At 50.4% G+C, this 69,857-nt stretch overlaps 2 protein-coding genes across 5 annotated transcripts; both read left to right on the top strand.

The window, feature by feature from the left end:
* The first annotated feature begins 19,110 nt into the window (after positions 1-19,110).
* LOC138850522 (uncharacterized) lies at positions 19,111-37,955 on the top strand. 3 transcript variants are annotated; one of them, XR_011390351.1, is made up of 7 exons: positions 19,111-19,726; positions 25,633-26,025; positions 32,748-33,044; positions 34,906-35,076; positions 35,280-35,371; positions 35,654-36,916; positions 37,077-37,955. XR_011390351.1 is itself a non-coding variant. In XM_070077501.1 (6 exons), exons 1-6 carry the CDS (start codon positions 19,186-19,188, stop codon positions 35,744-35,746), a joined length of 1,587 nt encoding a protein of 528 aa, XP_069933602.1. In that variant the 5' UTR covers positions 19,111-19,185; the 3' UTR covers positions 35,747-37,955. The 3 variants fall into 3 exon arrangements, 1 of the variants encoding a protein (XP_069933602.1); XR_011390350.1 differs by having other exon boundaries at positions 35,654-37,289; positions 37,420-37,955; XM_070077501.1 differs by having other exon boundaries at positions 35,654-37,955.
* Positions 37,867-45,740, top strand: LOC138843054 (SLAM family member 8-like). 2 transcript variants are annotated; one of them, XM_070077502.1, is made up of 5 exons: positions 37,867-38,648; positions 39,793-40,185; positions 42,705-43,001; positions 44,550-44,687; positions 45,578-45,740. In XM_070077502.1, exons 1-5 carry the CDS (start codon positions 38,177-38,179, stop codon positions 45,589-45,591), a joined length of 1,314 nt encoding a protein of 437 aa, XP_069933603.1. In that variant the 5' UTR covers positions 37,867-38,176; the 3' UTR covers positions 45,592-45,740. The 2 variants fall into 2 exon arrangements, with proteins under 2 accessions (XP_069933603.1, XP_069933604.1); XM_070077503.1 differs by lacking the exons at positions 44,550-44,687; positions 45,578-45,740 and adding an exon at positions 43,623-43,830.
* The last annotated feature ends 24,117 nt before the right edge of the window (positions 45,741-69,857 follow it).

Below are 69,857 nucleotides of genomic sequence, written 5' to 3'. Positions count from 1 at the left end.
CTCCAGCGCCCTCTACGCCTCTCTAAATGAGCACCTACTGTGTGCAAGTGTTCTGCCAAGTGAGGGGGGAGGAGGCAGAGTGTGAAAACGGAAAGTCAAGAGATAAAGTGCCCTGGGAATATAAGACTTCTAAGTATTGAGTAAATAGATAGAAAGCCAAGGAATCTATAGTTACATTATCAATCAGATAGGAGCATCACAAGGCCTGGGGTCAGGGTGACATGCTGTGTGCCATCTGAGGGAGGCTTGGTGGAATCAGCATGGGAGGGGGCTTCGTGGGAAGGGGGCACTTCCTTTGGGCCTTGCACGGTGAGTAGGAATCAGAAGACGGGAGGGAGCAAGTCAGAGGTGGTGTGCAGAGTGGGTGGGAATTTTAGCAAAGCAAGAAGGGAGAACAAGCCGGCGACTGTGTGAGCCTGGGAGGCGGTGCACTGATCTGTCTGTGGGTGTCGGGTGGAAGAGAAGGCTCTGGGGTCAGTCTGGCTCTGCGCGGAGCTCCGTGCCTGCACGTGGGCATTACTTAACCTTGCTAAGCCCCGGTTTCCTCAGAACATAGTATTATCTGCAGCTTAGTGGTGTGCTAAGGGTTTTAGCAAGCTGAGCCATCCACATGGAACCAGGCAGCGAGGAAAAAAGTTAGCTTTTACGACACGTGATTTGAAGTTGTAAGTTTTGGGCGAGAGTCGGATCAGATTAGGAAACACAGTTGTGTGGAATCCTGGCCCCCGTCCTCATCAGTGGGGCTAGCCTGGAGGTCCCGGAGCCTCGGCTCCTTTGTAAATGGGGATAATCACGTCACCTGTGTTGCAGAATTCCATGACACGGTACATATAAAACAGCTCGGCCTGGGCTTGGTGTATAATGAGAGCTAGCAACCGTCGGCTCTTTTACAGCTAATCTTCCCCAATCCCTGCAAGGGTTTTTATCATTCCCATACAGTTGTTGAGGAAACAAAGGCTCAGGGCTTTGCGGAACTTGTCCAAGGCCACCCAGTCAGCCGCTGGAGGAGCTGGAACCTCACTCCTCCCATGAAGGAGCGGCAGAAGCGGCCGGCCAGGCTTTCCTACCTGTCTGAGTCCCAGAACCCCCTGTGCTCCTGGACAGTGCTCGGGCAGGGGACTGTCGGCTTGCTCCTTGCACGCTCCCTGCAGGGCACGGCTGCTGTGTTACTCAGCCTTGTTCACCAGCGCCTCACCGCAGACGGCCCGGAAGGTGCTCCCGAGCCGTTGCTGACTTGAAGAGCAAGGAGGGGACCGGGGTCAGAGCCCTGGCAGAGGCAGGGCTGGGGCTGAGCCTGCGTCTGTGGGTCAACGCGACCCTGAGGGTTCGAGGCTGGGTGGATCGGAGGACGGCAGAACTCGCTGTTGGCCAAGAACCGGAAATCGGGAGCAGCGGACGGCTTGGGGCTGGGTTGGGGGGGATGCAAAGATGAGGCTCAGATGGGTTTTGAGGGGGAGAGGGGCCATTGAACCAGGATTCTGCGCTGTGAAAATCCACCGGGCAATCCCCCACCCCTCCCGTGGACTGGCCCCTGCCCTGGAGTCATTCCTAATGGGAGACACACCCAGGAAACCACAGCGCGAAGACTCACACAGCCACCTCCCAACACCCAGCAACCAGCGGTGTTTGGTGATGGCTGTGAGGATGCAGGGCCCTGGAGGAGTGGGGTGGGGACCGGTCAGTCCGGGAGAGCTCCGCGGAGGAGGAGGGAGGGAGAGGCTGGGGGCGGGGCGTGCTCACCTCTGGGAAGGTGAGGCCTGGCCCCTTGGCTGGGAGCCTGGCCTGGGCCCCTGTTGCTCCAGGGGGAGCGCGGAGCCCAGCAGGTGGCAGCTGCTGTGAGGGGGCCTGCAATGCGATCTCCAGGGAAACAGCCGAGAATAACCGCTCCGCCCAGGACCACTCCCTGGCTCGGCCGCCTTCCTCTCCCTGCGCGGGCTTTGCGCTCTGCGCCCGCCGTGGGCGCCCCTCACTCCCGCCCCCTCGCTCCTCCGTGCCCCTCCTGGACCACCAGCTCCCAGCGCGTGGGGAGTGGGCCCGGCCACCTGTCTTCCCTGGCCGCGGCCCCATCACGATCCCTCCCTCCCGCGCTGCTCCTGACAACAGAGCGGCCTCCCTCACGTCTCCGCCCCCACCCCCTCCTTCGGCTCTCTCCCGGCTCTCCGCTGCGCTGGCTGATGGTGATAAACCCGATACTCAGAAGACAGCGGGTGAAAGAGACCACCTCTCCATCCTCCTCCCTCTCTCTCTGTGTGTCTCTCTGTCTGCCCTCTGGCTCCTCTGTCCCACCCAGGGTACCTCGCCAGCCCCCACCTTGCCTCCCAGTCTCTGCTCCTTGGCCTGTCCCAGCCCCAGCCCTGCCCCCTGCCTTCAGGAAGGCACAGCCATGTGAGTCCCTGGGGGCAGGGCCGGGTCAGCTTCTGGGGTTTCCCCTGGCTAGAGCTAGCAGGAAGTCTGCCCTGCAGAGGGGAGACCTTATTCTTGGCCGCTGTCCTGCTACTAAGCAAGACCAAAGTTCAGGGGAGGAGTCTGTTTTCTTGGTCAGCCGGGGACTCCCGCCGGCTTCTACTCCTTGGCATTGGGCTGTAGCAAAGTCAAGGTTGGGGGAAGGGTGGGAGCTAGAGGGCGGTGGCGTTGACAGACACCACACTGCTCCCCCTGTCCCCAAGCCCTGTCATGCTGCAGGGTGCTGGCTCCCTGGGTTGCTCCTTCTCTCCGGAGCTGGGCATGTGTGCCAGGTGGGTGTGGCCTGGGCACACAGCACCTGCACCCCCCAGGGTTGACAGACACCACACTGCTCCCCCTGTCCCCAAGCCCCGTCATGCTGCAGGGTGCTGGCTCCCTGGGTTGCCCCTTCTCTCCGGAGCTGGGCATGTGTGCCAGGCGGGTGTGGCCTGGGCGCACAGCGCCTGCACCCCCAGGGTTGATAAGGGCACCACAGTAGTACCACCCAGTCTGCATGGGAGCCCCAACTGTGGGCCCCGAGAAGAGCAGGTTTGGGGGCATGGCCAGTGCGAGCTCTCACCGGGAGACAGCCAGGGGCAGGGCACGAGGGTATCTGGAAGCTGGTCCCTTTTGAGGGCGCCTCGAGCTCCCCTTCCCTGGGGACAACGGTTGCCATTGCACACTGAAGGTCTGTGAGTGGGGTTGGGGTGTGTGTGTGTGTGGGGGGGATACGCTGCCCTGCCTCTTCCGGGAGCTCTGGCCCAGCAAAGGTCCAGCAGGCAGCACCGCTCCTCCCCCTCCTCCCCCTCCTCCCCGCCCCCTCCTCTTGAGTCTCCAGGCTGCCTTCGCCCCCAGGGCGCCCAGTTCCCTGGCTTTAAATGAGTCCCTGGAGGTCCCTCAGCAGCAAACACAACAGGGAAAGAGCAAGAGCCAGCCCCGGGGAGCAAGAGGGAGACAACACTGGTGACTGTGCAGGGTCCACTGTGCAGGGTCCGCACCCCACTCACCCTGGGTCCCCAGGCCATCCCCTTCCTGTCCCCTCTTCCTCCACCCTCGACACCCAGGCTGGGAGCTGGGATCCCCTACTCCATACTCAGGAAAGAGGGAGGAAAGAGACATTGAGCAAAAGGGGCAGGCACGGAAGGGAGAGAGACCCTTGGTGGCCTGGAGTCAGGGGCAGAGTGGTTAGAGGGCCGCTCCTGTAGAGGCTCAGGGATGGAGGGAGAAGCTGCGCAGGGGATCAGCGCCCCCTGGTGGAATATGTTGCAATAGCAGCAGTAGGAGCCGGATCTCCCAGCCTTGCTGCTGAGGTCCCTTGTGGTGTCTCTCATTTGGGGTGGTGGAGGTGATGGTGGTGGAGGTGGCATCCGAGGGAGGACAGCACAGCCCTGCCTCAAGTCCAGGCAAGATTTACTCCACCAAAAGTTGGGTTTGGGGCCAGCACTGTGGCGTAGTAGGTTAAGCCTCTGCCTTCGGCACCGGCATCCCATATGGATGGCCATATGGGCAGCGGTTCAAGTCCCTGCTGCTCCACTTTGATCCAGCTCCCTGCTAATGACCTGGGAAGGCAGTAGAAGGTTGCTCAACCTGGAGGAAGCTTCTGGCGCCTGGCTTCGGATCAGCCGGTTGTGGCCATTTGGCGAGTAAGCCAGCAGATGGAAGACCTGTCTCTCTATCTCTCCCTTTCTCTGTCTGTAACTCTTTCTCTCAAATAAATAATAAATAAATCTTAAAAAAAAAAGAGTTGGGTTTGAGGAGGACCGCTCAGGAATCAAGTCTGCCCACCTCATTTTCTCATCTTCCCGGCACGTGGTGAGTCACCACCCAGTCTCCAAGTCCCTTCTGGCTCCAGCATCCCAGGTTCTAGGTCAGGAGAGAGCTGACCTGGCTCCCGTCTCCTTCCTGTGTGCTGGCGCTCATGTCTGCTCCAGCCACACTGCCTCCTCTTCCTGGAAGGCACAGGGCACGTCCCGCCTCAGGGCCCGGGTGCCTGCGAGCCCTTCCCGGGGACATCTGCTTGGCTGGCCACTCACTCCTCTCCTTCCAGTCTTTTCTCGGAAGCTTTCACAATGCTTGTTCTGACCTCCTGATGTCGGCCGGCGGCCCCTCCGTCCCGGGTCCTGATCCTCCCTTTTCTGCTCCCCTTCCAGACCTCCGTCACTGACTCGCTGTGTCATTTCCTGTCTCCTCAGGGTCACTGTGAAGTCCCTTTCTCCCGCTAACACAATGCTGAGCACAGGGGTTTTGTGGGACTTGTCTCTGCACATGGCCTAGGCGCCTGCCATGGTGCCTGGAACAGCATAAACTCAGGAAGCGCTTGTGGAGGGAAGGAGTGCGCCACCGGCGAGGTCTGCGTTGGCGACACACAATCCCCGTATCTATTTAATTTATTTTTTAAAACTAAAAATATTTATCTTTATTTTATTTGAAAGGGGAGAGCGAAAAGGAGGGGGAAGGGGAGGGGGAGGGGGAGGGAGGGACTGTAGCCAGGGACCCTCAGAACTCAGTCTGGGTCTCCCACACGTATAGCAGAGATCCGAGCACTTGAGCCATCATCCGTTGCTTCCTAGGGTGCATGTTAGTGGGAAGCAGAAGTCAGCCATATCTGTGAATCAATCCTAAGGGAAAAAAATACAAATAAATTGAAAACACTTTATGCTCAGAAGTTATCCACAGTATGGTTCTGTTAAAGGCCTTTTTTTTTTTTAAAGATTTGTTTATTTATTTGAAAGTTGGAGTTACACAGAGAGAAAAGGCAGGCAGAGGCAGAGAGAGAGTCTTCCATCCGATGGTTCACTCCCCAATTGGCTGCAATGGCCGGGTTCACTCCCCAATTGGCTGCAATGGCCGGAGCTGCACCGATCTGAAGCCAGGAGCCAGGAGCTTCTTCTGAGTCTCTCATGTGGGTATAGGGGCCTAAGGACTTGGGCCATCCTCTACTGCTTTCCCAGGCCACAGCAGAGAGCTGGATTGGAAATGGAGCAGTTGGGACTTGAACTGGCACCCATATGGGATGCTGGCACTGCAGGCGGCGGCTTTATCCCCTACACCACAAGGCCGGCCCCAAAAGGCCTTTTTAATTATGAGAAACAATATTCAGAAAAGCATGGGAAATAAACGTATGGCCGCATTGCATTATCACAGGTTGCAGCGAGCACAGCACCTAAGCAGCACTGGGTCACCAGCAGCACCCAGGGACTCTCTTCGCGTCCCTTGGCCATCACAAGGTCTCCTCCCTCCCCTCCCCCCAGACAATCCCCCCCGGGGTTTCCCACAGCTTGACCCCCTTGCCATACATCCCGGAACTTGCGAGTTTGCCTTGGCCTGTGTCTGGGACTCACACAGGTGCGAGCACAGATACGTGTTCCTGAGTCTCGGCTGCTGTCCCTCGCCATCCCAGGAGCCTGGTGCACGCGTCCTGGCGCACAGGTGCATCGCGGGAGGTCGGCAGAGGTGGACTCACCTGAGATCGCAGTGCAGGCTCCCGGCACCGCGCCGGGCATGCGGCGGGCACCTAGTACAGGTTGCACTCTGCCCCTTCTCCCTGCGGACAGTCCACTCCTGGCCCCACACCGAGCTTCGCTGCTTGCTCCACCACCTCTTGCTTCCGACCCGCAATGCAGGTTCTTGTGCATTTCACAGTAAAACACTCGGCCTTTCCTGAGCATTTTTTTTCTTCCTAAAGAAGCTGAGGTAAGAGAATGAAATTGGGAAAGTGGAGCCCAGGTGAGGGGTCCAGGGCCGGGCAGCGTGGAGGTGAGGGGTGTGGCAGGGCCAGTGAGGGGCAGAGTGGGGCAGAAGCAGCTTTGTGTCTCCAGCCCCCTCTTTTGTGCTCTGTGCTTTAAAGGAGCCCTTGAGTCGTTAGGGCTCCGTTTCAGTGTCTTGCTCTGTTTTGCAAAGTGGATCTGTCGTGGTTGTCACCCCTGGATCCCAGGTCCTGGAGGGGGCTCCTGAGAGTTTGCGTGATGCAGGTTGGGTATGTGAAGAGTGGGCTGAGTGCAAAGGAGGGAGCCCAGGTGTCTGGGTTGGGTGCCAGCCCCTTCATCAGGGCTCTGGGAGAGCCAGCTCCCCGGCCCCGGGACCTGGGTGAGGCCGTGGGCTCAGGTTTGAGAGCAACTCCGGGGCACGTGGTGTGAATGCCCTGTGCCCTGTCCTGAGCCTGCCCCAGGCCCTCAGGCTCTGCAGGGCGGACAGGTGTGGGAGCAGGTGCTGCTGAGGCTGGGTCGGGGTGGAGGGAGGAGCCTCCTCCAGGAGGCTCAGGAGCCTCTGAGCACAGCCGGGGCCTGGGATTCTTTGCAGGTGCAGGGCTCCCTCCCAGCCTGAGGTGATGCCGTGGAGGAGGAAGTCACTGCTGGGCTGGGCTGCTGAGTTCTCGCCTCGTGAGCTTGGCCTCAGGGTCGTCGTCTCCGCCCTGCAAATTCCACCCCAAAAGCTTGCCGCAGCTGCGTGGTCCTGGCGTCCTGCACGGGTTCACCTGGTGCCTGCTACCAGGGGCCCATGGGAAGCCCCAGGGCACCGCACCGCCAGGCTGTCCTTGGCCTCAGAGGCTCTGTTTCCTGCCAAGGCCACGGGCTCTGCCTGCAGCCTGACCGGGGTCGGTGATCCTGGAGGTGGGAGGCGGCGGTCTGTGCACGCGTGTGTCTTCATCCCGACACTGGGCCCTGCTGGCCTTTGTCCCTGTCTGTTGTCTGAGCCTTCCCTCCTGCACGGTGGGGGGGGGGGGGGGAGGGCTTCCCCTGGCTGCTGCACACCCTCCTTGCTGGCTGGGCCTGGCTCTGAGCGGGCGCCTTTCCAGGAACCTGCTGCTGAGTTTTGCTCTCACCATGGCCATTGGACCTCTGCTGGCAGACGTCACCCCGTTAGGCCTGGCCACGGGGTCCATCAGCCTCTCCAGTGCACACCGGACGCTGATGCTAGCAGTGGCAGGAATCGGCTCTCCCTTCCCTAGCCTGTGGGCATCCGTCCCTGGTGCTGAGACCTTCAACCTTGCATCACTCCTGGGAGCCGTGGGGGCAATGGGCTCCCTTGCTGCCCCGTGACCGTCACCTGCAGGAGCTGCCCACTTGCGCTGGTTCAAGCCCCTGCTCTGGCCAGCCCCCAGCACCCCTTAGGCCTGCCTTGGATCAGACTCCTGCTGTTTTTGATGTTTGCTCTTTCTCTGCTTCTTATTTGATTTGAAAGGAGAGAGAGAGAGAGAGAGAGAGAGAGAGATTTTCCATCCACTGGTTCACTCCCCAATGCCTATGAGCTGGGCCTGGGCCAGGCTGAAGCCAGGATCCAGAACCCAGTCTGGGTCTCCCAGGTACACGGCAGGGGCCCAAGTACTGGAGGCACATTTGCTGCCTTCCAGGGTGCACAGAAGCAGGAAGCTGGAATTGGGAGCAGAGCTGGGACTGGAACCCAGGCACTGATACGGGTGCAGGCGTCCCCACTGTCATGTCAGCCACTTTGCCAAGTGCCAGCCCCAAGGCTTCTCCGGTTTTCATCTGGTGTGGCTTTCATTCGGAGCAGAGATCTAGGCCTTAGGGCCCCAGCCACATGCTTTCCCATTCCCGAAATCCCTCTCCTCCCTGGAGGCCTGTGAGCTCCACCTGCCTCTGTGGGTCACCCTGCCCCTTCCTCCGAGACGCCTTCCTGGTTTATTTCAGCTTTCAACATGGCTGCGGTTGGTTTTTTTTTTTTTCACTTTTCATTTTCAAGATTCATTCATTTATTTATTTGGAAGGCAGAGTGGCTGGGAGAGAAGGAGAGATAGCCATAGAGAGAGAAAAAGAGGCAGAGTGTTGGTTTACTCCCCAAAGGCAGTAACAGCTGGGGCTGGGCCAGGCTGAAGCTAGGATCTCGGTCTCCCACGTGGATGATGGGGATCAGGTACCCAAGCCATCACCTGTCACCTTTCTAGGTTCATGAGCAGGAAGCTGCGTTGGAAGAAGAGGAGCTGGGGCTCTACATGGGATATGGGCATTCCGCGGCGCCCCCGTGCTGAGCCCTCGCACCGTGCTCGGAAAGGATTTCTGCTCCCATGTCCCACAAGACCAGGGTCTCTGAGGACAACGACCTTGCTTCTCAGTCTCTGTTTCCCAGTGGTGCTGGCCCAATGGGGACCTCCTTTTAGGAAATTCATAGCTGCAGTTTGAGCTTTAGCCACCAGGTGGCGATAGTTTCAAGGCTCTGCCAGTGGGCGGGGCTGCAGGTGGCTGAGAGGGAGGCTTGGGTGGGGCTTGCAGGTGCTGCTTCGCGCGTCTAGGAGCCTGGCTCTTCCCCATCGTCTTGACCACAGCTTGGCTGGGAATCGTTACAGCCAGAAAAACCGGCAAAGGGTGACAGGTCGACAGCTGGGACGGCAGTTCAGATGGCCCTGGATTGAGTGGTTGGCAGCCAACCCTGGGGTGACAGGAGCCCAGGTGAGAAGTCGGGGGGTGAGGACCTAGTTTAGGGAATGAGAGTTATTTTGGGCTGGTATTTCCTGTGAGAGGCAGGACAAGACTGGCAGCGGGTGGGTTTCCACTTGGGGGAGGGAGAGCTGCCTTGAGCATCTTGCCTCTCAGATCTGAGTTCGTGATTGAGCTGGGAAACTTCTGAAGTGAAAGTCTCGAGGGAGCAGAGTGAGGGCGCCTCGGCCACCACTTGACACAGACTCTGGGCAGTGCAGGCAGGTGCCTGGGGCGGGGAGACCGGAGGCAGGTGTTTTCCTGGGCTGGGAGTCATTCAGGTGCATAATGTTCAGCCCTGCAGCTTTTTGGTCCCTGGAAGCAGATCCTAGATAGGATTGAGAAAGGGTGCTCAAGTCAGCGGCCAGTCCTGCTCCTCCAGCCATGTCTCTGTCTCCCTTTCCACCCCCACCTCCCCCACTCTGAGCTGGTTTTCTTTCCTGGGAACTGGGGTGGGGGGAGGGTTTGGGGGGTCATTCTTCCTGCTGTGGTCAGCGTGGAGATGGCCTGAGATGGCCAGTGGGAGGTGCTTTGGAAACTGGAGGTGGGAGGGAGGAGGTCCGTCTGTCCTGGCTTCCAGGGCCAGCACTCTCCACGGGGACACCTGCTTGCTGGGTTTGGAAGCCTGGCTTCTCCTCTCCTGAGAAACCCAAGGTCGCAGAGGGCAGACCTGACCTGAATTCCCAGCTCCCGGCTCTGGGCCAGCCCCAGCTGTAACCGGCCTTTGGGAAGTGAACCAAGGGATTGGGTGGGAGTTCGGATTGTCAGCCTCTGCCTCTAAAAAAAAAAAAAAACCCAAAAAGGACAGTTTTGGTTCATTAAAGAGGATTTGGAAAGTGCAAGCCACCAGGTGGCGCCCCTGGGCTTCTGGTCTTGGAAGCCTGCACATTCCTAGGGAAGGAGCTCCCTAGATAAGGGATCCTGGATAAAATCCTAGTGTTTGTTGAGCATCTGCCAGGGACCTCACTGGACGCGTTGCAGGGCCTCATTCACCAAGCCCAGAGACTCCCGGAAGCAGGTGCATACGTCCAGGGCTGTGATCAGCTCACAGGCTCAGCTAAATTCAGCACTTTGGCCTGGCTCCTGCAGGTAATAAGCGGCAGGTGAGATTCACACCTGATTCTGCCCTGTTCTTAAAGCCCAGGCTTCCCCCTGACAGATGACAGAGGAGGAGCGCTGATAACCTGCAGGGCGCTGGCCAGCCATGTCCCCAGGGCTGGGCGTCGTGAGCCACTTGCTCACCAGAGAGGAGTTCCTGGCCCGGGACAGGAAGTGCCAGGATGTTCCCTGACCTGGGACTTAGGTCCCACACCCCGACCACCCCAGGATCTGGGTCCAGCCAGAGCAGCCTTGCTGTGGGAGAGACTTTCTTGGTGGGAAGAGTGTTCCTTGGTGCTTGGGCTTGGTAGCTGTCTCCACACCAGGGGCTCCTTTATCGAAGCAGGGACCTGGTCTTCTACCTCATGCATTGTTTTGGATTGCACTTAGCATGAGTGTGCCGCCAGGGGTCTCATTCCCTCCCAACATTGTCCCCACTTTGAGGTTTTGGGCCTGAAGCACTGCGGATAAGACCATGGTCTTTCTGAGAGGCATCCTCCTCTGAGAGGTGCGGGGTCTTGGAGGAAGTTAGTGCCCCTGAAAACAGGGTGGAGAAGACGAGGCCGTGAGGGGCGCAGGAGCCACAATGGTGACATTTCCCAGGATCTAGGAGAGGCCAAGAGCAAGAGGAGGCAACAACACTGAACAAGTAATTTTTTAAAAAGATTTATTTATTTATTTGAAAGCAGAGTTATAGAGAGAAACAGAGAGAGAATCTTCCATCCTCTGCTTCACTCCCCAAATGGCTCAGTGGTCAGGGCTGGGCCAGGCCGAAGCCAGGAGCCAGGAACTCCACCTGGGTCTCCCACATGGGTGGCAGGGGCTCAGGTACTTGGGCATCCTCCACTGCCTTCCCAGGCGCATTAGCAGGGAGATGCTTTGGAAGTGGAGCAGTTGGCACTGAAACCCACGCTCTTTGGGATGCTGGTGTTGCGGGTAGCAGCTTAACCCTCTGCACCACAGTGCAGGCCCCACGAGTGTTTCTCTAACGTGGCAGAAATCAATATCCCCACTTACAGGTGAGGAAATAGAGAAAGGACTACAGGGGTGACAACTTGCGTAGAGTCCAACAGTTGATATTTGGCCAAGCCAGGACCCAACCCTGGACTTCCAGCTGCCAGTGCCCAGGGTCTTCCATAGTGATGAGAGGCCTCTCATAAACATGGGTTTCTGGGGCTGGCGCTGTGGTGTAGTGGGTAAAGCTGCCGGCATCCCATATGGGCGCCAGTTTGAGTCCTGGCTGCTCCACTTCCAATCCGGCTCTCTGCTATGGCCTGGGAAAGCAGTGGAAGATGGCCCAAGTGCTTGGGACCCTGCACCCACGAGAGAGACCCGGAAGAAGCTCCTGGCTCCTGGCTCCTGATCAGAGCAATTCTGGCTGTTGCGGTCATCTAGGGGAGTGAACCAGCAGATGGAAGACCTCTCTCTCTGCCTTTGCCTTTCTATAACTCTGCCTTTCAAACAAATAAATAAGGCTTAAAAAAAAGGAACCATGGGTTTTATTTTCCCCAGGAACCTAGTACCTCCCCTAATTGATTTCCTGTTTTTCTGAAATCCAGAATCACCATTTTCCACTGGGGCAGCTCTGAGCACAGCCACCAGGTGGCGACATTGTCTGACGATGGCTCAGCCTCTGGTCTGGGAAGAATGGAAGGACAGCAGCAGGTGTTGGGCCTGTTGTGTGTTGCCCTGTGTCCTGCTCTTGCACTCTATTTAGTCTTCCAATCACCTGGAGGAGGAGGTACTATCCTGTTTTACAGGTGAGGCCATTGAGGATCTGCCCGTGATAAGACGGTTTTGTGGTAGAGGCAGGAATGGAATCAGTCTGTCTGGTTTGAGTTCTGCCTCTGGGCACGCCGGGCTCCGGAAGGGAAAGGCATTGCGTGTCCACAGAGGCCCACAGCCCGGATCCCGGAGCCTGGAGCTGGGAGCTGGGGCGGTCAGGGCCTGCTCCTGGGGGGCCGTGGGAGCTGCTTCTGGGAGGGTTAGCATGTAGGACAGGGGCCGGCAAGGGAGGAGTGGGCCGGCTGGAGCCTGAGGGGACGTCCTTCTTGGATTATGAAGGATACAAGGGCTCCATAAATGGGGCATCGTTTTCCCAGTGAACAGCTCCTGTGGGGCTCCTGTGCCCTCACGGAGGGGGTCCCCAAGGCCTGTGGGTGGGTTCTGGGGGCTACGGATGGGAATCTGCAGAGCCTGCTGTCCCCTGTGGGGGTGGACAGTGGTTTCCCGGGCCCCAGTGGTGTGTGTGGGAGGCTGTGCTGATGTCACAGTCTGTGCTCCCCGGCTGGACAGAGGTGAGACCCTGAGAACTGGGGAACCAAAACCTCAAATCCTATTGTAAAGGAAGCTCAGCTGATGTGGCTGGGCTGTGAAGGTCACGGACGCACAGGGGCTGTGCAGGAGCCCTGTGTGGGAGCGGAGCATGAGCACTGGCCAGGTGCTCCGTGCACCAGGGGGCCTTGTCCAGGATCAACACAATGAGCGATCCCAGGGAGTGGGAGGCTCACGGCCCGGGGAGGAGGGCAGGGCTCCCAGCCCTCCTGCTCCCAGACAGTGAGGGTCCCTGGCCAGGCTGAGGGACCCCTGGGGTTTCTTAGACCAGTGGCCTTTGCAGGGCTGGGCTGGAGCTCAGGTGCAGGTGTGTGGGTGACTCACTGAGGGTCCAAGCAGGCAAGCTGCGGTTGCTGTTGAGTTGTCCGGGGGCCCAGAAGCTGCTGTGGTGCAGCCGCAGGCCTGGGGGCCTGTGCAAGGGGTGGGTGGGGGAGGGGAGATGCTGCCTGCCTCCCAGCCCTCTCCCAGTGGTTTCTCAAAATCTCCCTTGGAGGGGTGAAGGCTCTGGGGTTAATTAGCCGGTGCGCCTGTAAGCAGGGCTGAGAGGTGGCTGTGCAGGATCCACTGAGGGGTGCAGAAGTCAGGAGGGTGGCGTTGGCCAGGATCTCTGAGAAGGAGGCTGGGGTCAGGAGCCAGGCGAAGTGCAGCGAGCAGATGGCGATGGGCGGGCGTCTGGCCCAGCTGTAGGACACCAGGGGCTGCCTGCATCCCGGATGGGGGCCCCAGGTTTGTCCCCTGTGCCAGCTTCCTGCTATTGGGAGGCAGCAGTGATGGCTCAAGCCGTGGGACCCCTGTCCCCGGGTGGGGACCTGGACGGAGCTCCCAGATCCTGGCTTCGGCCTGGTACAGCCCCAGCCATGTGGGTGTCTGGGGCGTGAACTAGCATGTGAATGCTCTCTCTGTCCTTCTCTGCCGCTCAGAGAAGTAGACAAATAAATGAAGAAGGAAGAAGTATTTATCTAACGGGGCAGAAGTTATCACTCCCCTTTTATAGGTCTGGAGAAGTTATGCAGCTTTCCCCCCTTTTTAAAAAAAGTTATTATTTTAATCGCATATATTTCTGACATACAGTGTGATAATACACACATTCAATGGGTGGTTAGATCAGGTTAGCTAGCCTTTCCATCTCTTCTTCTTCTTCTTTTTTTTTTTTTAAAGATTTATTTTATTTATCTGAAAGACAGAGTTACAGAGAGAGGTAGAGACAGAGAGAGGTCTTCCATCTGTTGGTTCACTCCCCAGTTGGCTGCAACTGCTGGAGCTGTGCCAATCCGAAGCCAGGAGCCAGGAGCTTCTTCCAAGTCTCCCACGTGGGTGCAGGGGCCCAAGGACTTGGGCCATCCTCCACTGCTATCCCAGGCCATAGCAGAGGGCTGGATCAGAAGAGGAGCAGCCAGGACTAGAACTGGTACCCATATGTGATGCTGGCACTTCAGGCCAGGGCTTTAACCTGCTGTGCCACTGTGCTGGCCCCTCCGTCTCCTCTTAAAAATACAATTGCCAATAACTATACATGGCTGTGGGGAAAGGTTTGATATTTCACTAAATGCATCTTTGTGTTCTGATCCAATCCAGGTAATTACTGATGCCCTAGGACTTACTCCTGCCATCTGACTGTGTGTAGTACCCCTGTGCCATCTGACTGTGTGTGGTACTCCTATGCCATCTGACTGTGTATGGCACCCTATGCCATCTGACTGTGTGTGGCACCCCTATGCCATCTGTCTGTGTGTGGTACCTGTATGCCATCTGACTGTATGTGGTACTCCTATGCCATCTGACTGTGTGTGGCACCCCCTATGCTTTCTGACTGTATATGGTACTCCTATGCCATCTGACTGTGTGTGGTACCTCTATGCCATCTGACTGTGTGGTACCTCTATGCCATCTGACTGTGTGGTACCCTCTATGCCATCTGACTATGTGTAGTACCCCCATGCCATCTGACCGTGTGTTGCACCCCTATGCCATCTGTCTGTGTGTGGTACCCCTATACCATCTGCCTGTGTGTGACACCCTATGCCATCTGACTGTGTGGTACCCCTATGCCATCTGACTGTGTGGTACTCCTATGTCATCTGACTGTGTGTGGCACCCTATGCTATCCGACTGTGTGGTATCCCTATGCCATCTGACTGTGTGTGGCACCCCATGCCATCTGATTGTGTGGTACCCTCTATGCCATCGGACTGTGTGGTACCCCTTACGCTCATCCCTCTAGCCCCCTCCCCTGCTCCCCAGCCTCTAGTAACTGCTGTCCTGCATTCACATGGGCTTTTACTTATTATTAGTTTATTGTTTTAGCTTCTTCCTGTGAGCGAGAACGTGGTGTATTTACCTGACCACTTGATATGGCCTCCAGTTCACTCATTTTGCTGCAGATGCTAAAAATACCATTCCTGGCTGGCGCCGCAGCTCACTAGGCTAATCCTCTGCCTGCAGTACCGGCACCCCGGGTTCTAGTCCCGGTCGGGGCGCCAGATTCTGTCCCGATTGCCCCTCTTCCAGTCCAGCTCTCTGCTGTGGCCCAGGAGTGCAGTGGAGGATGGCCCAAGTGCTTGGGCCCTGCACCCCATGGGAGACCAGGAGAAGCACCTGGCTCCTGGCTTCAGATCGGTGCAGTGTGCTGGCCGTAGCAGCCATTTGGGGGGTGAACCAATGGAAGGAAGACCTTTCTCTCTGTCTCTCTCTCTCTGTCTAACTCTACCTATCAAAACAAACAAACAAACAAACAAACAAACAAACACCACCATTCCTGTTGCCGACACTGTGGTATAGCAGGTTCTCTGCCTGTGGTGCTGGCATCCCATGTTGGTGCCAGTTAGAGTCCTGGCTGCTCCAGTTCTGATCCAGCTCCCTGCTAATGGCCTGGGAAAGCAGCGGAAGATGACCCAGGTCTTTGGATCCCTGAACCCATATGGGAAACCCAACTCCCGGCTCCTGGCTTTGGTCTGGCCCAGCTCTGGCCGTTGTGGACATTTGAGGAGTGAACCAGTGGGTGGAAGATTTGTCTCTCTCTCTCTGCCTCTTCCTTTCTCTGTCTGTGACTCTACTTCTCAAATAAATAAATAAATCTTAAAAAAACACCATTCTTTTTTGTCACTGAACAATAACCACTGTGTTGTTATTAATAATAATGGCATCCAGTCATCCCGAGGAACATCTAGGCTGGCTCCCTGCTCAGCCACAGTGAATAGTATCTCTTGTGCGAATTTCATTTCCTTTGGATATAACTCAGAAGTGGGATAACGGATCAAATGGTCATTCTGTGGTGGTATTCTGAGGACCTGCTATGCCATTCTCCGTAAACTCTGTACTCATTTACATTCCCATCAACAATGTACAAGAGTTCCCCTTTACTTCATGTCCTTGCCAGCATTGATTGTTTTAAAAAATCTTTTTGATAGCAGCCATCCTAACTGGGCTGTGATATTGGCTCATTGCAGCTTTTTACCTTAAATTTAAAAGCCCCAGAAAAACCTGGAAGAAGACAGTCACCTCTGACTCCTGCCCCACCCGACCCCTTAGCCCACCCTAGGATTTATGAGGCCCAGCCCAGGGAGGACAGGGCCCTCTGCCTTGTGCTCGGTCTAGGTGCATGCTGGCAGTTGGCCATCTCTGCAAGTTGATTTATTTTCTCCTTGAATAAATGCAGTCCGTCTGTGAGTGCATATCCTGTCTCCTCTCTGTTCTGCTCACTGCCCATCCCTTCCTCTCTCCTCTTCCTCCACAACTCAGCTTATTATTTTGCTGTTAAAACATGTGTGTGTACATACATATTGATAATCTTTTTCACTAAAAGTAAAAATATTGAAAGCATCAGAAAATGAGATGGTGAGTGAGGTGGTTTCAAGGGCTCAAACAGGGAGATGTACGCAAGCACTGGAAGGGATACCCACTACCGGGAAAGAGTGGACAGTCCGATGTGTTTTTTCAAATGAGAACAATAGGACACAGCACAGCGGCACCTACCAAATCTTTCTCTCCCATAAAAGCAACAACACAATGGACTTATTTTTTGAGAACTTCGTCAGAAGTCCACAAGTTAGCCAATGACTTGCAGTAGCCTGAGAACATTTGTTTGAGAAAATATGGCTGAATCTGGATAAGGACTGGAGCTGTGTGCTGTTTTTAAAAGCCTTAAAAATAACAGCCTGTAGTAGCAGAGAAAACCTACAGCCTAGCAGCTACCGGGGACAGAACCCTGTCAAACCACATTCCCCATGGATTGTCATGATTCAAACACACTAGCAGGGAGGTTTTGCTGTGACCCGCCTTGGGCACCCCACTGAAAGACTTCTGTACCCAGCACAATTTGTCTAAGCAGTGACAGGCAATCATCTAAAATCATGGCCATCTGAGGAAGTAGATAACAATTGGTGGAAACAGCAGACGAGTTAACACCAGAATCAAGAGTGGGGGCCGGCACTGTGGCGCAGTGGGTTAACGCTCTGGCCTGCAGTGCTGGCATCCCATATGGGCATCAGTTTGAGTCCTGGCTGCTCCACTTCTGATCCAGCTCTGTGCTATGGCCTGGGAAAGCAGTAGAGGACAACCCAAGTCCTTGGGCCCCTGTACCCGCATGGGAGATTGGGAGGAGGTTCCTGGCTCTTGGTTTTGGTTCAGCTCAGCTCTGGCTATTGCAGTCATTCGAGGAGTGAACCAGTGGATGGAAGACCTCTCTCTGGCTCTTTGTCTCTCTGTAACTCTGTCTTTCAAAGAAATAAAATAAATCTTAAAAAAAGAAAAAAAGTGAAGCCAGGAGGCCAGTGTTATGGGGCAGGGGGTTAAGCCACCACTTGCAGTGCCAGCATCCCATATCTGTTTGTCATTTCAAGTCCCATCTACTCTGTTTCTGACCCAGCTCCCTGCTAGTGTGCCTGAGAAAGCAGCGAAAGATGGCCCAAGTGCCTGGGCCCCTGCCACCTATGCAGGAGACCCAAATGGAGCTCTGAGATCCTGGCTTTGGCCTGGACCAGCAGATGGACGATATTTCTCTCTCCCTCTCTTTCCCCCACCCTCTCTCTCCCTTTCAAATAAATAAATATTAAAAAAAAGAATGGAGCCAGAACTCAAGCCCAGGCCCTTTGAATTCCTACAACCTGCTGATTCTTGACAAAGGTGCTAAAAACATACCTGGGAGAAAAGACAGCGGCTTCTCCTAGTGATGCTAACACATGCAGAAGACTGGCCCTCGGCACCCTTCCCCCACGCCTCAACTGTGCCAAATTCAAATAAAAATTGATGAAAGATCCAAATGTCAGACGTGAAACAATGAGACTTCCCGAGGAAACACTACAAAACATTGATATAGGCCATTATTTTACGGATGAGATCTCAAAAGCACAAGCAACAAAAACAAATGGGATTGGATCAGACTAAGAAGCTTCCACACAGCAAAGGAAAAAATCAAGACAGTAAAAGGACAGTGACAGAATGGGAGAAACAGTATGGAGACTGCTCCTCCGACAAAGGATTAAAATCCAGGGCATATACGGATCTCAAAAACTCAGTAACACACAGAAAAGTGCAGTTTTTAAATGGGCAAGTGATATGAGTCAAAGCCTCTCCAAAAAAGAAACCCAAATGACCAACAGATTTTAGACAAACTGCTCAGAATCAACAGCCATCATGATGTTGAAAAGCAAAGCTATAAGAAAAGGGGTAAGCACTTGGCCCAGAGATTAAGATGCTGCTCGAGGTGCTGACGTCCCATGCTGCAGTGCCTGGGTTCAAGTCCCAGCTCTGCCCCTGATTCCAGACGTACCCAGGCCTGGAGGTGCTGGTGATTCTGAGTGCAGTGAGGCTGTGCACAGGAAGGACGTGCAGGTCTCCCTTGCCCTGTATTGGCAGTGGCAGGTGGGCCCAGGAGGAGTGGGCAGATGTCCATCCCTCCCCCTTGTGGCAGGGCAGAATGGGCTCCCATGGGCCTTGCCTTTTCCCTGAGTGTGCAGAGAGGATGAGGTGTGTGGATCCCAGAGCCCTCAGGGCTCTGTGGGAGCCCTGAGAGCCAGATGGCTGCCGGCCACAGGCCAATATTTGCTTGGGATGGGGGAGTTAATTCTATGAAGGGCTTTTAGTGTTATTTAAACAGTGGGAGGTTCTGTTTACTTTTTTTTTTTTAATTAATTAATTTATTTATTTTTTTGACAGGCAGAGTGGACAGTGAGAGAGAGAGACAGAGAGAAAGGTCTTCCTTTTGCCGTTGGTTCACCCTCCAATGGCCGCCGCGGCCGGCGCGCTGCGGCCGGCGCACCGCGCTGATCCGATGGCAGGAGCCAGGATCCAGGTGCTTTCCCTGGTCTCCCATGGGGTGCAGGGCCCAAGCACTTGGGCCATCCTCCACTGCACTCCCTGGCCACAGCAGAGGGCTGGCCTGGAAGAGGGGCAACCGGGACAGAATCCGGCGCCCCGACCGGGACTAGAACCCGGTGTGCCGGCGCCGCTAGGCGGAGGATTAGCCTAGTGAGCCGCGGCGCCGGCCAGGTTCTGTTTACTTTTAATCTAGTAAAGGGAGAGAGAGAGAGAGAGAGAGAGAGAGAAAAGGAGAGAAAGAAAGAAAGGGGGCACGGTAGAAATAGGGAGAGCCACTCATCCACTGGTTGACTCTCAAAATGCCTTGCAAAAGCCAGGCCTGGGCCAGGTGGGAACCAGGAACTCCATCTGGATTTCTTAGGTGGGTGTTGGGGGCCGGGGTACTTGAACCATTCGCTGCTGCCTCCCAAGATCATTATCAGGAGCTGGATCCGAGGAGGAGTAGCTACATCTGGATAGGCACCGCCATATGGATGCCTGAGTCACTGCTTCAGCCTCTGGGTCCCCAGGCCCTCCCGGCCAGTGAGGGCTTTGTTCTCTGGCTCACAGCTCCTCACTCAGGCAAATGACAGTTGACATTCTAGAAACCAGAAAGGAAATTCGCCTTGCTGAGTGCGGTGGGACTCGGGAGGGCTTACCCAGGCTTGCTGTGAGTGTGAGTTGTGTCCTGGTGCAGGCAGGCAAACCTGGGCCAGAGCTGCTAGCCCTGGATGAAGGTGACGGCGGAGGTCAGGTGGGGGCTGTGTGTGTCAGAACCCAGCTGCTGCGTCTGCAGGGAGGGTCCTGTCTGAGCGGTGGCAGCCGTCCTGGCTCAGCTCATCACTGCCATCTGCTTTGCTTGCTCCATGCGCAGGGTGGGTCTGGGCGGTCTGGAGCCTGGTGGGTGGCCTGCCTGCTGCATCCTGAGTGCTGCAGGGCCCCGCCCCTGGGGTGTGGAGAGCAAATGAGCTCTGTGAGCGTAAACTTTTCCCCTGTTCTTGCCTCTTCCCTTTCCGATGCTTCCTCTGCAGCTGATCAGCCAGCAGGAGCTGCCATGGGGCCCTGCTTAGCAGCCCCCCACCTCTGCTGGGCCTCGGGGCTGCTGGCCTTCCTCAGCCCCCTCCTCAGTGAGTGCCTGGGCTCCCTGGGAGGGAGGGCGACTGGGTGGGGCTGGGGTAGGTGGGGCCCTGCAGTCCAGGGAGGGCTCTGGGATCTGCAGCCTGGGGAACAAGAGGTGAAAACTGCGCGATTGTAACTGACAGGGCAGCACGTTTGTTTAGGGCTGGGGAGGACAGAGAGAGAGAAGGAGAAGGCGTTTGGGGGTGAGGACGCTGGGGCTGCTGAAGGCCACTTCTTTCAGGGCCCTGGGGGCCCCTGTGCTGCATTCCCAGGACGCGTCTGCCTGGAGAGACAGATGGGGACAGCCTGGAAGGCTGCTCCTGCGGAAGTGAAGCTGTGGGGGGCACCCCTCTCGGAACTCAGGGCGTCCCCGCAGCCTCTGCAGCTGTCCTGGTTGTGAGCTGGAGGAAGCTCCTCCGGTGTGGAGCAGGAGTGGACAGGGCTTGGGATCAGCTCCAGGAGCTCCTCCCAGGCGGGTCCTGGAGGTCTCGGGCTCCCCTTAGACTTGCTCTGTGTGTTTTCACCTGAAGATGTCAAAAAGAAGTTCTCTTTGGGTCAAATGCATAGGATGGGGGTGCCCTTTCTCGTCCCCGTGTGCTGCTCCTCCACCCACCCTTAAATGCTCAGGCCCCGCAGCCATCAGATCAGAGCACGCTGTGTCACGCGTGCTCTCAAGTGAAACCCTGGGAACGGAGGACGGCTGGCCGCCCCAGGGAAGGCTGCGGAGAGTGCGTGCCATGGGCTGCTGTGGGGGCGGAAAAAACAGACCTCCCTGTGCTCCGGGTAGGGAAGTAGCCAGAGCCACTGAGACGCACTGGGCTTGGGGACCACCAATGTGCCATTGGCCACAGGTTTACTCTCGTCCTTGGAGGAGGAAAAGAGGAAACAAAAAGGGAATGGCAAGTTCAAGGTCCAAATTCTTATTTTTATTATGTTTAAAAAAGATTTATGTATTTATATGAAAGGCAGAGCTACAGAGAGAGAAGTGAGAGAGATCGATCTTCTATCTGCTGGTTCACTCCCCAAATGGCTCAACGACCAAGGGTGGGCCAGGATGAAGCCAGGAGCCAAGAGCTTCTTCAGGGTCTCTGACATGGGCATCGGGGCCCAAGCACCTGGGCCATCTTCTGCTGCTTTCCCAGGTGCATTAGCAGGGAGCTGGATTGGAAGCAGAGCAGCTGGGATGTGAGCTGTCACCCACATGGCATTCAGATGCTGCAGATGGCAACTTTATCCACTGCAGCACGCCAGCTCCCAAATTCGTATTTTAAAAAAAAAAGATTTATTTATTTATGTGAAGGTCAGTGTTACACAGAGAGAGGAGAGGCAGAGAGTGAGAGAGGTCTTCCATTTGCTGGCTCGCTCCCCAGTTGGCCGCAATGGCTGGAGCTGTACTGATTCGAAGCCAGGAGCCAGGAGCTTCTTCTGGGTCCCCCATGTGGGTTCAGGGGCCCAAGGACATGGGCCATCTTCCACTGCTTTCCCAGGCCATAGCAGAGAGCTGGACTAGAAGTGGAGCAGCCGGCACTTGAACCTGCGCCCATATGGGATGTCTGCACTGCAGGCGGCAGCTTTACCTCCTATGCCACAGTGCTGGCGCCATCCAAATTCTTATTTTTATGGTTGCAAATCATCCAGATGGCTGCAAGATTACCCGGGTTTGCAGCCATGCTCAGACAGGGGCTGTTTGTATCGGCTGTCTGTCGTGCCAGCCCTCGGGAGGAAGGCGCACCCACAGGAGGCTGTTCCTTTAGAAAAAGCTGCTAGGGAGCCGCACAGCTTCCTGCACATGTGTTTCCTCACAGACAGCTTATTACAAGCTCAGCAGTTCTACTGCCTCTACCAAGATGATGTAATTATGTGTAAGTCTATAGGGTCTACAACAGGGATCTCCTAGTTTGGTGTCAGTTTTTCAGTAAAGTTTTCATGATGGAGAAAACAACAATAGAAACAAAGGTGCCACACGTCGGAGAGGCTTAAATATAATTCCTTGAGGTGAGGTTCGTGGATTGTTGCCAACACGATCAGGAACCTGCGCCCCACAACCGTTACTTTACAAATGGAGAAGCAGCCACCAGATGTAAACATCCACCTGGCGCCGAAAGCACTGCAGACGTGGAAGGGAACAGGAGACTGCGCACGGGGACCTCAGGACCGTGTGGAATTGGGGCGGTGTGCAAAAAGGGGAACTGAGCGATGGCCTGTGGCAGCCAGGGCACGGATCGCATATATGACACACGTAACACTCCTCGATCTTGGTGCCTAGGAGGAGATTAAATACCTGCAGAGGAAGCAGACCCAGTGATGGCGAGTGTGGGAAAGCTTTCATTGCCATTGTTTTTGTTTTAATTCCAAACCAGCAATTGAGCTCGCAGAGACGTCTGTGGACTAATGGGGAGAGAGCACTTGGGCTGAAATGACAGGGAGGAGGGGAAGAAAGAGGACGGAGGGAAGAAAGGAGGCCTCGAATTTCTCATGCTAGGGCCAGGCTGTCTAGGATCGAGAAAGAACATCATTCTTTCAAGGTCTCAAGACGGTTGGCGTCCTATTAAGCCAGACCTGTGTGCTATTAATGAGACCTGCCCTGGAAATTGCTCTGCCTACTTACAGGAAGACTGAAGCTCACAGCTGGATGCGTAAACAATACAAACAGATCTCACCCAGAGTTTAAGTAAGTTCTTGACTGCACCTTGGGAGAAGAAAGCGCCCCTAAAAAGCCTGCAAAGCGCTCAGGAGAGACACCTGCTGAATGGACTGAGCTCTGCATCCTATCCGCCAGGTTGATTGGACCTGGGTGATATGTACACACGGTCTGTTGGTTTTAGCCATTGGGGGTAACCTGGTGCAATCCCTGGTTCTTTATCTATGTGGTCCTTATCTATTCCCAGAAATAGCTTTCTAAAATTATCAGTAGGCTAGTTTTCAGAGAAAATGTTTGTGGCCAATCATGTTTTTTTTTTTTTTTAAATATAGATTTATTTATTGTATTTGAAAGGCAGAGTTACAGAGAGAGAGAGAGAGAGAGAGAGAGAGAGAGAGAGAGAGAGATCTCCCATCTGTTGATTTCTTCTCCAAATGGCTGCAATGGCTGGACCTGGGCCTATCTGAAGCCAGGAGCCGGGAGCTTCTTCCAGGCCTTCCATGTGCTGCAGGGGCCCAGGCAATTGGGCCATCTGCCAGTGCTTTCCCAGGTGCATTAGCAGGAAGCTGGATTGGCGGTGGAACAACCAGGACTGGAACCGGTGCCCATTCGGGATGTCAGCACTGCAGGTGGCTTTTCCCTGTTGTGCTGTAGCAGCACTGCCCCCCCCCCCCCCCGGCAAGTTCTAAAGAGAGGAATCTTCACCTTGTAACAAGAGAGTCCCTGCTTACCTACAGTCCACCTTTGTGGGTTGAGCCAATGTAAATTCGCTGTGTGTGATGATAAATAAAAAGTTACTGTCATGGAATAAATCAATTCAGACTGGATCTTGACCTCTTTTGAACTGTAACCAAGACTCATGACAAGTCGCTGGACCTAGGGGGCTCACACTCTGCCTGAATGTACCTTCTGTTGAGGTTTTAACAGAGTTTGCCTACTGTACACTTGTGAACCATGGGTGCTCCAGGATGAGCGTCTTTTGTGGACTGAGACCTCCTGCTGCTCCCTGCGTCTCCCTCTCTCCCTCCAGGCTCCTCACAGCTGTGCTCACATCCGGTCTCTGGGCAGCTCCTCCCTGGCAGCCTGAGGTTGGCGCCTCCTGTGTGTCTCTGGCCCCCTCTCCAGGAAGTGGGGATTCTGCCCGGGCCAGCTCTTAACCCTACTGACTACCCAGAAGTGCCTGCTCTTGCCAAGCCTGGGAGGCCCTTGCTTGCACTTCCAGAAGAGGGAGGCTGGAGGATGCTCCTCCCGCAGGTGCTCCGGTGCCCGTGGGATCAGACAACAGAGCAGGGAGGGGCTGAGCTCTGGAAGGGCAGGGAAAGGGTGGAGGAGCTGGGGCAGCATCCTGAGATCTGGAAACCAGGGCACTGTGTCTGGCTCTGCCCCGTGGGACCCAGCACAAGTGCACTGCCCTGGGGGAGTCACTCATTTGTCACAGGAAGGCCTGGGCCCTGCACAGATCACCCCTTGCACCTCCCTTCACCCCCAGGTAGCATTCTGGGGTTCAGTGCCTCCACCCAGATAGAACTTCTCTGTGACTACTTCAAGGCCTCTGCTTTGTCTCTCCCATCCTGTCTTGTTCTGTTCCTGTGTCCTGGAAGGGCTGACAATGCTGAGCCTGTTTAGGGCTCCTTCAGGAGGAGATCCCAGGCTGCCCAGTGGCCACTTCCTCAGTCATCTAAGCCAGGAGAGACTGCTCCTCTTCTGGCTCCTGCACCTGCTCCTCTGTTCCTTTGCCTCTGCCCCAAGAGGGAACTTGGTCTACAACCCTCCCCCCCCACCAAAGCAAGCCACAGCCGCACTACATAGAGGCAGCTAATGAAAGTCTCAGCCAGCCCCATGAAGTTCCTGCCTGGTTAGAGGAAATACACGCTTTTTTCTCCATGACCCCTGTCATGATGCAGGCGAGGAGAAGGACAAACACTGTTTTGATCAGAATTATTCATGAAAGTCCCCCAGGAAGGTGCTTCAGGGACATCTGCAGTCCCGTCTCAGCAAGTCCTACTGCCCTCCTTCCCTTTTTGGAAAAACAAGCTGCTTCTCTGGGCCTTACATTCAGTAGAACACTTATGTTTAGTGGCCATGGTTGTCCCCACTCTTCTATATTTGGACAGCATGCAACATAGAATATCCAACAATTGTTTACCAGCTGTTGGCCAGAGGATGCCCTTGGTCCTTTGCCACATGGGCCTCTCCCCAGGTCAGCTCACAGCGTGGCAGGTGCTTTCTGCAGCAGGAGGAACAAAGAGAGTGCAAGGGAGACACAGGTCACAGACCTGCACATCTGTGTCCGTATGTGACATCCCATCACATCTGCTGTATTCTAGTCTCTCTCAGGGCAGACCACAAGCCAGGGAGGGAATTACACCTGAGTGAACATGATGAGTGAGGAGTCTTTGGGGGATACTTCAGTGGTGGCCTTCTGGAAGGATCTCTGACCTATACCCACAGCCATGCTGTCCAAGGTCTGCTACAGTCTGTGCAGGCCTTTGGATGCAAGAAGACAGCCACAGCCATAACATATGCCACATAAGGCAACGGACTTATCAAGGTGAACGGGAGGCTCCTGGAGATGACTGAGCCATGTGTGCTGCTGTGCAAGCTACAGGGACCTTGTTCTGTTTCTGAGCAAGGAGCAGTTCACTGGCATGGAATCCGTGTCCAAGTGAAGGGTAGTTGGTCATGTGGCTCAGATTTAAGCTGCCATCAGCTGATCTCCACAGCCCTGGCGGCCTGTTACCAGAAACACATGGATGAAGCTTCCAAGAAGGAGCTCCAAGTCATCCTCACCAAGTAGGACCCAGCCGTGCTGACCCCTGCTGCCGTGAGTACAAAAGCTTGGAGGCCTTGGACCCCAGACTTACTACCAGAAATCCTATTAGTAAGCCAATCACCAGGATCAGGGTTCAACTTTATAATAAAAAATGGTTGTGGGATTTTCAGATTAACAACAACAACAACAAAAAAAAAACATGAGCAAACAAACAAGAAGTGGCCTTCTGCAGTTATGCGCTCAGTGGGCCAGAAAATCTGTATCTGTTATCTCATGTGGTTCACTGGCAAGGAGACTGAGGGCTGGCAGGTCACCTGTTCAGTGTTACACCCCATTAGAACCAGAACTTGATCCCAATTGCTTCCAATGCATTGCACTAGGTTGCTTTCCTAAATCAAGGGTTTCTACTGGATGGATTTGATTAATCAGAAAGAATTTCTGAGTTTCTCTCATTTGCTCTGCTGAGAAAATGCTCACATTTCCCCTTTGCAACCCTCTAGGCATCTGTAGCACCTTGGACAAGGGCCCTGAAGCTCGTGGCTCCGGGATTCTGGATTCTGGACTCCACTTTCCTGTGAAGGGGATGCGAGGGGGCTCCGTGTCGTTCCATGTGGTGCAGCAGACAGAATGGGCTCCTGGAGAGAAGCTGGAGGAGATCTCGTGGGGCTTTGGCCCTGACTCAGCGTACAGAGTCATCCTGCTGGTCCCCAGTGGGGCAGCCTCTCCAACCTGGGTCAGCCTCGAGGACAAGTACAAACCAAGGCTCCACGTGCCCAACATGACGTCCCTTGTGATTGAGAATGTGACCTCACAGGACAGTGGGCAGTATCGGGCTCAGATCAGATTCACTGGAGGACTTTTATCTACCCAGGTTTTCCACCTCACTGTCTATGGTAAGTGACAGCCCCTGTCTGGAAGCCCTGGCACAGTTCCTGCTGCTGTGCCCAGGAGCGTCTCCTAGGCCTGCTGTGCAGGGTCTCATCAGTCACTGACTTGAGTGTGCATTGTCTCCTGTGAACATAGAGCATGCTCACCACCCACACGGGCAGGGGGAGAATCACCTGGGTACTGCAGGAGAGGAAGACAGAATGTTTGAAAATTAGGGAGTTTTGAATAGCAGTGATTGTTCTTTATAGAACTATGGTTACTTCATTTGCACATTAGATTTTTTCCCCCTGAAACCTTTTATTTAAGAAATACAAACATAATTGCAACTTTAGGAACATGGTGATTCTTCCCACCTTACCCAGCTTCCCACCCCCACTCCAACCCCTCTTCCTCCTCCTTCTTCTAATCCCATTCTTATTTTTTACTAAGATCTATTTTCAATTAACTTTATACACATTTGATTAGCTCCATGTTAAGTAAAGAATTCAACAAATAGTGTCATATAAAAAATTGTTCCTCAACATTGGAGACAAGGGCTGTTCAAAATTGTTGCTTCTCAAAGTGTCAATTTCGCTTCTGTAGATTGCCTTTTAGGTGCTCTATTAGTTATCACAGGTCAGGGAGAACATATATTTGTCCCTTTGGGACTGGCTTATTTCACTAAGTATGATGTTTTCCAGTTTCATCCATTTTGTTGCAAATGACCAGAATTCATTTTTTTTTTAACCTCTGTGTAGTGCTCCATGGTGTACAGATCCCATAATTTCTTTATTCAGACTTCAGTTGATGGGCATTTGGGTTGATTCCATATCTTAGCTATTGTGAATTGAGCACAATAAACATGGGTGTACACATAATTCTTTCATATGCTGATTTAATTTCCCTTGGTAAATTCCTAGGAGTGGGATGGCTGGGTCATATGATAGGTCTAAATTCAGATTTCTGAAGAATCTCTATACTGTCTTCCACAGTGGCTTTACCAGTTTACATTCCCACTAACAGTGGATTAGGCTATCTTTTTCTCTGCATCTTTACCAGCATTTGTTGTTTGTTGATTTCTGCATGAAAGCCATTCTAACTGGGGTGAGGTGAAACCTCATTGTGGTTTGGATTTTTATTTCCCTGATGGCTAGTGATCCTGAACATTTTTTCATATGTCTGTTGGCCATTTGGATTGCCTCTTTTGAAAAATGCCTTTGCTGGGTTGTTTGTTTTCTTGTTGTTGAGTTTCTTGATCCCTTTATAGATTCTGGTTATTAATTCCTTATCAGTTGCACAGTGTGCAAATAATTTCTCCCATTCTGTCAGTTGCCTCTTCACCTTGCTGATTGTTTCTTTTGCAGTACAGAAGCTTCTCACTTTGATGTAATCTCAGTTGTCAATTTTGGCTTTGATTGCCTGTGCCTCTGGGGTCTTTTCCAAGAACTCTTGCCTATGCCAGTACCTTTTTTTTAATTTTAATTTTTAAATGTTTTTAAAATGAAAAATCATCTAGGGAGACCAGTAGTGGTAGTGTTTAATTTTTTAAAAAAAATTTGTTTATTTGAAAGACAGAGTTAGAGAGAGAGTGAGTGTTCCATCCATTGGATCACTCCCTAAATGGCCACAACGACCAGAGCTGGGCTGATCCAAAGCCAGGAACCAGGAGCTTCTTCCAGGTATCCCATGTGGGTGCAGAGGCCATCTTGGGCCATCTTCTACTGCTTTCCCAGGCCATAGCAGAGAGCTGGATTAGAAGAGGAGCAGCCAGGACTCAAACCAGTGCCCATATGGGATGCCAGCACTCTAGGCAGCAGCTCTACCCACTATGCCACAGCACCAGCCCCCCCATGCCAATGTCTTGCAGGGTTTCTCCAATGTTCTCTAATAATTTGATGATAATAGGTCATAGGTTTAGGTCTTTAATCCATGGTGAGTGTATTTTGTTTAAGGTGTGAGGTAAGGGTCTTCTTTCATACTTCTGTATGTGGAGATCCAGGTTTCCCAGCACCATTTGTTGAAGAGACTGTCCTTGCCCCAGGGATTGATTTTAGCTCCTTTGTCAAAGATAAGTTTGTTGTAGATATGTGGATTTATTTCTGGAGTTTCTATTCTGTTCCATTGGCCTATACATCTGTTTTTGTACCAGTACCAGGCTGTTTTGATTATGATTGCCCTATAGTGTGCCTTGAAGTTGGGTATTGTGATGCCTCTGACTTTGTTTTTGTTGCATAAGATTGCTTTAGCTAGTCAGGGTCTCCTGTGTTTTCATATGAATTTCAGCATCAGTTTTTCTATATCTGAGAAGAATATCCTTGGTATTTGGATTGGTATCACATTGAAACTGTAAATTGCTTTCATTAGCATGGACATTTTGATGATACTGATTCTTCCAAACCATGCATATGGAAGATTTTTCCATTTTTTGTGCCTTTTTCCATTTCTTTCTTTAATGTTTTTTAATTCTCATTTTAGAGATCTTTGACACCTTTGGTTAAATTTATTCCAAGGTATTTGATTTTTTTGTAGTCTTTGTGAATGGGATTGTTCTTAGAAGTTCTTTCTCACCTGTGGCATTGTCTGTGTATGCAAAAGCTGTTGATCTTTGTGTGTTGATTTTGTATCTTGCCACTTTACCAAACTCTTCTATGAGTTCCAGTAGCCTCTTAGTGAAGTTTTTTTGGATCCTCTATATATAGAATCATGTCATCTGCAAATAGGGTTAGTTTGACTTCCTCCTTCTCAATTTGTATTCCTTTGATTACTTTTTCTTGCCTAATGGCTTCTGCTAAGACTTCCAGGATTCTATTGAATAGCAATGGTGAGAGTGGGCATCCTTGTTTTGTTCTGGATCTCAGTGGGAATGCTTCCAACTTTTCTTTTTTTTTTTTTCTTTTTTTTTCATCAGAGCTGGTTTGCTGTGCTATCATTTTTTTTTATTTTGTTTTATTTTCCAACTTTTCTTCATTCAATATGATGCTGGCCTTGGGTTTGTCATAAATTGCCTTGATTGTGTTGAGGAATGTTCCTTCTATACCCAATTTGCTTAGAGTTTTCATCATGAAAAGGTGTTGTATTTTATCAAATGCTTTCTCTGCATCTATTGAGATAATGTTTTTTGTTCTTCAATTTGTTATGTGATGTATCACATTGATTGATTTGTTAATATTGAACCATCCCTACATACCAGGAATAAATCCCACTTGGTCAAGGTGAATGATCTTTCTGATGTGTCTTGGATTTGATTGGCTAGTATTTTTTTTGAGGATTTTTTTTTTGTCTATGATCATCAGGGAACTATATCTGTAATTCTCTTTCTCTGTTGTATCTTTTTCAAGTTTAGGAATTAAGGCGATGATTTCTTCATAGAAAGAGTTTGTGAGGATTCCTTCCCTTTCAATTGTTTTTTTTTTTTTTTAAGATTTATTTATTTTACTTGAAAGTCAGAGTTACAGAGAGAGAGAGAGAGAGAGAGAGAGAGAGAGAGAAATTCTTCCATCCGCTGGTTCGCTCTCCAATTGGCTGCAATGTCTGGAGCTGTGCTGATTTGAAGCCAGGAGCCAGGAATTACTTCCGAGTCTCCCACGCAGGTGCAGGGGCCCAAGGACTTGGGGTATCTTCCACTGCTTTCCCAGGACATACAGAGAGCTAGATAAGAAATGGAGCAGCTGGGACTCAAATTGGCACCCATATGGGATGCCGGCACTGCAGGCAGCGGCTTTACCCGCAGCATCACAGTGCCCCGGCCCCTCAACTGTTTTCAATAGTTTGAGAAGAATTGGAGTTAGTTCTTTAAATATCTGGTAGAATTCAGTGGTGAAGCCATCAGTCCTGGGCTTGTCTTTATTGGGAGGGTCTTTATTGCTGATTCAATTTCTTTCTCGGTTATTGGTCTATTTAGGTTTTCTATGTCTTCATGGCTCAATTTAGGTAGGTTGTATGTGTCCAGGAGTCTATCCATTTCTTCTAAGGTTCCTAGTTTGTTGGCATATAGCTCTTTGTAGTAATTTCTGATGATTCTTTTTATTTCTGTGGTGTCTGTTGTTAAATTTCCTTTTTCATCTCTAATTTTATTGATTTAGGTCTTCTCCCTCCTTTTTTTGGTTAATTGGGCCAATGGTGTATCAATTTTGTTTATTTTTTAAAAAACCAATTCTTTGTTTTGCTGATATTTTTTATTGTTCTTTTGGTTTCAATTTTGTTTATCTCTTCTCTAATATAATTATTTATTTTCTCCTAGTAGTTTTGGGTTTGGTTTGCTGTTGTTTTTCTAGGTCCTTGAGATACATTGAAAGTTCATTTAGTTGGCGCCTTTACAGTTTCTTGACATAGGCACCAATTGCTATAAACTTTCCTCTTAACACTGCTTTTGCTGTATCCCATAAGTTTTGCTATGTTGTGTTGTCATCTTCATTTGTTTCTAGAATTTTTTTGATTTCTCTTTTGGTTTCTTCAATAACCCACTGTTCATTCAGGGGCATGTTGTTCAGTCTCCATGAGTTTACATATGTTCTAGAGATTCTTGAGTTGTTGATTTCCAGCTTCATTGCATTGTGGTCCAAGAATACACATGGTATGATTTTGATTTTTTTGAATTTGCTGAGACTTGCTTTATGGTCTTGCATGTAGTCTATCCTAGAGAAAGTTCCATGCACTGGTGAGAAAAATGTGTATTTTGCAAATGTAGGAAGGAAAGTTCTGTAGAAACATTTCGTCTATGGTGTCGATTAACTCTGTTGTTTCTATGCTGGTTTTCTGTCTGGTTTACCTGTCCATTTTTGAAAGTGGGGTATAGAAGTCCCCCATTACTATATATTGGATTCTATGTCTCCCTTCAGATTCATTAACTTTTTTTAAAAAAGCCAGATGCCGTGTAATTAAGTGCATATACGTTTATAATAGTCACATCTTCCTGTTTAATTGATCCGTTAATCATTACATAGTGCCCCCACCCCCTTTTTTGACAGGCAGAGTGGACAGTGAGAGAGAGAGACAGAGAGAAAGGTCTTCCTTTTCCGTTGGTTCACCCCCTAATGGCCACTGCGGCCAGCGCTGCGCCAGTCCAAAGCCAGGAGCCAGGTGCTTCTCCTGGTCTACCATGCGAGTGCAGAGCCCAAGCACTTGGGCCATCCTGCACTGCCTTCCTGGGCCACAGCAGAGAGCTGGACAGGAAGAGGGGCAACCGGGACAGAATCCGGTGCCCCGACCGGGACTAGAACCTGGTGTGCCAGCGCCGCAGGCAGAGGATTAGCCTATTGAACCATGGTGCCGGCCCCTTTTTTTTTGTTTTTAACAGGTTTTGTATTAAAGTATAGTTTTTTTTTTTGAAGATTTACTCATTTACATGAAAGGCAGAGTTACAGAGGGACAGAAGCAGAGAGAGAGAGAGATAGAGAAATAGAGAGAGAGAGAAAGAGAGAGAGAGAGAGAGAGAATCTTCCATCTGTTAGTTCACTCTCCAAATGGCTACAACGTCTGGAGCTGGGCTGATCTGAAACCAGGAGCCTGGAGCTTCTTCCAGGTCTCCCTCCCTGGTACAGGGTCCTAAGCACTTGGGCCATCTTCTACGGCTCCCAGGCCACAGCAGAGTGCAGGATCAGAAGTGGAGCAGCTGGGACTCAAACCGGCACCCATATGCGATGCTGGCACTGCAGGCAGTGGCTTTATCTGCTATGCCACAGTGCTGGCCCCTGCACATTAGTTTTTTAGTGTTTTAAAAATTACTCCACAGTAGTGGCTTACAACAGCACAGATGCATTGTGTTTATGTGATGTAGGTCAGAAATCTGACACAGTCTCACTGTGCTGGCAGGGCTGTGTTTGTCTTGGAGACTGGAGGAGGAATCCTTTGTCCTGCATTTCTCCCTCTCCTGTCAGTTGCTGGCATTGCTTGGAGCATGGCTTCCTTTCCCCAGACCAGCAAGGGTTGGTCAGTCTCACCTTGTATCCACTGACTTGCTTGATTTCCGACTTCAACTTCTGAGGACCCTTGGATTAGGCTTGATCCCCATGAATAGTACAATAATCTCCATATGGGAATGTCAGCTGATTAACAGCCTTAATGGTATTCACCACCTTAATTCCACTTTGCCATGTAACCTGTCACTGATGGGGTCTGATGATCATGTGGATGGCATTTGGGTCACTGTGCTATTACCACATGTGGAATCCTCACGTTTCTAAGACCTTCCTCCCCGCCTCCTCCCCTCCACACCGGCTCTGCCTCACTCACACCAAACTCCACACTCAGCTCTCAAAGTTTAGACTGGTGGTGGATAAAGTTCACACTGGAAGGTTTCTTAGGAAACCCATCTGCCCACACTTTCCATCCCTCAGCTTCTCTCTGCATAGGGAAACTGCCTGCCATGGGCACAGTGGCTTTTGCAACTTTGGGTCCCGTGTGATTTCTAAGACTGCCTTGTGACTCTGCCTCCTCTCTTCCTGTCTGCACCCCAAGTTCAGTTTCATGTTCTGACCACACTCAGAACTGTCCTCTGTGGTCACTACCACTGTGTCTCCCGCAGACGCGGAAGGCATGGGCCTTTCTCTGGGTGTGAACTCAGTGGCTACTGTTCCTACTGTCATTTGCTCAATGTTTAGCTTCTGGGAAATTGTGTTTTGTCTGTAACGTGCTCCCGCCTTCCTTGTAGGGCAATGTCTGGCCTTCAGTGAGGTCATGGTGACAACGTGTGACCTGTGGTGTGCTCCAGACACGTGAGACCCCATGCTTTTGTCTCCTCCTGCCCCAGAGCCAGTGCCTGCTCCTCAACTCCTGAATGTGTCACTGTCCATCACATCTGGCTGGTGCAACGTCACCCTGCAATGCAGGGCCACAGGGGCCACAGAGCAGCTGAACGTGACCTGGGAGAGCACAGGCCCCCCCAGCGAGCTGAAGCAGGGAGGGGCACCAGGACCAGCCCCCAACTCCTGGACCCTGGCTGTGAGTCTACCTCGGAGTCAGCCCAACGCCAGCCTCACCTGTGTGGTCAGCAACCAGGGGGACCAGAAGAGCGCCACCTTGGACCTGGGTAAAGTCTGTGTCCAAGGTGAGTGTGCCTGAGACAGCACTGGGTCTGTGGGTTTCAGCTTTTCTCCCTGCCACGTTTAGTGCCACCCTCTCTACCTGGACCCCCTACAGAGGTCTGGGAGTCCCAGCCCACTCCTGCTTCTGAATATTACCCCCTGCAGGGAGGCCTGCCAGGACCTCCCACCCCACCCGTCTCCATGTGGGTCCACGTTGTCTTTGGAGAAGGAAATCAGACTGTGTCACTCATCCATGTGCTCTCTGGGACTGACCTCCAGTGACTCCCTGAAGGGTTCAGTCTCAGATGTTCCTCTGCCCATGCTGTTGGCCTCACTAGCACACCTCACACTGAACTTATTGCTGTAGTTTCCTGACAGTGACCCTTATGATGAATTTTTGTGGCTTCACTTTTTTGTAAAGATTTATTTATTTATTTGTAAGACAGTGTTGGGGTGGGGGGAGAGATCTTCCATCCACTGGTTCACTCCCCAAATGGCCACATTGGTAGGTTCTGGGCCAGACCAAAATCAGGAGCCAGGAGCATCTATGGGTCTCCACGTAGGTGGAGGGGCCCAGGCCCTTGGGCCGTCATCCACTGCTTTTTCTGAGTATTAGCATGGAGCAGGATCAAAAGTGGATAAGCTGGGACCGGAACTGGCACATATATGGGATGCTGGTTCTGCACGTGGCAGCTTTACCCACAATGCCATGGTGCCAGCCTCTAGGCTTCATTTATTTTCAGGAGCTGTCCGTGACCAACCCCCATGAAGTAGTGATAATCTATTTATGTATCTGATTCTTCCATAGACTATTGCACTTTAAGGGATGGGGTCACATCTTTATCTGAACTCCTTTCCAAGGTCAAAGTTTGCTCATCAAATGTGTTTCATTGAATGAATGAATGACTTTGTACCCCAAGTGAATCTCATTCTCTCAACCCTTCCTCCCGGAGCTGCAGGAGGGATTTGGTAAATCAGGGCCACTATTACAGTCTCTCCACTTTGTCCTGTGGTATCAGCTAAAGAGAAACACTTAGCATAACCACAAAATCCTCTAGACTTAAACTCCAACCACCTCCTTCTGACCCACTTCTCCCTGGTCTCTTCCCCTGCCTGTCCTTCTCCTGGCAACTCCCAGCTCTGGCATTTTGCCACTGCTACTTCCCAAAAGTGATGGTTCTTGTGATCAGACTGCCACAGACTGAATATTTGGGAAACTCCCGCTCCTTTTCATGACTCGGTTTATCCAGCACCTCCTCTGGGGAGGCCTCCTTGGAGCACTAGCAGAAAGTGTAAAGGCTGTTGCAGGGGTGGGCATTTGGCCTAGGGGGTGAGAGCATGGTTATGATGTCTTTTTTCATTGTAGAAATACCTGGGTTCAGTTCCTAGCTTTGGTTCCTGATTCTAGCTTCCACCACCAAAGACCCTGGGAGGCAATAGATGGTGGCTCAAGTAATTGGGTGCCTGCCAACCACACTGAAGAACTGGACTGATTTCCTAGCTCCATGCTTTAGTGGGAACCATGGGTATCTGAGAAGTAAACCAACACATGGGTGCTGTCACTGTTTCTCAAGAACAAACAAATAAAACATGAAAACCCACCTTTGCTGCGGCCACAATCTGTCAGGAAGCTATTGTTATTTTTTCACATTCCCTCCCTGGCGATGAACTTCTCTCAGGGTGGAACTGGCTTTGTGCATCTCAGCTTCCCTGGCACCAGCAGGAGCCTGGTCATGGTGAGCGGCTCTTCTGTACTCCTCCCACTTCAGCTCTTGAGCCAGGCCCCTTCCGTCTCCTGCACCTGCTTTCTCTCTGTCTCCCCTTGGCAGTGGTTACCCAATTTATCTCCCGTTTCATCCCTCCTTTATTCTCTATGTGTGAAAGAGGCAGACTCCCAGGGACAGCCCACTGCTGGCGTCGTGGGAGGCGTCCTGGGGGCTCTTCTGCTGCTCATCCTGGGAGCTGGGCTATACCTCTGGAGGACACGTGGGAAGAAGAAGAGGAAGAAGAGGAAGAAGAAGAAGAGGCAGAAGGAGGAGGAGGAGACTGACAGAGGCAGGTTGCCCTTCTGCTTTCAGGCCAAGATACTTCCCTTCCCCTGCTAGAGGACCCCATACAGTTTTGGGGTATCCAGGTGCTGCCAGGAAGTGGGCCCTACAGAGGAGATGGTGGGGTGACCATGAACTTGGGGTCTATGGCACGAGGAGGGTTGCAGTCTTCCAGGCACAAATCTGACCTTCAGTGTGTGTATGACGCAGGTGCAGCCCTGCAGCGAGACCACAGGGGTGATGATGGTGGCATGCACTATGCACAGCTGATGAAGGAGGAGACTCAGGATGGCCAGGAGAAGGTGAGAGCTGGCAGGCGTGGCCAGCCTGGACACCTGCATGTCTCTGACTGCCTGGCCTTGGCTTCCCAAACCCAGGGATCAGCTAGTGGTCTCCACTGTTCTTTCAGTCTTTTATTATATCAATAGTTTTAAAAAAAGCAAATGTGCAGTTGACCAGTATGGTGTTGGGTGCTTTGGGGAAATCCACAAACCATGCATGTCCATAGGTATTCACTCTGTGCAGGTCCCCTGGGCCTCTCTATCCCTCAGCTGCTCCACTTACCCTCTGTCCTTCATCCACAGGCTGGCGGTAGGCAACATCTGGGAGAACAGGAGTCTATCACAACCGTCTACAGTCAGATCCATAGCCCAGGCCAGGGGATGAAGGTCATCTAAGAGGAGAAGGCAGAACTGGCACTCCTGGGCACCTGCACTCCGAGCCTGATGCCTGTGGATCCCTTCCTTTGGTAGCAGTTGTCCAGCAGCAGCCGCCCTCTTCTGCCTTAGCCTGACCTGGTGGCCACCACTCTCTGGGAACACGAGGCCTGTCACTTCCTCTGCTACATTCCATGGCCGCCCTCCCACTCAGGATCCTTATCTTCCTCTGGCATTGCCATGACCCATGATCCTTTCCTCCAGATGCCTGCCATAGAGGACCTTCCTGGCTATGGGCATCGCTAATCCTCTCTGCCTCTGCTGTGTCACTGGTGTCTTTGTGACAACATGAGCTCTGGCATGAGGACATTGGCGACATGTTAGTGCCCTGGAGGAGCCAGGTCTGGATCCTGGGTTAGCAGGTGATGGAGGCAGTGTGGGTGGTTGGGGCCCTACAAAGGACTGGCCTGAAGCTTCCTTTGAAGACCTTGCGTTGGGCTCCCTTGGAGGGTTGGGCAATGTGTGTGTGTGTATGTGTTGCTGGCTTTGTCTACTGCACATTGTATACCTAGGCTTGAGTCCTTTTTCTTTGCCATGTGTGCTAATGTGACTCTGCTGCAGCCCCAGTTCGGGGCCCACACCCACCTTCCCATGGAGTGGGAAGAGGAATTAGTGTTATCCCTGGCCCTTCCCAAAGAGTGATCCCGAGAAGCCGAGTCCGGATTTACCTTTAGGAAAACAGCCTCAGCTCACCCTGACCTATGATGGGTGCATGGTGATGGGAATGGTGGGCTGTGTTACCCAGGGCCCCTTGGTAGGGCTGCTGTGAGCTTGTTGGATGATGCTGGGGGAAGCTGTGACCCAGCCAGCTCAGCCTCATCTCATGACCCTCAAGCCCTACAGCCTTTTTGACCCAAAATCAAGGTTGACCTCGTTGCTTACTTGCATACTTCTGTCTAGAATTATGATTCCAGCTCATACTCACACCTGTCTGCTGAAATCCCAGCATCCTGTCCAAATCTCTTTTCCACGCTACCTGTTCCAAGAAGCCTCTCAGGAATGCAATGGTTTCTTAAAGGGGTTTCCCACGTCGACCTCCCTGAACACATTGGACCACACTAGGGCCCCTGTGGTCGTCTGTCTTGTGTTGGTTATGAGTCATCCTTCTGGACCAATCTGCAGCTCCAACAGGCATGTATTCCCCTTGTGGGAAGTCAAGATCAAGGAGGCAAGCACCCCTCAGTGTGGAGGACCTGGGTTGCCCTACTGTGCATCCCAAGGGGCTCTGCAGATGGAAAGCCAGAGCATGGAGGTGGATCGTCTCTCTGGTGCTGGCTCTCCTTACATGCAGGTGTGAACCAGATGCTCTCCCATGATCCTTCCTGGCCTGGAGGTCTGAACTGGGGACTCTCCACTCAAGCCTCACATTGCCTTTGGACCTTAGATGGTCAGCAACAACAGTAACAACAACAAAACACGGATGTTGTATCATCTCATGGCTGAACACACAGGTGGTGGGTACTCTGAAGTTTCTGGTCTGCACCCATCTTCTGGACTCCACATTGTAAGTATTCAACTTTTGGAACTAGCACTGTGGTATAGCAGGTAAAGCGGCCGCTTGCAGTGCTGTCATCTTATACGGGAGCTGGTTCGAGTCCCGGCTGCTCCACTTCTGATTCAGCTCTCTGCTTAAGGCCTAGGAAAGCAGCGGAAGATTGTCCAAGCCCTTGGACTCCTGTACCCACGTGGGAGACCCAGAAGAAGCTCCTGGCTCCTGGCTTCCGATCAGCGCAGCTCCGGATGTTGCTAACATCTGGGGAGTGAACCAGCAGATGGAAGACTTCTCTCTCTCTCTTTTACCTCTGCCTCTCTGTAACTCTGCCTTTCAAATAGATAAAAATTAAAAAAATCCAATTATTTACTTGAAATATCCACTTGGATGTATACAGGCGCCTACAAATCACATTGAATCTGTTAAAAACTAATCAAAAAATAAAATTTAAAAATTTACAAAACCTACGTGGATGTGTGGAAGAACAGAGTATCAAACTCTATGTGAGGGTATTTTACATATATTTTATTATATAAATATTATACATATTTTCCTATGTATACATTTACTTATAGTAAAGTTTTGTTGGTTAAGCACAGAAAGAGATTGAAAATAATGGCTCACAATAAAACAGAAAAATTATTGCAATACACATACAGTGTAATAAAAATATTATGAGTGTGTTATCTTTCGTACTGCGCTGTGCTGGTCCTCTGGTGATGGATTGAGATGATGCGATCCTTACTGGATGACGGGAAGTGAGGTTCATGATAGGCATCGTGATGCAGCACTGGGCATCCACATAGCGGTCATTGGAACACAGGTACCACACGCAGTGTTACAGCAGTTGGTAACCAACCTGAGTGCTAACTGACTGACAGGTGGGTAGCATATAGGGCATGGATGCGCAGGACAAAGGGAGGATTCACATCCCAGGCAGGATGTGGCAGGATGGTGGTGGGATGTCAGCCCAGGAAGCAGGTAAGGGCAGGGATGGGGGCAGGCGCCGTGTGTGTGAGAACCCAGCTGCTGCGTCTGCAGGAGGGTCCTGTCTGAGCGGTGGTAGCCGTCCTGGCTCAGCTCATCACTGCCATCTGCTTTGCTTGCTCCATGCGCAGGGCGGGTCTGGGCAGTCTGGAGCCTGGTGGGTGGCCTGCCTGCTGCACCCTGAGTGCTGCAGGGCCCCGCCCCTGGGGTGCGGAGAGCAAATGAGCTCTGTGAGCGTAAACTTTTCCCCTGTTCTTGCCTCTTCCCTTTCTGATGCTTCCTCTGCAGCTGATCAGCTGGCAGGAGCTGCCATGGGGCCCTGCTTAGCAGCCCCCCACCTCTGCTGGGCCTCGGGGCTGCTGGCCTTCCTCAGCCCCCTCCTCAGTGAGTGCCTGGGCTCCCTGGGAGGGAGGGCGACTGGGTGGGGCTGGGGTAGGTGGGGCCCTGCAGTCCAGGGAGGGTTCTGGGAGCTACTCTCTGGGAAAGAAGAAGATAAAACCGTGGGGTTAAACCTGACAGATGTAGCACATTTGTTTAGGGCTGCGGTTGATGGAAATGGAAGAGGAAGAGATGGTGTTTGCTGGCAAGTATGGTGGGGACACAGAGATGTCACTTTTGGCAACAGAAGGGGATTTCTTTCCAGGGCCATGGTGTCAGATCAGAGCAGGCTGTGTCCCGTGTGTTGTCAGGTGAAACCGTCTGAACAGAGAAAGGTCCCATCAACCCAGGGATGACAAACACACTGTGGAGAGTCTGTGCCATGGCTGCTGTTTGGCGTGAAAAAACAAAGTACCAGTTTTCTGGGAGAGGTTACTAATCTCCTGGAGATGGGGTCTGAAATGTTTGTCAATAAGATTCAGGAAACTCTGCCCTACAATCGTTACTTTATAGTCTCACACACCTGGAGTCATGTTGGCTGTGTTCTGATCTCTTGGTGTTGCCGTTGTCTGGGAGGGGATAGCCCGGTGTGTGCCTCTGACGAATGAGGGTCCTTGGAGGCTGCTTAAGAGTGACCCTCCAGTGGAGGATGGCCCAAGTGCTTGGGCACCTGCACCCGCATGGGAGACCGGGAAGAAGCACCTGGCTCCTGGCTTCGGGTCGGCGTAGCGCCGGCCCTAGCGGACATTTGGGGAGTGAAGCCACGGAAGGAAGACCTTTCTCTCTCTCTCTCTCTCTCACTGTCTATAACGCTACCTGTCAAATAAAAAAAATTATTTAAAAAAAGAGTGGCCCTCTGCAATAATGCACTCAGTGTGTGCTGGGAAACCTGCCCCATGCTCTCATGCAGCTCATGCCGTCGTTATGAGGCAGGCACAGACACTGAAGCCTACTGAGGGCAAATCACCTGTTCATGTTAACTCCATCCGATCCGGCACTTACTCCCAGAATTGCTTCCCATGAAATTTAGGTTGCCTTCCTAAATCAAGGGTTTCTACTGGATGGATTTGATTAATCAGAAAGAATTTCTGAGTTTCTCTCATTTGCTCTGCTGAGAAAATGCTCACATTTCCTCTTTGCAACCCCCTAGGCATCTGCAGCACCTTGGACAAGAGCCCTGAAGCTCGTGGCTCCGGGATTCTGGATTCTGGACTCCACTTTCCTGTGAAGGGGACGCGAGGGGGCTCCGTGTCGTTCCATGTGGTGCAGCATCCAGGATGGGCTCCTGGAGAGAAGCTGGAGGAGATCTCGTGGGGCTTTGGCCCTGAGTCAGTGCACAGAGTCATCCTGCTGGTCCCCAGTGGGGCAGCCTCTCCAACCTGGGTCAGCCTCGAGGACAAGTACAAACCAAGGCTCCACGTGCCCAACATGACGTCCCTTGTGATTGAGAATGTGACCTCACAGGACAGTGGGCAGTATCGGGCTCAGATCAGATTCACTGGAGGACTTTTATCTACCCAGGTTTTCTGCCTCACTGTCTATGGTAAGTGACAGCCCCTGTCTGGAACCCCTGGCACAGTTCCTGCTGCTGTGCCCAGGAGCGTCTCCTAGGCCTGCTGTGCAGGGTCTCATCAGTCACTGTCTTGAGTGTGCATTTTTTGCTTTAAAATGAAGCATGGACTGGTGCTGTGGCACAGTGGATAAAGTCCTTTGTCTGTGTCGCCATAAGAGTGCCATTTAGAGTTCCAGCGCATCGCTTCTGATCCACTCCCTGCTGCTGCACCTGGGAAAGTGGTGAAGGATGGCCCAAGTGCTTGGGCCTCTGCACCCACGTGGAAGACCCAGATGACACTTCTGGCTTCGACCAGGCCAGGCTTGGCCGTGTGCCTCTTTGGGGAGTGAAACAGCAGATGGAAGTTCTGTCTCTCCCTCTCTCTCTGTGACTTTGATTTTCAAATAAATCAAAAATCAATAAGTCTTTTGTTAAAAAACAGAGCATACTCACCACCAACAGAGAGCAGAGCTGAGATTCACAGTGGGGCAGAATCACTTCAACATTTTAGGGGAGAAAACACAACTTTTGAAAATTTAGAGGCATTTGCAACAACAATAATTTTTACATGGTCACTTCATTTCTATATTATTATTGTTCTTTTCTTTTTAAAAAGGATTTATTTTATTAATTTGAAAGAGTTGCATAGAGAGGTAGATCCAGAGCGAGAGTGAGAGCGAGAGCGAGAGAGAGAGAGAGAGAGAGAGAGACATCTTCCATGAGCTAGTTCACTCCGCAAAAGACCGCAGTGGCCGGAGCTGCATTGATCCAAAGCCAGGAGCCAGGAGCTTCCTCTAGGTTGCCCATGAGGGTGCAGGAGCCCAAGGAGTTGGGCCATCTTCCACAGCTTCCCCAGGCCACAGCAGAGAGCTGGATCAGAAGAGGAGCAGCCAGGACTCGAACTGGTGCCCATATGGGATGCCGGCACTGCAGTCTGGGGCTTTAACCTGCTGTGTCAGAGCGCTGGCCTGTATTATTATTATTTTGCTGTAAAAATTGCCACATAGTAGTGTGATGTGGGTCAGGAATCTGAGACAGTCTCACTGGGCTGGCAGGACTGTGTTCCTCTTTGAGGCTTGACGGAGAATCCTTCCTCCTGCCTTTCTCTTCTCCTTGCTGCCTGCATTCCTTGGTGCGTGGCCACTTCCTAATGTAAACTAGCAAGGGTGGATCAGTCTCGAATTGCATGCCCTGACTTGTCTTTTTTTTTTTTTTGTCTTCCACTTCTGAAGACCCTTATGAATATGTTTGTTCTTATGAATAATAAAATTTTTAGGTTATTGTCAGCTAATTAGCACCTTAATTCTATTTGCTACTTTGATTCCACATGGATGTACCCACTTTGGCAGATTGACGGGGTCCACTGATGATCAGATGGATGTCATTCGGGTCACTGTGCTGCTATGACATGTAGACTTCTCGTGTTTCTAAGACCTTCCTCACCCCCTCCTTCCCTCCATACCAGCTCCACCCCACTCACACCAGACTCCACACTCAGCTCTCAAAGCCTGGACTGGTGGTGGAGAGAGTTCACACTGGAAGGTTTCCTAGGAAACCCATCTGCCCACACTTTCCATCCCTCAAGTTCTCTCTGCATAAGGAAACTTCCTGCCATGGGCACAGTGGCTTTTGCAACTTTGGGTCCCGTGTGATTTCTAAGACTGCCTTGTGACTCTGCCTCCTCTCTTCCTGTCTGCACCCCAAGTTCAGTTTCATGTTCTGACCACACTCGGAGCTGTCCTCTGTGGTCACTACCACTGTGTCTCCCGCAGACGCGGAAGGCATGGGCCTTTCTCTGGCCTCCCGGAGTTTCCTGCTGGCCTGCCTCACGAGGGTCGTGCAGTCCCAGGCACCATCTCAGCTTCTGTCCCTGGCTTCTTCCTGTATTGGAATGATGCTACTTTCCTAGAAACAATGGATCCTTGAACATAGATTCTTTCTTTCTGGTTTTTTTTTTTTTTTTTTTTTGACAGGCAGAGTTAGACAGTGAGAGAGAGAGAGACAGAGAGAAAGGTCTTCCTTCCATTGGTTCACTCCCCAAATGGCCGCTTCAGCCTGCGTGCTTTGCCGGTCCGAAGCCAGGAGCCAGGTGCTTCCTCCCGGTCTCCCATGCGTGTGCAGGGCCCAAGGACCTGGGCCATCTTCCACTGCCTTCCCGGGCCACAGCAGAGAGCTGGACTGGAAGAGGAGCAACCGGGACAGAATCCGGAGCCCCAACCGGGTCTAGAACCCGGGGTACTGGCACCGCAGGTGGAGAATTAGCCAAGTGAGCCGTGACGCTGGCCTGAACATAGTTTCTTGTCTTCATTGTTTCCTGGGAACTTTTTACCAATTGCTCACTCTAGGGAGATCTGGGTGTGAACTTAGTGGCTACTGTTCCTGCTGTCATTTGCTCAATATTTATCTTTTGTGAAGCTGCATGGGCTTTAATGAGGTCATGGTGAGAGTAAGTGATCTGTGATGTGCTCCACATGTGTGAGATCCCATGTGTTTGTCTCCTCCTGCCCCAGAGCCAGTGCCTGCTCCTCAAATCCTGGCTGAGTCACCGTCCATCACATCTGGCTGGTGCAACGTCACCCTGCAATGCAGGGCCACAGGGGCCACAGAGCAGCTGAACGTGACCTGGGAGAGCACAGGCCCCCCCAGCGAGCTGAAGCAGGGAGGGGCACCAGGACCAGCCAACAACTCCTGGACCCTGGCTGTGAGTCTGCCTCGGAGTCAGCCCAACGCCAGCCTCACCTGTGTGGTCAGCAACCAGGGGGACCAGAAGAGCGCCACCTTGGACCTGGGTGATGTCTGTGTCCCAGGTGAGTGTGCCTGAGACAGCACTGGGTCTGCGGGTTTCACGCTTTTCTCCCTGCCACGTTTAGTGCCACCCTCTCTACCTGGACCCCCTACAGAGGTCTGGGAGTCCCAGCCCACTCCTGTTTCTGAACATTCCCCCACGCAGGGAGGCCTGCCAGGACCCCCCACCCCACCCGTCTTCATGTGGGTCCACGTTGTCTTTGGAGAAGGAAATCAGACTGTGTCACTCATCCGTGTGCTCTCTGGGACTGACCTCCAGAGACTCCCTGAAGGGTTCAGTCTCAGATGTTCCTCTGCCCATGCTGTTGGCCTCACTAGCACACCTCACACTGAGTTGCTTGCTGTAGTTCAATCTGAAAGTGTCCTGCTATGGTGAGTTTTAAGGCTTCTTTTAAGGACAGACCGTGGCCATCCCACCCAAAGTGGTAATAATCCATTTGTGTATTTCAATGTTCCATAGGCAAGAATACCTTAAGGAAAGGAGTCATGTCTTTTTCTCTTTGAATTCTTTTTCTGTGCATAGCTTTTGGTCACAGTATCTCCCAAATGGCGTTTCATTGAATGAATGAATGAACGATCTACAATCCTGAGTGAATCTTATTCTCTCTAACCTTTTATTCTAGGAGCTTTGATACATCAAGGTCGCTGTTACAGCCTCTCCCCACATCTGTCCTGGGGTCTCAGCTGAAGCTGAACACTTACCATGACCACAGGAACCTCTGCACTTAGACTCCCACCTCCCCTGGGCCCCCCTTGCACCTGGCTCCTGTCCGTCTTCTCCTGGGAAACCCTGACACTGGCATTTTGACACAGCTGTTTCCCAAATGTGGTGATCCTTGTTATCAGACTGCACAGCCTGACTATTTTGGGAACAGGATGGGTTCCCCTCCCTCATGACTCAGTTTACCCATCACCGTCTCTCTGAGGCCCCCTGAAGGCTGTGTATACAGTACACAGGCTGTTGCAGGGGTGGACATTTGGCCTGGTGGTTAAGAGGCTGCTTCTAATCCTGTTCCCCCTCTCAGAGTGCCCACGTTCGATCCCCGGATCTGGCCCTTGGTTCCAGCTTCCTACCAGTAAAGACCCTGGGAAGCAACAGGTGATGGCTCAAGTAATCAGCTCTCAACCACCCCCACCTGAGACCTGGGTTGAGTTCTCAGCTCCTGGCTTTGGTTGTGGGCCTCAGGGGGCAGTAAATCAACGCATGGGAGCAGTCTCTTTCTCAAATCCCAAAAACATATGAAATCAAAGAAATGAAACGCATCTCTGTTGAGCCACAGTCTCCGTCAGGAGACCAGTGTTATTTTCTCAGCATTCCCTCCCTGGTGATGAAGCCAAGGGGAGGGACCAGGCTTTGTGCATCTCAGCTCCCCTGGCACCAACAGGAACTTGGTCATCGGTGAGTGAACCTTCCACACTCCTCCCTCTTCAGCTTCTGAGCCAGGTCCCTTCCACCTTCTCCACCTACTGTCTCTCTCTGTCTCCTCTTGGCAATGGATACCTCAATTTCTCTCCTCCCTTAATCCTTATTTATTCTCCCTGTGTGACAGAAACAGACTCGCATGGACAGGCCATTGCTTGCCTTGTGCAAGTAATCCGGGGCACTCTTCTGGCTGTTCTGCTGATCCTGGGAGCTGGATTATTCCTTTGGAGGACCCGTGGGAGGAAGAAGAAGGAGACTGGAAGAGGCAGGTTGCCTTTCTTCTTTCAGGCCCCTATCCCTTTCCTTCCATGGAGGTCCCTTCACCTGCGTTTTGCTGCCTGGAAGTGGGCCTGCTGCGGAGATGATGGGGTGACCATGAACTGGGGTCCATGACATGAGGAGGGTTACAGTCCCCCAGGAATAGGATCAACCTTCAGTGTGTGTGATGCAGGGGCAGCCCTGCAGTGGGACCGCAGGGGTGATGGAGGTGGCATCCACTCTGCACAGCTGATGGAGGAGGAGACTCAGGATGGCCAGGAGAAGGTGAGAGCTGGCAGGTGTGACCAGCCTGGACACCTGCATGTCTCTGACTGCCTAGCCCTGGACCCCCTGAACTCAGAAACCTGCTGTTTCTGTCTCCATTCTCTTTTCACTGTTTTGTAGCACTAGGAGTTTGCACTAATAGAATTTACAGTTGATCACTATGGTGCCCCATGCTTTGGGGAAATTGACAAATGGTGCATGTCTGTGGGTATTTCTCTGGGGCCTCTCTATCTCAGCTGCTCCACCTGCCCTCCGACTTGCATTCTCAGGGTGGAGGTGAACAACAAGGAACCTATCATTAACATCCACAACAAGGCCAGAAATCTAGGTCTGGCCTTGAAGATCATCAGATTGGCGGCAGCAGATTTTGCCATGCCTAGGACACCTACTATCTGAGCCTGATCCTTTAGGTCCCTTCCTTTGTAGCTCTTAGCCCGCGCCAGTATCCTGGTTTGTCTTCGCCTGGCCTGGTGGCCACAGCTCTCAGGCACCCCAGGCCTGTGAGTTCCTCTGCTTGTGTTCGCAAGCTGCCCTCGCACTCAGGATCCTCACACCCGCCTGGTGAGGGCTCTTCCCTCGGCATTACCGTGACTCCTGACTCTTTTCTTCCAGGTGCCTCCCCATAGGGTGCCTGCCTGACTGTACACGAGGCCAGTCCCCCATTGCCTCTGCTGTGTCACCGGTGTGTGTCTTTTTGAGAGCACGAGACCCAGTGTGGGGATACTGTGGAGGCATTGACCGCGCTGGAGGAGCTGAGTTCTGGATCCTGAGTTGGAAGATGATGGAAGCAATGTGGGTGGTTGGGAACTGGCAAAGGAGTGGCCTGAAACTTCCTTTGCAGACCTTGCATAGGGCTCCCTTGGGGGTGTTGGGCAGTGTGTGTGTGTGTGTGTGCGTGTGTGTGTGCGATTGTGGTAGTGTCTACTGCACATTGTGTACCTGGGCTGGAGCTCTTTTCCTTTGGCATGTGTGCTAATGTCACGCTGCCTCCGCCTCAGCTCGTGGCTTCCTGGGCAGTGGGAAGAGAAGTCTGTGCTGTCTCTGGCCCTTTCCAGATGCGTGTCTCCCAGAGAACAACCCTGGGAAGCAGTCAGGAGTTTTCTTAGGAAAACAGCCTCAGCTCACCCTGATCTCCAATTCTGGCAGCTGGTGGTGAGAACAGGTGTGCAGTGTCACCGCACACCCTCTGGTGGGTGCTGCTGTGTCCTCTGGCGGGTAATGCTAGGGGAAGGTGTGACCTGATCATCTTGGCCTCTCCACTTAGCTGCAGTGCCTGAGCCTGCTGGCCCCAAGCCCTAATGCAGCCTTTTTGTTGCTCACTCTAACACTGCCCGGTTTGGCTCTGCGACTTCCAGTGACTTTGCTTGACCCAGAGGTCTGAACTGAGGATTCTCCCCCTCGTGATATCCCTCCCCTCAGTGCCTGAGGACCTGATGTAGCCCGTTTGCATCCTGCTGTATGGATGCTCCTTTTCTGCATGGGGGTCCTCACTTGCTTGGATCCTCTTCCTCCTGCCTTTGGCCCTGGGGTTCGCATCACAGTTAAGCTGACTGATGAGCTAGGCTCCTGAGTCTTGATTCTTCCAGTTCGGCTGAGCTTCCTCAGATCTGACTCCAGAAATCAAATGTCTGAACAGGGTCCCTGCTAAGGGCTATGATCCAATGCTTGTGACCTGCTGATGGTGGATGAGTGAGTGAGGGCAGAATAGGGCTCTGTCTCCGACTTCTTGTTCTCAGACTAAGCATAAATCTGATGATGTGAAAGATACCATATCCTCACTGACAGGTGACCAGTCATAGCTGGGCATCAACACCTATCAGCCCAATGTAAGCTGTGACCACCCATTGACAGTTCCCACTACACCTAAAGCAGAAAAAAATAAGGAAAATAAAAAATAAGGAAAAAATTTTTAAAAAAGAGAAAAAACAGACTTTTCAAGCCTCTATTATACCAGGTTTTATCTCAGGTACTTTGGAAATGTTATTTGTTCTAATTCTTACAAGAACCTACTGGGATAGATGTGATTATGCCCATTTTAAGGGACAGGTAACCAGTGTCCCAACCTATCTGGGAGAGAAACAAAGTCTTAAATTCAACACTGAATGAATACAAAGTTCACATCTTACTCCTTCTTCACCTGGCCACTTAAGCTGCTGAATCCTGGAGTGTCAGATGGGAGTATCCTGCATTTTTAAAAAAATTTATTTGACAGATATAGTTAGACAGTGAGAGAGAGAGACAGAGGAAGGTTTTCCTTCTGTTGGTTCACCCCCCAAATGGTTGCTATGGCCGGCAGGCTGCGCCGATCTGAAGCCAAGAGCCATGTGCTTCTTCCCGGTCCCCTATGAGGCAGGGGCCCAAGCACTTGGGCCATCCTCCACTGCCCTCCTGGGGCACAGCAGAGAGTTGGAGTGGAAGAGGAGCAACTGGGACTAGAACCCGGCACCCCTATATGATGTTGGCGCTGTAGGCGGAGGATTAGCCAAGTGAGCCACGGCGCTGGCCCCTGTATCCTGCATTTGTTCCTCTCCCAAGTCAGCTTAACTGTGATGCAAGCCCCAGGGCCAAAGGCAGGAGGCAGAGGATCCAAGCAAGTGAAGACCCCCATGCAGAAAAGGAGCATCCACACAGTGTGATGTGAACAGGCTCACCTGTGACTCAGAAACGCCAGCTCAGACTGAGCTCAGATTGAGCTCATTGGTGATGGAGAGCTTGTGGTTGAAAGAAGAACTTCCCCTTAAGTGGACAGTGGGGCACCATGGAATAGAAGATGTAGGGATTCAAATTCAATCCCATCGAGGTGGCATGTACCAATGCCATCTCACTAGTCCCAGTGATCAATTTCTGTTCACAATTGATGGTAATGATGAGACTAAGAACCAAAGGGATCACATAAACAAGAATAGTGTCTGCAAAAACTAGCTGATAGAATCAGAAAGGGAGAGAATGATCCAACATGGGAAGTGAGATACACAGTAGACTCATAGAATGGCAAATGTCCTAACAGCACTCCGGCCTCATAATCAGCCCTTAAGGTATGCGGATCCGGCTGAAATGCCCATGAGAGTATTTCAGGCATGGAAAGCCAAGACACTCTGGGGGAAAAAAAAAACCTAAATGAAAGATCTCCACGAGTGAGATCCCAGTGGAAAGAATGGGTCATCAAAGAAGGAGGTATCTTTCTCTGAAGGGAGGAGAGAACTTCCACTTTGACCATGGCCTTGTCTAAATATGATCAGAGTCGGTGAACTCAGGGGGCTTCCATAGCCTTGGCAGCTCATGACAAGAGCCTAGGGTGATTACTGATGCCATAAACAAGAGTGTCAGTTTGTTAAGTCAACAACAGGAGTCACTGTGCACTTACTCCTCATGTAGGATCTTTGTTCTTAGTGTGCTGTACATTGAGATTTAATGCTATAACTAGTACTCAAACAGTATTTTTCACTTTGTGTTTCTCTGTGGGAGCAAACTGTTGAAATCTTTACTTAATGTATGCTAAACTGATCTTCTGTATATAAAGAGAATTGAAAATGAATCTTGATGTGAATGGAAGGGGAGAGGGAGTGGATAAGGGGAGGGTTGCGGGTTGGATGGATGTTATGGGGGGAAGCCATTGTAATCCATACTCTGTACTTTGGAAATTTATATTCATATTCTGTCTTTGCTACTTGCAAATAAAGATGTCAAAAAATCAAAAAATCAAAAAAAAAAAAAAAAAGAAGATGTGGAAAGAGGGACCTAGTGCTTTGGTGCAGGTGAGATATTGAGAGAGCAAATGCTTCTCCATCTTGGGTCTTTGTTTAGGTTTCTTCCTCTCCATTCAAGGTGTGTATTGGATATCAGCATTGCTAGCCTCCAATGACTCTGCCTTGCATTATTATTTGTAACATTGTTCAATAGGCTTTACTTAACTTTCTCATTCAAACTTTCACCAATTTGGTGAAGCAGAAATCCCCATTGTGCAGATAGAGAAATAAAATCCAACAATATTGAGTACCTCATGCATGTTGAGCTCCCCAAAGCGTAAGAGTGTTGACGTGATTTGTGTCTTCAGTGGATTAAAAGTTTACTCATTTTGATGCCTTCTTCTCCCTCATCTCAGAAGTCCAATCAATCACCATTTCACTAAACATCCTGTATACTGTTCTCCTCTTATTTTAATCCCATAATGGTTTTTTGTGTCAAGATCACTGGCCTAAGGAGTCCCTATATAGCTGATATTTTGGTGTGTCTGTAAGGATGTTTACAGAGTAGGTAAGCACTTGGATTACTAGAATGAGAAAGCAGATCACTCACTAATGTGGGCAGGCATCATCCAATCTATAGAGGGGCCTGATTAGAACAATAAGGTGGAAAGAGAGCTAGCTGCTTGAGTTAAGACATCCGTAGTCTCCTGCTTTGGACACTGGTACTCGTTGCTCCCAGGCCTGTGTGGATTCAGACGGGGATTTACCCTACTGGCTCCTCTGATTCAGGTGAGGTTGGACTGGAGTTCCAGCCTGGCGTTCCTGGGTCTCGGCTCTTACCCTGCAGACGCTTGGGCTGCTCAGCCTCCATAGTGTGTGAGCCTCATGACGAATCTCTTCCTATGTATCTGTATATACTATTGGTTCTTTTCTCTGGAGGGAAGTGGTTCTACTCTAGCGGAACCATTTTTACAGTTCTACCAGCAATGTATAAACATGTCTTAATTTCTATTCCAGTTCTCATTATCACTCATTTTGTTGATTATAGCCATTCCAGCAGATATAAAGTAACATTTTATTGTGGTTTGACTTGCATTTCCCTAGTGACAAATGACATGGATTATTAATGTACATTTTGATCATTTGTATATCTTCTTGGCAGTAATTTCTTTCTCTGTATCAGAGAAAATGGTCTTCCATTTTCAGAGAATGGTCTTCCATTCTCTGATTCACTCCTTAAATGGCCGCAAGGCAGGGGCTGAGACAAGCCAAAGCCAGGATCTAGGAGCTTCTTCCAGGTCTCTCACATATGTGGCAAGGGCCCAAGGACCTTGGGCATCCTCTACTGCTTTCCCACGTCCATCAGCAGGGAGCTGAATTGGAAGTGGAACATCCAGGACTCGAACTGGGGGTGTCCATATGAGATGCCGGTGTTGCAGGCAGTGGCCTAGCCTGCTATACCACAACACCAGCCCCTCTCTCTTGAATTCTCTGTCATCATTACAGGCATTCAGAATCTGTTCTCTGTCTCATGGCAATAAGAATTACCATGTGGACATAAGTGGGGAAGGGTTGAACAAAGCAAGTGAATGTAGATTTTATTGAGAAACAGACTCCTGCTTGCCACAAGGGGTTCATCAAGGTCTGAGTACTGAGAGCATATGCAGGGAGTCCATATCAATTGATCATTTCTTCTATATAGTTTCTCTCTCTCTCTCTCTCTCTCTCTCTCTCTTTTTTTTTTTTTGACAGGCAGAGTGGGCAGTGTGAGAGAGAGACAGAGAGAAAGGTCTTTCTTTTTGCCGTTGGTTCACCCTCCAATGGCTGCCGCGGCCGGCGCGCTATGGCTGGCGCACCGCGCTGATCCGAAGCCAGGAGCCAGGTACTTCTCCTGGTCTCACATGCGGGTGCAGGGCCCAAGCACTTGGGCCATCCTCCACTGCCCTCCCGGGCCACAGCAGAGAGCTGGCCTGGAAGAGGGGCAACCGGGACAGAATCCGGCGCCCTGACTGGGACTAGAACCCGGGGTGCCGGTACTGCAGGCAGAGGATTAGCCTAGTGAGCCCCGGCGCCGGCCCTATATAGTTTCAATATGCTAAGGGTCTTTGTTTCTTTCTATGTCTTTCATGTAGCAGTCACAGTTCTTGATCAGTTAAGAAATGTTACCAACCATGTGGGAGGTGTGACAGTTGAGGATATTGTTGACCTGAGCACTTAAGGTGGGTTATGCCTGCCTGATCACTTGCTGTGTTACTTTGTGGTGTGTTCTGCTATGATGCCAAAACCTAGTTTCTCATATGATTACCTATGGGTTGGGACCCATTGTGTTCTGTAACTATTTTCTTAGGGAAATGTCTTTTGTCCGATCACCAGAGTACAAAAATATTGTTCAGCTAGCCATTGTGGAAATGCAAATCAAAACCACCACGAGGTTTCACCTCACCCCAGTTAGAATGGCCCTCATACAGAAATCACCAAGCAATAAATGCTGTTGAGGATGTGGGAAAAAGGCCCCTTCATTCACTGCTGGTGGGAATGTAAACTGGTGCAGTCCTTGTGGAAGACAGTGGGGAGACACCTCAGAAATCTGAAAATAAATTTACCATATGACCCAGTGACCCCATTCCTGGGAATTTACTGAAACAAAATAAAATCAGCATCTGAAAGAGTTATCTGTACCCCCATGTTCATCACAGCTCAGTTCACAATAGCTAATATCTGGAATCAACCCAAATGTCCATCAGCTGGTGACTGGATAAAAATTGTGCTATATATACACCATGGAATACTACTCAGAGGTAAAAAAATTAAACCCTGTGTTTTGCAACAAGATGAATGCAACTGGAAGCTTAGTGATATGAGGTAGCCCCCAGAGACAAATACCATATGTTCTCCCTGGTCTGTGGTAACTAATAGAGTACCTAAAATGTAATGTATTGAGTAAAATGGGCATTTTGAGATTCGATGATCTGGTGTCAGGGAATCTAGTGTACAGCCCTTGTCTTGATTGTTGAGGAACAGTTTTTTTTTTTTTTCTTTTCTCCATACTATTTGTTGAACTCTTTACTTAGTGTCGTATAAAGTAAACTTATGAGTATAAAGTAAACTGAAAATAGATCTTTGTGAAAATTAAGAGTGGGAATAGGAGAGGGAGGAGGAAGAAGGGTGGGTGTGTGGGCAGGAGGGTAGGGTAGGGTGGGAAGTGTCACTATGTGCCTAAATCTGTATATATGAAGTACATGAAATTTGTATACCTTAAAAAAAAAAAAAACAACAGAACCTTGTTCCTCATTCCCACAGAGGCCTTTCTTAACTTCCTGTTAACCCCTCTAGCTCCTCTCATCATCATGCCTCTACCACTTTGTTGAATCAGTTAAGGGTACAAGAGGAAGAGACAGAAAAGGAAGTCAGGGAGATAAGATGTGAAAAGTCTTGACTCACTCTTTCTGACTTTGAAAATGGATAAGGCAACCACAAGCCAAGGAAGTGGTGTTCTTATGTAAAAGACCCTCAGTTGCCTTGCTAAAGAAAATGAAGACCTCAGTTTTATAACGGCAAAACACTGCATTCTGGTAATAATCTCAATGGGAAAGAAATGGATTTTCCCTTAGAGTCTCCAGAAAGGCACGCAGCCTCAAGACACCTTGCTTTGATTCCAATGAGACTTCCGATCTCCAGGACTAAAAGAAAATAAAGCTGTGTTGTGTTAAGACATTAAGTGGGTGATGATTTATTATGGCGGGGATATACAATAATAAAGATTTAAGACAATAGTTTCAAATCCTTTGGATGTTCCAAGGCCTTTAGTCTGGTCGCCTCTGTGGGACTCTGCACTGCAAACCTTCAGTTGTTTCTGTGGCTCCTATATTTGAAAAATAGTACGTCTAAATTGGAACTTCCCAAATGTGCTTCCCATTCAGTCTGCCCAAACTAATGAATGTCCCCTCTGTCTTTCCACTTGTTCTAGCCACAAAACCATGGTTTCATCCTTGCTTCACTGTTTTTCTCACACTCCTTTTCATTTAATGGATGAACTGATCCTGTGTCTCACCTGCACTATTGCAGTAGCCTCTCGGTTTCCCTGCTTCTATGTTGAATGCTTTAAATGTGATTCTCAAACAGCATCCAGAGTGACCCTTTCAGTATGTAAGTAGCATCATGTCACTCCTTAGTTCAGAACTCCCCCAGTTTAACTAGAAGACCTTATGTACCTATGACCTCACCCCCAGCACTCCACTTAATCTATTCTGAGATGCTGAGTCTTTTTGCTATTCTTTGACATGGCAGGCAGGCTACTGCCTCAGGGCCTTTGCTTCTACCTGGAGTTCTTTTCTTCCAGGTAACTGCTTGTCTCGTTTTTTCTCACGTGCTTCAGGCTATTGTATAACTGTTATCTTCTCAGTAAGATCTTCCCTGACTGTCCCCTACCCCAAACCCCATTTATAAATGCAACCTCTTCCTTACTTCCTCCTGTTCCTCTGTGACATTTTTCTCCATAGCATTAATTACAGGGATATGAGTCAGGTCCATTTAGGTTGTCTCTTAAAGCCAGATGAATGGTCAGGGAAGCCTCCAGGTGTAAGGCAGAAGCCCTGGTGTGTAAATAGCATCAGCACACCCAGAAGACTGCACACGCGGGAAGTTATGAACTTGCCAATGTCACACAACTCACAGGTGCCTAAGCAAGCTGGGATTCAAACTTCAGAGTCAGATGCTCTTGACTACATGTTATACTGGTTAAATCAGTTACAGGCCATTTACATGATGGAATAAGGTTCATGTGATAACAAGGATAAAGGGTATCTTCGTATAGTTGAGTGGGAAAGTACCAATGAACTATTGTGTGTTATGGAGTTGTAGGTACAATATTATCCCAATAATGTGAGAGTGTAGTCATGCATATTTATGTGAGTGTAAAGGAAGTCTAAAAGTTTTTTTTAACTTTTATTTAATGAATATAGATTTCCAAAGTACGACTTATGGATTACAATGGCTTCCCCCCCATACCGTCCCTCCCACCTGCAACCCTCCCCTTTCCCACTCCCTCTCCCCTTCCATTCACATCAAGATTCATTTTCGATTATCTTAATATACAGAAGATCAGCTTAGTATACATTAAGTAAGGATTTCAACAGTTTGCTCCCACACAGAAACATAAAGTGAAAAATAATAGATGATTTTTTTAAATGATGATGAAATCAGATCAGACCTATTGTCATGTTTAATCCCAGTGAGAGTCAAGTTGGGAATTGATAATTTTTTTTTTACAGAAGATCAGTTTAGTATGCATTAAGTAAAGATTTCAACAGTTTGCACCCCCATAGAAACACGAAGTGAAATATACTGTTTGAGTACTCGTTATAGCATTAAATCTCAATGTACAGCACATTAAGGACAGAGATCCTACATGAGGAGTAAGTGCACAGTGACTCCTGTTGTTGACTTTACAAATTGACAGTCCTGTCTATGGCATCAGTAATCTCCCTATGCTCCAGTCATGAGTTTCCAAGGCTATGGAAGCCCTCTGAGTTCTCCGACTCTTATCTTGTTTAGACAAGGTCATAGTCAAAGTGGAGGTTCTCTCCTCCCTTCAGAGAAAGGTACCTCCTTCTATGAAGACCTGTTCTTTCCACTGGGATCTCACTCACAGAGATCTTTTTGCCAGAGTGTCTTGGCTTTCCATGCCTGAAATACTCTCATGGGCTTTTCAGCCAGATCCGAATGGCTTTAGGGCTGATTCTGAGGCCAGAGTGCTATTTAGGACATCTGCCATTCTATGAGTCTGCTGAGTATCTGAGTATCTCGCTTCCCATGTTGGATCACTCTCCCCTTTATTTATTCTATCGGTTAGTGTTAGCAGGTACTAGACTTGTTTATGTGCTCCCTTTGGGAAGTCTAAAAGTTGATAAATGAAAAAATCCCCACAGAAGTCTGCTTCTGTCTCTGTAGCATCGACTTCTTTATAGCACTTATCAGAAGAAAGATAAAAATGATTTCAATTTCTGAGGGTAGTAATATAATCAGATCTGTGTTCCAAGCAGATAAAGCTAAATTAAGCTAATCGGAGGCTTGCCACTTCTGAAACAAGAGAAAATCTTATTCTCATAGTCCCTCTTTCTATTGTGTACAAATGATTTTTCAAGGTCTTTATTGAAATCACCCTTGAAAATCTCTTGATCTGGATACACTATAGACAAAGTGAAATTCTGGTCTAATTGATCCAAGTGCACAATCCCATGAATTGATCACAACCCTGGCTGTTCATCAGATCACCTGCAGAGTGTTGGAAAACATAGATTACTTGCACCCTGTTCCCAAACTGGACATCATCTGCCTTAAAAAGCAAACAACCAGGCCAGTGCCGCGACTCAATGGGTTGATCCTCCGCCTAGCGGCGCTGGCACACCAGGTTCTAGTCCCTGTCGGAGTGCTGGATTCTGTCCCAGTTGCCCCTCTTCCAGGCCAGCTCTCTGCTGTGGCCCGGGAGTGCAGTGGAGGATGGCCCAAGTGCTTGGGCCCTGCACCTGCATGGGAGACCAGGAGAAGCACCTGGCTCCTGCCTTCGGATCAGTGTGGTGTGCAGCCACAGTGTGCTGGCCGCGGCGGCCACTGGAGGGTGAACCAACGGCAAAGGAGGACCTTTCTCTCTGTCTCTCTCTCTCACTGTCCACTCTGCCTGTCAAAAACAAACAAACAAACAAACAAACAAAAGCAAACAACCGAACAAAGGAACTCAATGTGGGACGCCGATGCCTGCTCAGGGTTGAGACCTGTGAGCTCTGGGAATGCGTGTGGCAAGGGGAGACTGAGAGTTTGTTTTCCCAGCAGTCCTTGAAGTGTCCTCATGCCAAGTATGGTACTGATGGTTGAGGGAAGCAAGGCGTGTGTGGTGGGGGCTCACAGGGCGGCACGGTGTGGAGTGCTGCCCACAGGTCAGAGTCTGACCTTTACACTCTGAGATTGACCTCACAAACTGGCTCATCCTTCACCCAGCTTTGTCTTGACTTGGAAGAAAAATATGGCTAAGAAATTTCATAGGACATAGATAGCACCATATTAAATTAATAAGTATGTATTAATTTACTGTAAAAAGGGGATACCTGTCAACTAGACAGAGCATTCCTGTTAGCCTGACCAGTGCACCATCTTCCCAAGGAAAGGCTGCACCCAGGCAGCCATGGCTTCAGCGAGCGACTTGGGGAGTCCAGAGTCAGGGCAGGGCGTGGACGCTGCTGGTGTGGATTCCGCCAGCCTTCCAGTCTGCTCTGAGTCTCCATGGGAGGATTTACCTGACCACAGCATGGAAATCTCCCGCCAGCCCAACAGAGCACTTTATTTGTCTTCACGTTGCCCATGACATCACTCATTACAAATATAATTCCTCTGGCCGGCGCCGCGGCTCACTAGGCTAATCCTCCGCCTTGCGGCGCCGGCACACCGGGTTCTAGTCCCGGTCGGGGCACCGGATTCTGTCCCGGTTGCCCCTCTTCCAGGCCAGCTCTCTGCTGTGGCCAGGGAGTGCAGTGGAGGATGGCCCAGGTGCTTGGGCCCTGCACCCCATGGGAGACCAGGAAAAGCACCTGGCTCCTGGCTCCTGCCATCGGATCAGCGCGGTGCGCTGGCCGCAGCGCGCCGGCCGCGGCGGCCACTGGAGGGTGAACCAACGGCAAAGGAAGACCTTTCTCTCTCTCTCTCTCTCTCACTGTCCACTCTGTCTGTCAAAAAAAAAAATATAATTCCTCATCCACAGCATGGACCTTCAAGTGGGTTTCAGAGGAGAGCAGAGGTAAGCATCAGTGCCTGGGGTAACTGTTCTCTTCCTAAAAGCCTTGGTTTTACCTGTTCCCCTACCATTTCCAGGGGCACACGCCAACTTTTGCCATCTCTGGGTCTCTCCAGATGCTGGGAAAGTCAGTATAGGGACATCCAATAAGAGAATGTTGCCAGGCTGGACACATCCACCTAACTGGATGGGTTTGAAGCCCCTCAGACACACCCCAGTTCTCAGCTGGCAGTTTTCTGGTTCACCTGGTTGTGCATCAGACAGGTGAGGCCGGCTGGGTTGGCTCAGAGGCAGACTCACAAGCAGGGCCAATGGGCTGTGGGTTGGTCCCAGGGTCTCACCCTGCTCCAGCTCCCAGAGGAGGCCCTTGCTCTCCCAGGTCACGTTCAAGTTCCCTGTGGCCCTTTTGGCCTTGTGCTCTGTGGTGGCATTGAGCCAGCCTGGTGTGATGGGTGTGATTCCTCCAGGATTTGAGGAGGGGCACTGGCTCCAGGGCAGAAAGGGACACAAGAATGATTATTGCATTTGTACGACATATTCTTCATCTACCACCTCATTTGGTTTCAGAGCACCCACTTGGGAAGGCAGGGCATTTGCAGTGATGATAATAGAATCTGGAGACTTGAAATGGTTTTCCCAGTCACAAACTGAGAAAGTAACACATAATCCCAGTTATGAAGAACGAAAGGCCCCCAGAACCTCTTGGCCCTCTCTGCCATGTGCAACTTGCCCACCCCACATGGCAGAATTCACATCCGCTTCCACTCACCAGAGCCTCCTCAGCCCTAAAGCACATGGATGCGTAATCAACCTCTTGGGAACTGCACGAGGCAGGCCCTGGAAAGTGGGTTTGTGGTTCCTCCTCCCGCTGAGGATGCTGCTAACACAAGCCTGCGAGTCCCGGGCTGTCAGGTTCTGGAATGTGCAGGTCGCTTTGTTCTACGGGGAAGGTACGACTCTTGCCTATTTGGGAAGTCGAAAGATGAACACTGTGTTCCGCATTCTCGATGGGATTCTGGCTTCTGTCTGAAGCAGGGCCCCACCCCACGTGCTAGAGGTTTGCGGGCCTCAAGGCATAGGGGAAAGGAAAAGTAGAAACTTTCAGAGAAGAAGCCACTGCTCGTACTCTGACCTCACAGTGGTGATTGATAAACATCTGATAAAAATGCTTTACCGGTGTAAGTTAGGTTCAGGAAAACCCCAGGTCTAGACACAAGAGGGGACTTGGTGCTGATTGGTGAGTGGGATTGAAGTTCATGGGCACAAGGAGGTTGTCAGAACAGGCCTACGTCTTTGAGGCCCGTGTTTTGACTTCACCATGGGGGTGAGGTCTAGGCTGTGGCTTTGTCGTTGTAGGGAAAGAGGTGGGACTGGAGCGGATATTGCAGGAAACGTGTCCATCTTCAGGCCTGGGAAGTCACGATGAGGGGCTGCTACCTGCTGTGTGGTTAGGTGGACTCAGTGAGAAACTGGAATCTAACCCTACGCTGTGCATGGCTCTGGGTGTGAATTCTCACCAAGTGCTGGAACTCTGGGCTCAGAAACCGCCTTGGAAATAGAGGACACCTACGGGTCCCAGCAGAGGAGATATTAGTAGAGATGGGTGGAATAGGTTCTTGTCTTCATGCCAGAAAGAATTCAGACGTGAGACAGAGAGCAGTGGTAAGCGAGGTAGCAAGGTTAACAGGATCGAGAATCTGTCAGACCGAACGGGCACCTCTCTGGATGGAATCTGAGAGAGTGCCTCGTCTGTTTTAGACTGGGTAAACAAGGTAATGAAGTTTGATGGGGTGAATTTTCCTGGCAGGCCAGGCAGGCTTCTAAGGAAGGGGCTGAGAGCACACAGCCTGTATTCAGACTGGGGCTTTGAAAGGAACAGGATCCAGTTCTTCCGGCTGTTTCTCCTTCCCTTCCTCCCTCTTCTCCTGGACACAAGATCTTCTGGGTGTGCAGTAAGCGACATTCCTCCCCAGATTTTGTTACTCAGTGTTATCTGGCTGAGTAGCTCGCCTGGCAGCAGGTGGAGGAAATCCCCCCAAGGTGCCCTCCTCGGGGGAAGGCTGTGAAGGTTTGCTAACCAGTGTTGTCAGGCAAGGTAGCCCCTGGGCACTGGCCAGAGAGGATTCTCTTGGGAAGCCCCCCTTGGTGGGGAAGGCTGGGACCACCTATAAAGTTACTGGAGTATGGACAGGACTTTGTTGTGTGAAATACCGGGCTGCTTCCAAGGCTACTACACTGCTGCATTTGTATCCACAGGGGCTTCGTTTTCCTAAAGCCCCTGTCACACACATAGGCTCACTTCTAGCTTCTTACCTAGCAGTCCAAATGCTTAGGCCTCTGCCACCCATGTGGGAGACCCAGATGGAGTTCCAGGCTCCCGACTTTGGGCCTAATCCAGTCCCAGCCTTTTTAACCATTTTGGAGAGTGAACCTGTGGATGGAAGATCTCTGTGTGTCTCTCTGTCTCTCTGTAACTCTACCTTTCAAATCAATCAGTCTTACACAAGAAAAAAATGGATATCCACAAATGGATAACAATAAAAAGAAAATGACAACACAGCAGAATTACAAATGTATACTATCATTTAAGGGCTCTGACAAAACATTTGCCAGCTTTGGGTTACATGCTCATTCAAGAGTAAGGACAAAATAAAGACTTTTCCAGTCAAATTGAAACAGTTTTTTGGCACAGCCACTTAAGCTGATTTTTGTGATACCCACATCCCATATTGGAGCGCAGGCTTAAGTTCTGGCTACTCTTCTTCCAACTCCAGCTCCCTGTTAGTGCGTGTGGAAAGGCAGTGGAAGATGGCCCTACTGCTTGGGGCCCTGTCACCCACATAGGAGACTCGGATGGAGTTCATGGCTCCTGGCTTTGGCTTGGCCCAGACTTGGCTGTGGGTGGGCGTTTGAGGAGTGAACCAGCAGATGGAAAACCTCTCTATCCATCTCTTGTCTCTCTTTGTCACTCTGCATTTCAAATAAATAAGCAAATAAATAAATAAATATTTTTTAAAAATTGAGACTGCTTATCTCCAATAGACAGCCACTAAGGAACCACTGCATGGAGAAGAAAAGAAGTCCCAGAAAGAAAGTTTGAAAAGGGAGAGGGAACAGTGAGCAGAGAAATTGACAAACAGGAAGCAAACCTGAACACCAATTTCATAAAAATATTTATTTTTGCTGTGGTAATGAAAATAGACTGGAAACATTAGACAGCAATAATATTTAAGATAAGAGTGAGATGAGAAGATTGAAAGTGACTTCATGTCTTTTAATTTTAGGAAGATGGTAGATCTTGATTTAGACTTAGAGTTAGATATGCACACTAAATTTTAAGTTGGATCATTAATAGAATATAAATACAGTTTATCACTCACAAGAAATTTGGGGAAATTAGAATAAAAATTTAACTTCTCTCTGTCATTCTACCTTTTATATAAATAAATATTAAAAAAACCTTAATATGAATTACAGTAATTGAAAAAATACCAAAAATTAATAAGGAGAAACATGATGCAATTGACTCATTTGGATTAATAAACAGCAAACCTAATAATAATTACATAATACATTTTATTTCCAACCACATATGAAACATTTATAAAAATGGCTAACACTACCACCACTAGTCCACAAACAGATTTTAGTGAATCTGAGAGTTACTATTTTTCTTCTCCGTCTGTAATGCAAGTTGTGTAGAAATCAATAGAAGGCAACTAAATAAGTTCACATTTTTGAAATAAAGAATATGGAGGCAGCAGAGATGAAAAAATGACAATATGATAAATAAGGCAGACTAATTTATTTGAAACATCAAACTAAATAGTGTCCTTGACAAATATAACCTCATAAAACAGTGTCATGAAGAAACATAAAAACACAAAGTACTAATGATATGGGCAGGCAGGAAGTCAGTGAGGGACCAAGAGCTAAGGACTGCGCACACCCAAGCCATGTACACCGTGCAAATCCCATCCCTTCTGTGGCTGTTCGGGATGGCCGAAGTCTTGGCACACACCCCCCTCATCATGCAGCTAATCTCAGGTTCCATCATGCACCAGATGCCCCAACATCTTCCTGGAGATCGCTACCTGTGCTGCACACCCATCCCCAGTCCAGCCTCCTTTGAATAATTTAATCAGGCCCTGCCCAGACTACCATGACCCGGTATCCTATAAAAGGGATGCCCTCAGCATGGGTGGGGGCAATTCTCCTTCATGATGTTGCCTACACCCATTTCTGAGTGTGCACTATCCCTTTGCCTGTCAACAAATCCTGCTTTCCTGCTCACCTCCATCTGCGTCTCCTTGTTGTATTTTTACATGCAGGAAGAAAAGAGCCCAGACTAGGTCTGGCTGGAGGTCTCTCAGAGCACAGCCAGGGTTCCCGATCCTCACAACATAATGCAGGGGTCCTGTCCCCACAACACTAAAATATTGCAACAGAAATGACAAATCTCCTCCTGGTAGAAAACATTCAAGTAGAACCTGGCAGTAAATATTCAGTGCCTTCAGCAGATACTGGTTGAGTATCTGCAGGGATACAGTTGATTTCCGCAAATCTTTTCTTCAGTCTTTTCCTGGCCACCCAGGAAGATTTCGTTTCCTAGACTCTCCTGCAGTCAGGTCAGACCACTGAATTGAATTTTAATCACTGGAATGTGATTCCTTACCTTTGGGCCAAGAAATTAAGAACTGTGTGACTTTGTTACGTGGCTTGAAGCAAAAGACTGCAGAGTGGGAGAGCTATGGGATGGAAGAAGCCTGGATCCCTGGGTCACTACTTGAAGGTACAGGGCCCAGAGGAGCTTCTGACGTGCAGTGCACGGCGATGTGATTGGGAAGTTCTAGTTGCAGGAAATCAGGAGATGCTAGGGTTGTTTGTTACAGCAGGTGGTGCTGACTATCCTGAAGAGCACACCTGATGAGGTGTTCTTCTAGGGCCTTGGGATACTTTAGCACATAGAAGAGACGGTACCTGCTCTCCTGAGATGTGGGTTCTAGTTGAGGTGGTGGGAGATGGAGAAACATTAGCAGAATAAAGAAATAATTTCCCAGCATGTTAAAGAAGTTATAGAGAAACTGGAGTGGAGGTGGATACTGGAATATTGTTCTTTATTTTTAAAGATTATTTATATTTTTATTTGAGAAGCAGGAGAGAGAGAGCGCAAGAGCGAGAGAGAGACTACTTTTCCATTTTCCATCTCTGGTTCATTCTCCAATGAGGGCTTGTTCAGGGCTGAAGCCTGGAAGTAGGAGAATGGCTGAGGTCTCCCCAGGGAATGGCAGGAAGCCAACTGCTTGTGCCATTGCCATTGTCTTCCATGGTCTCCATCAGCAGGAAGCTGGAATCATGAGTCAGAGCTGGCAATCAGACCTAGGTCCTTGACAAGGAATGTGGAGGTCTTAGCCAGAGTCAGAGCTGCTAGGCCCAACACCCATCTCTGAATGATGCTCGAGAGGGTGGCAGGTAGGCCTCCATGAGGAGGTGAGATTTTCACAAAGAATAGAGTGAGATAAGAGAGTCAGTCACACTCACTTCTAGCAAATGTTCTAGGAACGGATAAACTGAATTTTGTACACACGACTATGGAGAAGAGACAAAGTAGGAAACTGTATAATTTGTTTTATGAACTTTATTTAAACTTGATACAAAATCTAGCAGTAAGGAAAGTAAGACAAAGATAGATCACAACTCACTCTCACTTATGAGTATAGATATAAAAATCCTGAACAAGATATTTTGCAAACTAAATCTAGCACTTTATAGAAATGAAGACCCAGTGCCATGACCAAATTCACCCTTGGGTTCATCTGTGGAATGAAAGGATGGTTTAACCTTGGTGCTGTGGTTTCAATGTGACCCCAATTGCTCATATGCTGAAAACTTAATTCCCAAGTTTATATGTTAGTGGTATTTGGAAGTGGAGCCTGGGCAAGGTAGCAAGAGTTAGATGAGGTCACGAGGCTGGAACATCAGTGATAGCATTTGTAGCTTCGTAAGAAGACCCAGGCCAGCAGGTTTGCTCTGTCTCACCAAGTGATGTCCTCTGCCATGCTGTGATGCAACGAGAAGGGCCTCACACACGCTCAGCAGATGCCAGGGTCTTGCTCTGTGGATTCCCAGACTTTGGCACCATGAGCCTAATAAATTTCTCTTCTTTATAAGCTATCTAGTCTGCAGTATTCTGTTATAGAAACAGAAATCTGATCAAGACAATTGGGAAAATCCATCTGTGAACTCCACCATGCTCACAGACTACAGGAGAGGGATCACGTGTGTACCCCAGGACTTCTAGACAAAACGTTCAAGGCAGTTGATTTTCCATCATGATAAAAACATACGGATTCTGTGTGTGCAGGATGGGTGAAGGATGTCAGTGAAGGGTTAGGAGTTACTTCCAGGAAGTCTACCTGAAAGGACAGGCCTGCCCTTCTTGTCTCCTCCGCCATCAGCTGGTTAGAACACAAGGTTATGGACACAGCCAAGCTGCCACCCTGGACCACAGCTATGAGACAGGAAGCCAGGGCCCCGAGGTGATGGTTTCTAACACCTGGGCTTCAGTGGTGGTGGTTTCTGTGTCCTGTGAAAATAATCTTTACAAGGAATCTCTACTTCTGGCCAGCTTTCTTACGTCATAATTTTAACCCTCCAAAACTATTTACATTGTCTTCTCCGACTTGTGAAAGTAACAGGTGCCTGTGAATTTTCCTATTTAAGCTAGAGGATGATCACTGGCACATGTTTCTATTCTCACATGTACCACAGAAAAAGAAACTCCTGGTTTTGCAGGGCTTCTTACTGAAGCAAAGAGTTGGAGAGTCACATTCCATTTACATTAAAGCAGCACCAGTGAATACTCAGTTGCAAACATACATAAATGCTCTAAAGGAAAAGAATTCAATGATTCTTAGGATAGGAATCGGAGAAAATTCTTTGGAATATGGATGCTTGAGCTGGAATATTTTTAAAGATTTATTTATTTGAAAGTCAGAGTTACAAAGAGAGAGAAGGACAGAGGGGGGGGGGAGAGAGAGAGAGAGAGAGAGAGTCTTCCATCTGCTGGCTCACTCTCCAATTGGCTGCAATGGCCGGAGCTACGCTGATCTGAAGCCAGGAGCCAGGAGCTTCCTCCAGGTCTCCCACGTGGGTCCAGGGTCCCAAGGACTTGGGCCATCTTCTACTGCTTTCCCAGGCCATAGCAGAGAGCTGGATCGGAAGTGGAGCAGCTGGGTATCCAACTGGCGCCCATAGGAGATGCCGGTGCTTCACTCATATGGGATGCTGGCATTGCAGGTGGCGGCTTTATTCCTGAGCTGGAATTTAAAAAGATGAATAAAATTAATTAAGGAGAAAGGAGAAGGAGATTTCCAGGGGGTAGGAAACATGTGCCCTGTGCCGAGAGGAAACTTGTTATAGTTGAGAACCTGAAAAACAGCCATTATGACTAAAGTCAGGGAGCACAGAAGAGGACAGGGAGTGATGAGATGGGTGGCGGGGAGGGCAACCCCGCACAGCACGGCGGTGCATGCTAAGGATGCAATGTGCAAACGCTGATAAGCGAAGACGTGCTAAAGTGTGCACTTTGCAAAGATAACTCTGGCATCTGTACAGAGGCTGTGTCATGGGGGGGGCAGTACATCAATTTAGCTGGTCACTGTAATTAATGAGGAAATGCTGAGAGACTATGGGTTGAACCAGAGTGCTGGCAACAGAGTTGGAGGAAAATAGATTATGTAAGAGCTTTTACAAAAATGAAATGGAAAAGACTTAGTGAGCCATGAGAATGGGGGAAGAAAGCGTCAGGGGTGACAGTGGCAACACTCACTGGTGTCGGGGATACTCAGGGAAGACTAAGGCCAGGTGCTCAGTCCTGGACATGTTGAGTGTCGGGTGACTTTGGGATATTAAAGGAGCAAACAAAAGTAGACATTGGGTTTACAACTATAGCTTGAAGTCGGCAGACCCAGCACTCAAAAGAAGGTCTGGCCTGGAGACACAAATCTGTAAGTGATTGGTGCATGGACAAAATGGTTTTTTTCTGTTTTCATTACTCCTCAGCTCTGCCAGAGGGCTCTTGTCTGCTGGGAGAGCAGCAGACTTGAGGCAGAGGAGGCTCCGGTCCAGGACCTGGAGGAAACTGTTTGCAGTCACGGCTGTTAGAAACGTGCTCGTCGTGGACAAGGTGACGTGAAGCAGCAAGGGTGATCTGGAGTCATTCACGGGCTTCCGTCCGTCTTGGCAGAAGTTAGGGATGATAACGTTGTCATTGAAGGGAGAGGCCTGGGCCTGGCATGGAAGCTCGGCCACACAGAACCGCTCGCTTGCTGGGGGAGAATGGCATCTCCCTGGACACACTCAGCGGCCATCCTCAAAGATGTGTAAGTGCCAGCCACTACCAACAATTCACCTTGCATCTCCTACCTGGCCATTTCCAGGCATGGCCCAGTGCTGACGCTTCACGTGCCCCAAGCCTGCACCCCCCATGGCCTCTAGAGGCCCACAGTCTGTCCCATCTCTCCAGCAACTAAACTGCTGTTTCTCAAGCAAGAGTAAAACTCCTTTCTTAGTCATCTTTCCAGATCTTGAAGGATCCTGTGGATGCTGCATTTAGGTAACTCAGGAAGGCCACTTACACCATGCAGGGCTTCTGTCAGACTCCACAAAGTAGCCCGAGCCTTCTTTGGGTTAAGAAAGGGAAGGAGTCAATTTAACCTTGAACTGGGCAACCCAACCCTTTTTTTTTTTTTTTTAACTAATTAAGGCTCAGGTTCACCTGGATCCTGCCATCGGATCAGCGCGGTGCGCCGGCTGCAGCGCGGCGGCCATTGGAGGGTGAACCAACGGCAAAAGGAAGACCTTTCTCTCTGTCTTTCTCTCTCTCACTGTCCACTCTGCCTGTCAAAAAAAAAATACAAAAAATGAATAAAAAAAGATAAGTTTCTGTTGGTGCAAGAAACCTTTGCTAACTCAGCTCTCTGTGAACTTTTTGATGACCCTTCTCTGGTTTCAGTTCCTCTAATGTATTTCCTCTTTGGTAGTTCCACTGACCCTGCACACTCCTTTGCTGCAGCCCCTAACTGTTCTCGGTACTCTCTCTCCATAGTTGACCTCTTAACCTCACATGCCCGGTTTGCCCTATTCCTCTCCCCTCTACGGCACAGCCACACTTCCACACTTGCTCCACAACATGCGTTTCTCAGCCTTCCCCCACCTTCATGCCTCTGAATGTCAACAGGTCACCCCAATTCCATACCCCTGTTGCTTCTTCACTCTTTTTTTTTTTTAAGATTTATTTTACTTATTTGAAAGATAGAGTTACAGAGAGAGGGGGAGAGAGAGAGAGAGAGAGAGAGAGAGGTCTTCCACCTGCTGATTCACTCTCCAAATGGCAGTAACAGCTGGAGTTGAGGCAATCTGAAGCCAGGAGCCAGGAGCTTCCTCTGGGTCTCCCATGCGGGTGCAGGGGCCCAAGAACTTGGGCATCTTCTGCTGCTTTCCCAGGCACATTAGCAGGGAGCTGGATCAGAAGTGGAGCAGCCGGGACTTGAACGGGTGCTGATTGAGGATGCCGGCGCTGCAGGTAGGGGATTTAACCCACTGTGCCACAATGCCGGACCCTCCTTCCACCTAGTTGAGATGCTGTCTTCCTTGGTTTTCCTCATTTCACCTTTCCTGGACCTCCTCAGCTGCAAATCAATCCCTCTGGCTCCTTTGAGATAGCTCCTCTGTCTCCACGTCTATGCTTCCCTTAACTCTGGTGCTTTGAAGTGTTTGTCATAGGCCTTTTTTCATCTCAGCTTCCATTTTCTCACTAGGACATCAACTTTCCCAGATGCCCCTATCATCATATGCTGCTGACACCCATCATACACTGCTGTGTCTCCTCCAAGTCCTCTCTGCTCAGCATCGGACCCTGCATGCAACTCTACCAGACGTCTCCACTGGGACTCATGCCTGATGATTCCAGGGCTGCGCTTGCTGTCTTTGTTTTCTAATCCACTTCTATGTTCCTGGTCTCCGTCAAGAGCCCAACCCTGAAACTGGAGCTGCTCTTTGGCTCCTTTCTGTCTCCCTGCCCGCCCTGAAGTTGATCAGGTTCCCCCAACAGGTCAGGTCCCGTGCTCAGAATGTCACATGCAGTGACTTTATTTATTGTCACAATCGTAAAAGTCAAGAAAGAGTAAAGTTCAGCTGTTTCTAGCATTTATTGGGGAGGGCATTGAAGCAGAGCTCTCTCAGCCATCATATAATTTCTCAGCTTCCCCCCAGCTTGGCCTAGGTTGCAGCTGTGTGGAACAGGCTCCCCGGTCCCAGCGATGCCCGGCCTCCGCCCCCAATAGTAAGGGTGCCTTTTAGTTCCTTCACATTCAGCTTATCACGCTTCGTTGCAACATTGCAGCTTCCTCTTTTGTATTTTATGGAACTTGTTACGGAAAATGATTGATTATTCTCTCCCCACAGGATACAAAAGCAGAAGCAATTATGTTATATGTTATTTGGCATTAACTAAATGATGTGTTTCATGGGAAAGGCTGAAGCGGTTTCGATTGGTTTACTTGCGCCTAGGAAAAATGATTGAAACTCACACCCCCTCCACTCTAGTTCTCACTCATCTTTGTTGCCAACTCTCTCTGTGCTCGCTGATGGAGTGAGATAGGAAAGTCCTGGGGCCGGTGTCTACCCCGCCAGAACTCTGCAGGGGGAGGCTGAGCAGAGCCAATGGCTGGCCAGGCTGCTCCCTCAGAGAACTAACAGAGGAAGGGGCCCTGGGTCATCCAGCCCAGAGAGTGTCACAGGGCAGGAGAGTGGGCATGAATCAACACTCAGGAGAAGATGGAGTGTGAAGAGGCCAGCAAAGAGGCAGTCCTGTGTGGTCAGAGCGGCCTGCTGACTCCTGCAGATAGATGTAAATCTACAACAATGTCAGATTAGCCATTCTTGGACAAAGGAAGTTTTTCATGGAAGGTGGGAACAGAACAGGAACCAAGACAGCAGGCGTGCAGGCACCTGTGAAGGGGTTAGTGTGGGAGGGAAAAGAGGCAGAGGGATATGGGAATGCAGTTGGGTGTTTATAGAAGCCATCGTGGAACTTTGTCGTGCCAGACCCTGGAAAGGAATCAAACCAGTCTCAAGCAGGTATCTGAGGACAACACAGCTGACACCATGAGCTGGTGCACCTAACTCCCAGTGCATCCCCCATCTAGGATGCCTTCCAGCACTGCAGTGCAGGGACAGCTCGAAACAACGCTTCCTGGACTCATTTCAGCACAGGTCCTACCAGCCTTTTCACATACAGAAGACTTGTATTCAACACTGAGCTGGACTGGGGTGGAGACAAGGTGCAGGTTACCATTTTGCTGGCATGGAGATGTCATGATTATGAATGAATACATCCTGACCCTGCTGTCCTTGGCAGAGCCAGCAGCTCTCTCCAGCCCAGTTCCGCGCTGTGATTCTGGAAGTCATGTCTGTGATCTCTGGCTTGAGTTTGTCTCTGCAGTACTATGAGAAAAAGCATTGAGCTGAAATATATACTTCAGGAAACATTTTCTGCTTAATGTAAATCAAGTGTATGCTGTTGTATTAGTTTGCATTACAAAATGAAGTTTCTGAGAAAACTAACTTTGTAGAGAAAGGAGAGGTTTATGGTGGCTCACAGTTTTGGAGATTCATGATCTAAGCTCAGGCAGCCCTGTTGGTTTGACCTCTGGTTGGCAGAGTCCTGAGATGGTGCAGAATCTCACATGGCAAGAGGGAGCTCCTGTCTGTGCCTCTCCTTATAAAGTCATCCAGATTCAACTACGGGGCTTCATCTCAGCAGCCTAACCTGGTCTGGTCGGTTCCCAAAGAGCTCTCCTCTAAGCACCATAATTGGATTAAGTTTCACCCTCTTAGTGCCATTATTTAACTTTGGATTTTATTTATCTTTCAAATAAAAATTTGGCTAAAAATGATATAAGAAATAGCCGGTAAGGAACTCTAAAGGAGAATAGAATATAGCATTCTCTCTTCTTTTAAAAATGATTTATTTATTTGTTTGAAAGTCAGAGTTACACAGAGAGAGGAGAGGCAGAGAGAGAGAGAGAGAGAGAGGAAGAAAGAGAGAGGTCTTCCATCTGCTGGTTCACTCCCCAATTGGCCACACCTGCCGGAGCTGCGCCGATCCAAAGCCAGGAGCCAGGAGCCTCCTCCGGGTCTCCCATGTGGGTGCAGGGGCCCAAGGACTTGGGTCATCTTCTTACTGCTATCCCTGGCCATAGTAGAGAGCTGGATGGGAAGTGGAGCAGCTTGGTCTCCAACTGGTGCCCATATGGGATGCTGGCGCCTCAGGCCAGGGCGTTAACCCGCTGCGCCACAGCGCGGGCCCTAAATATAGCATTCTCTAACTGACCTGGATGAGTTTGAAGGTGCTAGCATTTTTATCTAATTGATTTGAAAAAATGCATCGTTTTTACTGTGTAATGGGAACTAATCTGAAATTTACAAAAATTGCCGCTGTATGATGGGACACTGGTAGTTCATAGCACCCAGCTGTAAAAAGTTACTTAAATTATCCCCTGATCCACCTGCAACAAAGTACTTGTTGAAAATGTTGGCACAGAGACTGGCATTGTGGCACAGCAGGTTAAACTGCAGCTCGCGACACCAGCATGCCATACTGGAGGACTGGTTTGAGTCCTGGATATTTTACTTCAGGCCTAGCTTCCTGCTAATGTGCCTGGGAAGGCAGCAGAGGATGGCCTAAGTATTTAGACCACCAATGTGGGAGACAAAGATGGAGTTCTTGGCTTCTGGCTTTGGCCTGGCCCAGCCATAGATATTGCAGGCATTTGGAGAAAGAACCAGCAAATGGAAGGTCTGTGGCCAACACTGGGCTGACTTTGGCTGCCTACCTGCTTCATCTGTTGAAACAGACTTTTCTGAGGACTGGACCGGTGCTGCTGTGGGAACAAGTACCAGGCAAGCCTTAGGGCTGTGCTGGAGGAAACATGTAACCAGAAACAAGAGACAATTGCAAGAAGTGCAGTGCCAACAGCTGAAGTGACAGAGACTGTGAGAAAGTAGGCAGTGTCCAGGATTAGAAATCGTATCTGGGTTTAAAACCGCAGATGCATACTTCTCTGTGAAGCCAGGATTCTCACTGGGCCTTGGCAATGTCAACAGAGACACTCCCATTGGGTTTCTGAGTGCACACCAATGGGAAGGCAGGACATGCCTCCACCAACAGGTGCGGAAGCTGGAGGGATTTATTCAGAGGTGACAGCTAGCTAGATCCCAGCCTTGCCGGAGAACCTATAATGAAATCTTGCAGAGGAGGTCTTGTCTTCAGAGGGCTTCCATTTTTTTTTTTTAAAGATTTACTTTAGAAGCCAGCGCTGTGGTGTAGCAGGTAAAGCTGCTGCCTGCGGTGCTGGCA

Source organism: Oryctolagus cuniculus, chromosome 7, assembly GCF_964237555.1.
Source record: "Oryctolagus cuniculus chromosome 7, mOryCun1.1, whole genome shotgun sequence".
Lineage (NCBI taxonomy): Eukaryota > Metazoa > Chordata > Mammalia > Lagomorpha > Leporidae > Oryctolagus > Oryctolagus cuniculus.
Note: the sequence above shows the minus strand (reverse complement) of the source record. Positions and strands in the feature narration are given on the sequence as shown.

Excerpts from the sequence above, each read along its gene's own strand:
- LOC138850522 (XM_070077501.1), top strand. The coding sequence starts at position 19,186 with ATGACAGTTGACATTCTAGAAACCAGAAAGGAAATTCGCCTTGCTGAG. Across the intron at positions 35,077-35,279 it reads GGAGGAGGAGACTGACAGAG|GTGCAGCCCTGCAGCGAGAC; the intron begins GCAGGTTGCCCT and ends TGTATGACGCAG. Across the intron at positions 35,372-35,653 it reads CTCAGGATGGCCAGGAGAAG|GCTGGCGGTAGGCAACATCT; the intron begins GTGAGAGCTGGC and ends CTTCATCCACAG.
- LOC138843054 (XM_070077502.1), top strand. The coding sequence starts at position 38,177 with ATGGATGCGCAGGACAAAGGGAGGATTCACATCCCAGGCAGGATGTGG. Across the intron at positions 38,649-39,792 it reads CTTCCTCAGCCCCCTCCTCA|GCATCTGCAGCACCTTGGAC; the intron begins GTGAGTGCCTGG and ends GCAACCCCCTAG. Across the intron at positions 43,002-44,549 it reads GGGTGATGTCTGTGTCCCAG|AAACAGACTCGCATGGACAG; the intron begins GTGAGTGTGCCT and ends CCTGTGTGACAG.